General features: G+C 35.7%; 4 protein-coding genes and 2 non-coding genes across 7 annotated transcripts in view; 4 read left to right on the top strand and 2 right to left on the bottom strand.

Moving 5' to 3' along the window:
• The first annotated feature begins 25,008 nt into the window (after positions 1 to 25,008).
• LOC140879223 (molybdopterin biosynthesis protein CNX1) lies at positions 25,009 to 30,618 on the top strand. The gene is made up of 13 exons (XM_073282899.1): positions 25,009 to 25,476; positions 25,899 to 26,025; positions 26,290 to 26,417; positions 26,518 to 26,619; positions 26,741 to 26,824; positions 27,475 to 27,702; positions 27,906 to 28,096; positions 28,216 to 28,317; positions 28,814 to 29,122; positions 29,576 to 29,733; positions 29,827 to 29,933; positions 30,113 to 30,169; positions 30,264 to 30,618. The coding sequence occupies exons 1-13, from the start codon at positions 25,300 to 25,302 to the stop codon at positions 30,477 to 30,479; spliced, it is 1,986 nt and encodes a 661-aa protein (XP_073139000.1). The 5' UTR covers positions 25,009 to 25,299; the 3' UTR covers positions 30,480 to 30,618.
• Positions 30,619 to 30,687: 69 nt separating this feature from the next.
• On the bottom strand, positions 30,688 to 33,335 carry LOC140879230 (G2/mitotic-specific cyclin S13-7-like). Its single transcript, XM_073282907.1, has 9 exons — positions 33,105 to 33,335; positions 32,668 to 32,803; positions 32,521 to 32,581; positions 32,250 to 32,426; positions 32,025 to 32,150; positions 31,651 to 31,899; positions 31,390 to 31,551; positions 31,114 to 31,295; positions 30,688 to 31,017 (listed from the first exon to the last, which is right to left on the bottom strand). Exons 1-9 carry the CDS (start codon positions 33,139 to 33,141, stop codon positions 30,879 to 30,881), a joined length of 1,269 nt encoding a protein of 422 aa, XP_073139008.1. The 5' UTR covers positions 33,142 to 33,335; the 3' UTR covers positions 30,688 to 30,878.
• A 1,274-nt stretch (positions 33,336 to 34,609) lies between these two features.
• Positions 34,610 to 34,712, top strand: LOC140876718 (U6 spliceosomal RNA). The gene has a single exon (XR_012148956.1). It is a non-coding gene; the product is annotated as a U6 spliceosomal RNA (small nuclear RNA).
• Positions 34,713 to 37,530: 2,818 nt separating this feature from the next.
• On the bottom strand, positions 37,531 to 37,603 carry TRNAA-UGC (transfer RNA alanine (anticodon UGC)). Its single transcript has one exon. It is a non-coding gene; the product is annotated as a tRNA-Ala (tRNA).
• A 28,720-nt stretch (positions 37,604 to 66,323) lies between these two features.
• Positions 66,324 to 68,155, top strand: LOC140876301 (uncharacterized). Of its 2 annotated transcripts, none has more exons than XM_073280236.1 (2): positions 66,324 to 66,740; positions 66,931 to 68,155. In XM_073280236.1, exons 1-2 carry the CDS (start codon positions 66,617 to 66,619, stop codon positions 68,085 to 68,087), a joined length of 1,281 nt encoding a protein of 426 aa, XP_073136337.1. In that variant the 5' UTR covers positions 66,324 to 66,616; the 3' UTR covers positions 68,088 to 68,155. The 2 variants fall into 2 exon arrangements, with proteins under 2 accessions (XP_073136337.1, XP_073136336.1); XM_073280235.1 differs by having other exon boundaries at positions 66,922 to 68,155.
• A 2,089-nt stretch (positions 68,156 to 70,244) lies between these two features.
• Positions 70,245 to 72,089, top strand: part of LOC140887276 (calmodulin-7-like) — a 2,690-nt gene continuing 845 nt past the window's right edge. The window contains exons 1-2 of the mRNA XM_073294429.1: positions 70,245 to 70,376; positions 70,484 to 70,853. Of these exons, the coding sequence (XP_073150530.1) occupies positions 70,301 to 70,376; positions 70,484 to 70,853 (446 nt within the window). The 5' untranslated portion in view covers positions 70,245 to 70,300. The remainder of the gene's footprint in view (positions 70,377 to 70,483; positions 70,854 to 72,089) is intronic.

The following is a 72,089-nucleotide window of genomic DNA, read 5'->3' as shown; positions in this document are numbered from 1 at the left end:
GCGGAGGAAGACATCAGACTCAGCAATGCCAAGGAGTCTTTGGTAATTGCAACATATGCCGTCAGCCAGGCCATTTCGCAAGAGTGTGTCCCCAGCGAGACTCTCGAAAATCACAAGGTGTGGAGTCTTCAAAATTTGAGACTCAGTCAGAAAGGCAAGCACCAGATGATGTTTAGCAGGTAATTGTTCTATTGCCTATTTTTATATTGCGAGATACATATGCTTCTTATATGTTCTATTTGAGCACTTTGTCATGTTGCTTGCATTACCTCTGAGCCATGATGTTTTGTAGTGGTGATCTCTTTACCTTAGGAGGGGGGAGGTCTTATTTCTGTCAGATTTGTCAGGAAGGGTATACTACAGTTTGAAGGTAATGTGAGAGATAGAGACTGTATTGTGCTTGATTTGTCAGATTATGACTGAATTATCGGTTTAGATATGTTCATCAAGTACAGGGATGTCGTAGATTGATTCAGAAAGTTAGGAGATTCAGAACTGAACTGATAGAAGGATGGGAATTCTACGGTAAGAGTTTGAAATTTCGAATTTCTTTGATATCTATCTATCTATGATTCGATGATTGCAGAAAAGAGCAAGGGAATTCTTTATTACGCAACAGATATGATGAAAGCTAGTCCAAAATTGACTAATCTGTCAATGGTTAGGGAATTACTGATATGTTCCAGATGAAATTCTTGGATTACTTCCAGTCTGCGAGATGGACTTCGATATGTAACTGATGTCAGGTATCTTATTGATTTCGAAAGTACCTTATAGAATGGCACCAACAGAATTGCAAGAATTGAAAAAAATACAGATCAGTGAGATTTTGGGCTAATGATCAGAAATTGAATAAGGCCACAATAATGACTTGCTATTGTTTGCCTTGACTAGCTGATTGATTTGAGTAGTTATAGAATTTATCGATTCTAACAGATGAGAAAAGAATGCAGATGTGATAGAATTCTTGGTTCTAAAGCTAGACTGTCAATTAATTAGATTGAGCGAGATCAATTGAATGTTTTATGAACAGATTTGTAGTTCAGAATCGAAAGAAGATTAAATGTCGTTGAATTTTATTCTGGAACTATCTATATCGGTATGAGATTGTGATATAATATTTGATAGTTCTTACAGATAGCATGATATGTTGTATTTGACGTTATACAATATGATGAAATAGCTAGGAGCTATACAAGAAATGTTATTCCTTGCTATGAAAGATTGCCAAAAGAGTTTGATTCTGGAATTGATATGACTCGATGATGTGGCAGAGATGTTGAAATCTAGTATGTCAGAGTACTATTTTGAGTTGTATGGTACTGATGTGATATTAATCGTTATGAGTTTGCGATTTATTTAAGTAGATTTTGACAAATTCAAGAATATGCTATATTGGTTATGCTACAAATAAGAGAAGATAAGCTATAAAATAAGTTAATGACATGATGAGATGACAGGAAGTATTAAAATCTATTGTCGAGTTAGAGACTTTAGATTGATTTGATAGACTGTGGCATCGATTGTCAGATATTTTTGAGTAATTGGTTGTATGTGATTTCATTCTACCATCCTCTTATTAATGGATTGTTTGAGTTTACTATCCAAAAGTTGAGGAGATGCTCAGAATTTTTAATACCTGATTTGGTATTAGCTGACTAATATTGCCACTTGAAGATTGTAATTCCTGGAACAGCTATCTAATAGATGTAACAATACTGTTCTGATTTTTTTTTAAATGATAAGTAAAACAGAAATGTTCTGAATTAAAATAGTATTTCAGAAGTATCAGCGATCAGTTTTTATATGCTTTTTAATGAAGGTAGAGAACGAGAAGCTCTTTCAGAACAGAATGAAGATAGTTGATGATCGAGAAGCAAAACAAATGCAGATCAGACACCGATTTTGTGTTTTGAACAGGGAGACTGAGTATGTTTACAGATTCTTTTATTACAGAAGTATTGTTTGAATTGATACGCGACGAATATTATCTCCGAGAATTGTTGAATCTGATAACACTTCTGAAAAAGTAGGCAATCTTGCCTATTGAATAACATTGTTTTTTTTTTTGCTTTCTGATATTCGCATTGTATTTATGCTGCGAGCGTATTAGAATGAGACTGCTTATGTACTTTAATCAGATGAGATTGAGTTTGATGAGACATCAATCTATGTCGAGCAAATGATATGACTATTTGATGAGGAAGAAAAATCAACTCAGAAAGAAGATTAATCCGCTAGTGACAATTCAGTGGAGTTGTTCTACAATTGAAGAAGATATTGAGAAGATGAATCTGATATGAGACAGTGTTATTCTGAGTTATTCGATTGATATGAGGTCTTATTCAGTATTTCTCTTATTCCTTATCTTATGTGTGTATCGATTGCAAGAGATTTCGAGGACGAAATCCGATCTTAGAGGGGGAGAATTGTAAGGCCCGGGATTATTTGATCTAATCCAAAATTAATTAATTTTAATCCGAGTATATTTAATTTGGAAATATTTAGAGTTTTGATTTAAATTCTAATATTATTAAATTATTTAGGATTGAAATTGAATTAAATTAAAGGCTGAGGACCAAATTGCAATTATTGAAGATTTGAGGGGCTACATTGCAATTATTATTGAGGTTATCAGATTTGTAATGTATTATCATCATGTCTACGTGTATGTAGGAGGACACTTTCAGAAATTTGAACAGAAAATCGAGCTCTTCTCTTGTTCTTGCAATTTTGATTTTCAAATTGCCGTATCTTTTGATCCGGTTATCCGATTTCGATTCCGAAAAGTGTTTTGAAATCCTTGCAACGAGGCCTTCGATTTGATGTAAGTTTTTGTATCTTTCATCATGGTTTAAGAATTCGAAAATGGCAGAGATCAGATGTGATTATGAATTGATGTTGTTTAACTTCTATGTTGTGTTATATTGAAGTCGGGTTGAGGAACGGATGTCGTATCGCTTTCTATATGAATGTCCAGCCATTATTTAGAAATTATTACTTGATGAATTACTGATATTTGAGTGGTATAATCTGTTGGAGAACGGCGATCAGATCAATCAAGATTGATACCCGGTGCAGCGGAAGTTTAAAAATTTTATATGGAACGATTCCATAATGGGTATCAAACCTTTACGATTAAATTGTGTGTGTGTAAAAATTAAATAACAATTATAAATTTTTACCTCCAATCTCGAATCGAGATGTATGGACACCAACAGATTGCTCTGCTCTTGTTGTATATCCCTAGAACTGATGGACGAACTGTTCTTCAATCAGGTCCACGAACGGATAATTAATCCCTCTGATAGATTGCACTAGAAAATCTATCAGAAGTTTCTACGAAGAGATTAACGAATTTGATCCGTTAAACCAGACTGCAATTCAAAATTCACAGACTGGATTTTACCGAGCAGAGGGGAGAGGGGGTCGGCCACTTCAGAGAGAAAAATAGGGTTTTTTCGAAAATTGTGACCTTGTTATATGTAATTTCTGTACTGCAATAACTTATTTATAATGTAGGCCACTAACAGCTTAGGGCTCATTAGTCATAAGTTCAAGCCCGACAAGCAAAGCCTGCATGTTAAAAAATTAATATAAAATTCATCGTGACTCCGATTGATAAACCGATTTCACCAATGTGCACAGAAACCATTTCTGCACCTTTTAAAGTCAAGATAAATTTTTCTGAATCCGAATTCAGTGGTTTCCAAAAATGTCCATCCCTATGTCATTTTAGGAAATCTTACTCCTCTACTCATAATTAAGAAGTCCAACTTCTTTGTTCATTAAATTTAACTCTTTAAATTTAACTATCTCAATGGGGATTAAAAATCCATTACACTGTGTGACCCTCAATGGTTCAGGGATACAGCTAGCCGTGGGCTCACAACTCCTTGTGACTCGGAACAACAATTTCCGACTTGCCCATCGAATCATGGTAAGAGCGCCTAGCAACATCGCCCCATGATTCCCTAGGTATCACTGATAGTGCCTACAAGAACCAATAGATTTTGGTTAGCGTACAGTACGGTCCCTTCATCCATATATCCCGATCGAATCAACAACCATTGGTATATCGAGAGTCGTTCGAGATTCGATAACTATGCAATACATCTTGAAGATCAAACAGTGACATCGCATGTGCTACTAAGAAACCATTTCTTAAATCACATCATGTACTCTGGCCAGAGATTCGTCACACTAATATCTCCTCAGATCGCATAGGATATCCACACTCGCAAGTATGTGGTGAATCCTTGACAACAAAGCATCGACTCCTATATGTGTTGTAACTGTACCCAATCCCGACACCTGATGACCCCAATAGAGTCGGTAAACGAGTCAAAGCACAGTACTAGCATATAGAGTCTCAATGATGTTTCAAGTAGTAAGGACTAATGGTGTACAACCAAACCGCGGACTTTATCCACTCGATAAGTGATAACCACTTGGAAAGTCTGGATAGGGCAGTTCAATCATTCATCATATGAATATCCATTTGCATGCTTCGAACATCTCTATGTTCCTTACCAATGAAACGTGGTACTCTGCATCGCAAATGCTAGTCTCAAACTCGAGCGATCCTTATCCTTATTATCGGACGGCTCAATCGACTAGGAACAGTTTAGAATATACAGTGACTATAAGATGTGTTTCATGATAGACATTTCCATGTTCTACCACATCTTACATACACTATAGTATATTCAAGGTCTTTATCAAAACAACAATAGTATATCACAATATAACAATATGAAGAAAGATAAAGTCATTGCCATTAATAAAAGTGTAAATTATATTAAACAAAAGATTGTTTATACAAAGAGTCATCAAAGCCCTTAGCCACAAGTTGGCTCACTGGGCACCTACTCTTTCAATCTCCCACTTGCCCTAAAGCCAACTAGTCATACTATGTAGACCCATTGCTTCGCGATGTTTGTCAAATAATGGTCCTGGCAAGGGCTTAGTAAGTGGATCAGCGATATTGTCTGCAGAGGCCACTCTTTCGACAGTGATGTCTCCTCTTTCCACAATCTCCCGGATGATGTGGTATTTCCTCAGTACGTGTTTGGATCTTTGATGAGACCTTGGTTCCTTTGCCTGAGCAACGGCACCCGTGTTGTCACAGTACACCGGGACTGGACCAACAACTTCAGAAATGACGCCCAACTCTTGGACGAAATTCCTCATCCAAACGGCCTCTTTAGCAGCAGCTGATGCTGCAATGTATTCTGCCTCAGTGGTGGAATCCGCTGTGGTGTCCTGCTTGAAACTCTTCCAAGAGACAGCACCGCCATTGAGCATGAACACAAATCCAGAGGTTGACTTCGAGTCATCCACGTCACTTTGGAAGCTAGAGTCGGTATAGCCTTCCAATTTTAGTTCTCTTCCTCCATATACCATGAACATATTCTTAGTCCTTCGTAAGTACTTAAGAATGTCCTTCACGGCTTTCCAATGCATTTGACCGGGATTAGCTTGATATCTGCTCGTGACACTCAGAGCAAATGCTACATCTAGTCTGGTAGATATCATCCCCTACATGATACTACCTATGGCTGACGCATATGGTACATGTGTCATTTTCTCTATCTCTTCATCAGTCTTGGGACACATTGACTTGGATAGAGAAACTCCATGACACATGGGTAGATGTCCTCTCTTGGACCCATCCATTGAAAACCGTTTCAATATGGTGTCGATGTAGGTTGATTGAGTGAGTCCTATCATTCTCTTAGATCTATCTCTATAGATCTGTATCCCTAGAATATAGGATGCCTCACCCAAATCCTTCATCGAGAATCTACCTGATAACCATATCTTTGTTGACTGCAACATCCCTACATCATTCCCAATGAGTAGGATGTCATCAACATAAAGTACTAAGAATGTCACAGCATCCTTAACTACTTTCTTGTACACGCATGGTTCCTCCGGGTTCTTGATGAAACCAAAATCCTTTATTGTTTCATCAAATTTCTGGTTCCAACTTCTTGATGCTTGTTTTGACCATAAATTGATCTCTGAAGCTTTCATACCTTATGCTCGCTTCCCATGGATGTGTACCCCTCAGGCTGCTTCATATAGATTTCTTCCTTAATGTCTCCATTAAGAAAAGCAGTCTTCACATCCATTTGCCATATCTCATAGTCATACCAAGCAGCTATGGCAATAAGGATTCTTATGGACTTGAACATTGCAACTGGTGAAAAGGTTTCATCATAGTCAACTCCTTGTCTTTGAGTATAACCTTTCGCCACCAATCGCGCCTTGTAGGTCAATACCTTACCATCAGGCCCAAGCTTTCTCTTGTAGATCCATTTACACCCTATTGGAACAATTCCATCGGGAGGATCTACTAAAGACCAAACTTGGTTTGTATGCATCGAATCTATTTTCGACTGCATAGCTTCAAGCCATAAATTTGAATCCGCATCAGAAATTGCTTCCTTGAAGTTTCTTGGATCACATCCAACATCGGGTTCATCTTGATCCCCTTCAAGAAGAAGACCATATCGAATAGGAGGTCTAGAAGTCCTCTCGGATCTTCTAGGTACAGGCGTGTCTATCAATGGTTCCTGAGGTGCAGGATCGTTATTTTGTATTTCGGGTTCTTCTCGAATTTCTTCGAGTTCCATCATCTCGCCTTTCTTATCCAATAAGAACTCCTTCTCCAAGAAGGTGGCATTCCTTGAAACAAACACCTTTGTTTCAGCAGGATAATAGAAATAATATCCGATTGAATTCTTCGGATACCCTACAAAATAACATAAGGTGGATCGACTATCCAACTTATCTCCCACTGTCTGCTTCACGTAAGCAGGACATCCCCAAATCCTTAAGTACGAATACTTAGGAGCTTTGCCATTCCATAACTCGTATGGTGTTTTGTCCACTGCTTTAGTGTGGACGTTGTTCAACAACAATACCGCCGTTTCAAGCGCATAGCCCCAAAACGAAGGTGGAAGCTCAGTGAAGCTCATCATGGATCGAACCATGTCCAACAAAGTTCGATTACGATGCTCCGATACACCATTCAGCTGTGGTGTCATAGGAGGAGTCCACTGAGAGAGAATCTCATTCTCTTTTAGATAGTCCAAAAACTCGGTACTTAAGTATTCTCCACCTCGATCCGATCGAAGTGCTTTAATACTTTTACCTAGCTTGTTTTCTACTTCAGCCTTGAATTCTTTGAACTTTTCAAATGCTTCAGACTTATATTTCATTAAATATAAATACCCATACCTTGAATAATTATCAGTAAAGGTAATGAAGTAGGTGTGGCCAAATTGAGTACCAACTCTAAATGGACCACAAACATCTGTATGGATCAAATCCAACATATTTTGACTATGCTCAGGTTTCTCCTTAAAAGGAGATTTAGTCATTTTTCCTTTTAGGCAGGATTCACAAGAAGATAGAGAGTTAATATCAGACATATCAAACATGCCTTCTCCCACTAGCTTGTTCATCCTCCTTGAGGAAATGTGACCTAGCCTAGCATGCCAAAGGTTTGCCGGGTTTTGACTATCGATTTTCCTTTTGTTTGTTGTTGCCGGTTTATCAACATAATTTATTGGAACGTCTTTTAGTTTTAAGTTATATAGATCGTTTTCAAGTTGTCCATTTCCAATCAAACATTCATTCTTGTAAATATTGCAAATCACATTCACAAAATTGCAAGAATAACCATCTCTATCAAGCATAGAAACAGAAATAATGTTTTTAATCAAATCTGGAACAAATAAAACATCTATCAAAAGTAACTTAAAACCGTTCTGCAAAATTAAATAAATATTTCCCATAGCTATGGATTTAACTCTGGAACCATTCCCGAGCCTTGACTGGGTCTCACACATCCTTAGCCTATTACTTCTTATCATCATTTGCAACTCATTGCAAATATGAGATCTATATCTGGTATCCAATACCCAAGAAGTAGTATTAAGAAAAACATTTATTTCAATGTAAAACATACCCTTTGCAGTTCGCAACTGCTCGAGGTATTTCTTGTAGTTACGTTTCCAATGACCGGGTTTCTTGCAGTGATGGCAAACTTGTTTAGACTTGTCCAATTTTGTATGTAACATTTGGCCTTGAGATCATGGTCCAACCATTTCTCTAGTTCGGCCAACCTTTCGGCAGTTACATCAGCCGGGGCTGTTTTCGGAGAAGCCTTTTTCTAACACTTAGAAAATCTTTTCCGAACTTAGGACATTCTTAACTTTATGGAACCATTCCGTATAGTTGCGCCAGAAAGTTTGTTTTGTTCGAGAACATGTGGATTACGAATTCATTGTAATGAAATACTGAGTTGAAACAGACAATTATCAGTGATTGTTTAATTAATTTACTAAGACATAAAATAGGCGAAATTTATTTTATGAATCTGACTCCCACTATTTTAACGATTTCACTACCCTCTAGTGAAAACGGGAAACTGTTTTCCTTAGTGAGAACATGGAGTCCAGTTGACAAACTATGGTCCCGAATAATATTAGCCAACCATAATTTTCAAAAGGTAGAGCCCAATTGCTTCTAAAGCAACCTCCACGTTTTTACCTCATGTCCAATAAGGGCCCAATAATATGACGCCGTTTATTGTGACATGTCAAGATGACCCATCAATATTAAGTTGTGATGGACGGCCGCCATGTGGATCCCCCAATAATATGAGCCGATCCCATGGGAGTTCCACCCAACTTACAACATGTGTCGATCCAATGTACAGCTTTCCGACGAACGGGCCCCCCCAATAATATGAGCCGAACCGTATCCGCGGGTAGCATCTCATACATTGATCGTTGATGGAAGGTAGGAACATTTAAACAAATTTAAATTTCCTTTATTTATCTTGATATCAATTTTAAATCATATTTAAAATGAGGGATTTTAATTTTGAAAATTTGTCTCATCATTTTTAAAATTTTGTATGCTTGCCGGATTCACACAATTTTGTCTAAAACATGCATACAACAATAATATCACATATTATATAGGATGATCGATTCCATTTCTAATCGACCCGTGGTTGCCAATCACGAGTCTTAGTCCAATCCTAGGTAATATGCAGTATGCAATGCAATCCTATTACATTGAGCTTCCAATTTACATTTCTTCTGTCTTTATTGTCTGCTGGGCCCACCTCCGTCTTCAAATCTTCATCTCCCACTAAATCTAATGTATTTACAATAAATAACAATGACAAGTAGGGGATACATTTTCAAGGGGTGGGAACGGGCCATAAACCAAGCCCACTTTTATTACATATGACAATTCATATTGGGCCATAAACCAGGCCCATTAATAAATCCAACAACAATAAAAACAAATGTAAATTCCTAACATACACTTACAAAATTGGTCATGGCAATCGATCATCCTTATCCAATAACATTTAATTCAAAATTAATTTATTGGATAACATGCAATGGCAATTTAAATTTAAAAGGATAAAATCATATTTCATATATAAAATCTTATTTTACATACAAAATCATATTTTATCTTTTTATCAAATAAAATCATATTTTATCTATAAAATCCAATTTTATACATAAAATCATATTTTACTCAATATATCCATAAGATCATATCTTATCATCAATTGTACCAAAAATAATTAATTTCAAAATTCAATTTAACGGATAAAATATTTAAATTTTCAAAAAATTCAAATTTATCAAAAAATCAATTTTAAAATTTTCGGACTCGAACAATTCGATCCGATGCCTCGTGGACCAATCAAAAACAATTTTTGATCGGACCAAAAAAAGAATTTTAACATATTAAAATTTAATTTAAAAATTAAAAAATTAATTTTTCCCGCGGGCCGCCCGGGACATTCTCGGGCTGCCCGCGCCCTAATGGGGTCGGGCCGGGCAGCCCGGCTGCGCAGGGCAGTGACGATCGCTGCCCGGGGCAGCGACCATCGCTGCCCCTCCCCCGGGCAGCGATCCAATCGCTGCCCGGGTTTTTGCCCGAAAAAAAAAAAATTAGTTTTAAAATATTTATTTTGTTTCAAAAACTGAGGCTTAAAAATTTTTGTACAATCGATTAATTTAATCGCTTGATCTGAGCAACCTGTCTCTGATACCACTGTTGGAGAACGGCGATCAGATCAATCAAGATTGATACCCGGTGCAGCGGAAGTTTAAAAATTTTATATGGAACGATTCCATAATGGGTATCAAACCTTTACGATTAAATTGTGTGTGTGTAAAAATTAAATAACAATTATAAATTTTTACCTCCAATCTCGAATCGAGATTTATGGACACCAACAGATTGCTCTGCTCTTGTTGTATATCCCTGAAACTGATGGACGAAATGTTCTTCAATCAGGTCCACGAACGGATAATTAATCCCTCTGATAGATTGCACTAGAAAATCTATCAGAAATTTCTACGAAGAGAATTAACAAATTTGATCCGTTAAACCAGACTGTAATTCAAAATCACAGGCTGGATTTTCCTGAGCAGAGGGGAAAAGGGGGTGGCCACTACTGAGAGAAAAATAGGGTTTTTTCGAAAATTGTGACCTGTTGTGTGTAATTTCTGTACTGCAATAACTTATTTATAATGTAGGCCACTAACAGCTTAGGGCCCATTAGTCATAAGTTCAAGCCCGACAAGCAAAGCCCGCATGATCAGAAATTAATATAAAATTCATCGTGACTCCGATTGATAAACCGATTTCACCAATGTGCACAGAAACCATTTCTACACCTTTTAAAGTCAAGATAAATTTTTCTGAATCCGAATTCAGTGGTTTCCAAAAATGTCCATCCCTATGTCATTTTAGGAAATCTTACTCCTCTACTCATAATTAAGAAGTCCAACTTCTTTGTTCATTAAATTTAACTCTTTAAATTTAACTATCTCAACGGGGATTAAAAATTCATTACTCTGTGTGACCCTCAATGGTTCAGGGATACAGCTAGCCGTGGGCTCACAACTCCTTATGACTCGGAACAACAATTTCCGACTTGCCCATCGAATCATGGTAAGAGCGCCTAGCAACATCGCCCCATGATTCCCTAGGTATCACTGATAGTGCCTGCAAGAACCAATAGATTTTGGTTAGCGTACAGTACGGTCTCTTCATCCATATATCCCGATCGAATCAACAACCATTGGTATATCGAGAGTCGTTCGAGATTCGATAACTATGCAATACATCTTGAAGATCAAATAGTGACATCGCATGTGCTACTAAGAAACCATTTCTTAAATCACATCATGTACTCTGGCCAGAGATTCATCACACTAATATCTCCTCAGATCGCATAGGATATCCACACTCGCAAGTATGTGGTGAATCCTTGACAACAAAGCATCGACTCCTATATGTGTTGTAACTGTACCCAATCCCGACACCTGATGACCCCAATAGAGTCGGTAAACGAGTCAAAGCACAGTACTAGCATATAGAGTCTCAATGATGTTTCAAGTAGTAAGGACTAATGGTGTACAACCAAAACCGCGGACTTTATCCACTCGATAAGTGATAACCACTTGGAAAGTCCGGATAGGGTAGTTCGATCATTCATCATATGAATATCCATTTGCATGCTTCGAACATCTCTATGTTCCTTACCAATGAAACGTGGTACTCTGCATCGCAAATGCTAGTCTCAAACTCGAGCGATCCTTATCCTTATTATCGGACGGCTCAATCGACTAGGAACAGTTTAGAATATACAGTGACTATAAGATGTGTTTCATTATAGACTTCTCCATGTTCTACCACATCTTACATACACTATAGTATATTCAAGGTCTTTATCAAAACAACAATAGTATATCACAATATAACAATATGAAGAAAGATAAAGTCATTGCCATTAATAAAAGTGTAAATTATATTAAACAAAAGATTGTTTATACAAAGAGTCATCAAAGCCCTTAGCCACAAGTTGGCTCACTGGGCACCTACTGTTTCATAATCTGGTAGGAAGTGTTTATGAAGTTGATTTGAATGTTAGAGTTTATAGAATTTAGTTTCGGTTACCGATTTTGTACAGTTACTCCGCCGGTATAGAATTTGAAACTGTTTTGATGGATTATGATGGAACTGTGGATGAAGTGAGTTCTTGCTGATATTATGAGTTATTTTTTCTGTGTTTTCAATTTTGAAAACAGGGAATATCGAACTCGAACCTTCAGCTTCGAATCAGGATTGAATTGGGCCAAGATTTATGAAGTTGAGCCTTGAAAATCAAGTAGTGTTTGAGCAGATTTTTGACACAAGGTTATGTTGTATGGCTTGACCAGATTTGGGAGCAGATTTTGATAGCCTTGAAGAGCTTGAAACCAAAACAAGAAAGGTATAAACCAACATCGAACCACGGGATATATAACTCGAGTTAGATTTGACTTGAGTTTCCCCAAACCACATACTTATTTGTTCTTGTTGGAATTGATTTATTTTCAAGTCCATAGATATATGTTCTTGATTGTTTATTGATAGATGAATTTGTATGAGATAGATGATGGCATAGATAGATAAGTCTATTGCCTTTCCTTGCTAGATTAGCTTGTCTCTTGTAGGTGGCTTAGATTAATGCTTCTAGAATTGGTTGCATCTTGATAAGCCACTAGATCTTTAAGAGTTGAAGGCGGATGTGCCATGTCTTAGGATGGCTGATGTGCCAAATTACCGAATGTTTGGACTTGTATCGATGTGCTTAGGAGTAGATCGACTCCTATGACCAAAGATCGATATAATGGACCGAAGTTCGGGAATAAGAACGTACCGCCACCTCGAATGGGAGAGTAGGTGGGAGATTTGTTACGTTCTTATTCAAACCGAGATCCCTAGATGAGAGTTGAGAAAATAGTCAAGTCTTGGTCTAGAGTTAAGACTAAGAGTCAAGATCAAGATGTCAATACAAAGAAGGTAGAGTCAAGACTAAGACACTACTTAGATTTGATAGATGACTTTGTATTGATGAATATGTTATGCTTTGATTATAGCATGTTTTTGTGTTATGCTTTGATTTATAGCATGCCTTTGTTTTATGCTTTGAATTATAGCATGTATTGTTGTTCATGAATATTTTATGACTTAATTATGATAGTGATTACACTTGAACTTGATAGCATGCTATATGTTGCTTATACTGGGAAATGTATTTCTCACCGGAGATATCCGGCTGTTGTCGTGTTTGTATGTGTGCATGACAACAGGTGGTTCGGGAACAGGGCAGAGATGAGCTTGAAGAATAAAGATTGAGAGATTAGAGTGATGATCCGGTGTAGATTTGAAGTTGATGTTAAGTTATGTTAGTTTCAAGGACTATGCTTGTATAGAACTAGACTTGAACTTTAGTCTAGAATGTATGCTCCTTGAACTTGTAATCACACTTGATCTTGTGGTGTTTTCCTTTGCAATGACATGTTGTATTTTATGTTATTGCCTTGTTAATGTTTCTTATAATATGATGATGCTTATTGGACTTGATTCAACATGTCTAGAACTTGATCTTTATCTTGTGCATGTTTTATTATCAAAGGATCAAGTTGGGAAGCAATTATTCAAAGAAAGAATGAGCTGCAATTCTTGGGCAAGAATCTGCCCAGGGTAGCGCCCGAGCTGCAGAAAACAGCAGCCCGAGCGCAGCCCAGGGCAGAGGGTTCTGTTTGGAATCAAGCAGGGCGCGCCTGAGCGGTGCTTTTCAGTCGCTCAAGCGCGGCCCAAGTTTTAAAAAAAAATCTTTGCAGCTTCGGATGCTTGTTGATTGCTTATTTTTAATTCATGATCTTGGATTAATTTTATGATTTGAGAGATTAAGAACCGGGTCGTCACAAATGGACTCAAGCTTCCAAGATCACACCTTGCTCAAAAATTGCCTCTCCTTCGAATTAGGTCCATGATTAGTCAAACTAGATCCACTTTAAATATGCACTATAATATTTAGAGCATTTTCATATAGAATCCCTTTCCTTAACCATACAAGAAAGTGGCTAAAAATTTGGAGAATATTTAGAAGGGGTTTTCGGCCATGGGTTAGAAAGTGGAGTGAGGAGGTTGCTTGTCTTGGTACTTAAAATGTGTTATTACAAAAGTTAAAGCATGCATAGAAACTTATGCATCTTGTCTTGCAACCTTTAATCTCCTCTATCACATGTATTGTATGTATTTTAGGTCAAACATATACATACATGGCACATGAACTTAACATTTATTTAATTATCAAGCTCAAACTCATTTAATCTCTATCAATTAATTAAATCCCACTTGAACTCATTCAAGTCTACTAGTAGAATAAATATTCAACACTATTTTCATTTGGGTTCTACAAAATCCAATAATGTTTAATTAATCCAACACTTGAATTAATTTAATAATTTGAACTCTACGAGGTCCACTAGTATTTAATTGATTCACTCTTGAATTAATTTAATTAAGGTCATAATAATAATTTTGAAAATCATTATTTTTAAAAACTAATTATTTATTTAAGTCACTTTTAATCTTGGAACACTTTCACAAATTAAAAGTTATTTTTCCTTTTATTCTCTTTTAGAAATCACACTTCTAATTATTTTTCTTATAAACTCTTTTATAAGTCATTCAACTCATTGAACTAATTTTATTCTCAACGAGATCTAGAAAGCCAGTACTTGTATAACCCTCAATGGTTTAATGATATAACTAGCAGTGGGTTCACATCTCCATGTGATTCGGGATCATCAAACCCCTATATGAGTTTACCTTAAATAGCTTCATTCTTATTTATCAACTTATTGATAATAATAACGTCAGAACTCAAGTCTGATGGTACTCAACCAGTCATGTTAAACATCTAGCAGCATCGTTAACATGACTCCCTAGGTATCAAATGATAGTTCCTACAAGAACCATTCAATTATGGTTAGCATACAGTACAGTCTATTCAACTCATATATCTCGATCGATTCGACAGACATTGGTTTATCTAGAGTTTTCAGTAAATCGATAACTATGTGTCATGTCGTAATTGCATCGAAGGTGTAATTAAAGAAACTTCTTTCTTAATTACTATCTACTCTGATCAAAGATTTCAAACTAAAAATACATGAGATCACATAGGATATCCATACCCGAAGGTAAGCGGTGAATCTCAGTCTACAATGCATCCTCCTACATGTTTCGACACAGCACCCAACCTGAGCCTAGTGGAGTTGGTAAACAATTCAAAGTGAAGCGCTAGCACATAGAGTCTCCATGTTGTCCCGGGTCATAAGGACTAATGTTGTACAACCATTAACTATGATCTTTTTACTCAATAAGTAAGAACCACTTAGAAAGTTCTTTAAGGAGGGTTGTACAGTGCACTCTATAAGGAGCACCTATTTGCATACTTGGACATCACAATGTCCCATACCAATGAAATGTGGTACTCACATCGCAAATACTAGTTTCAAGCTCAAGCGGCATTTATCCTTATTTTTGGTGGTTGAATCGACTAGGAACGATTTACAATATATAGTATTCAAAATATGAGTCTCATATACAGATAAAGATGTGTCAAATTAAATAATTCAAATATTATTAAAATAAATATTGTCATACAAGAGTTATTACAAGGACTCTCTGCCAACACTTGGCTCGACGAGCACCTACTCTAACAAAGCCAGATCTCCAACCTTCTCAAGTATCTCGAACGGACCAATGAATCTAGGCGCTAACTTTCTCTTCAGAACGAATCTCATCACCTTTCGAAAAGGCGATACTCAAAGGAAAACATGTTCTCCTGCCTCAAAATGCAATGGTTCGCGCTTAGTGTTGCTATAACTGGCATGTCTGTTTTGTGCGGTCTTGATATTTTTCTTGATCAACTCAACCTTTTCCACCATCTGTTGAATAAATTCCCTTCAACCTGTCGTTCCCCAAATTCGTCCCAAAATAAGGGTTTGCGACAACGGTAACCATATAGATCCTCGAATGATGTCATTCCAATACTACGATGATAGCTATTGTTGTAAGCGAACTCTATCATCGGCAAGTGATCCTGCCAGGATAAACCAAAATTCATCACTGAAGTCCTCAGCATATCCTATAATGTCCGAATAGTCCTCTCGGACTGACTGTAATTCTCTGAGTGATACGCAGTACCCAAACTCAGAGTAGTACCCAAATCTCACTGAAAGCTACCCCAAAATCATGAGGTGAACCTCGGATCTCTATCGCTGACTATGCTCAAAGGAACTCCATGAAATCGCACAATCTCTTGGATGTATAAACTCGTCATGCAATCAAAAGTGAACTCGCGATTATAAGGAAGAAAATGAGCAGATTTGGACAACCTATCCACAATAGCCCAAATAGCATCATACTGTCTAGAGGACATTTGAAAGTGGGTGACAAAGTCCATCGTCACATGCTCCCACTTCCATTTTGGAATCTCCAAGCTCTGCATCAGACCACATGTTCGTTGATGCTCAGCCTTGACCTGTTGACAAACAAAACATCTAGAGACGAACTGGTAAATGTTATGCTTCATACCTTTCCACCAGAACCTTGTATGTATATCCTTATACATCTTGGCCCTTCTTGGGTGCACGGTGAATCTAATACGATGAGCCTGAGACAGAATCTCGTCTCGCAAGGTCGAATCATCAGGTAACACCACTATACCAAACAAACACAACAATTCGTTTGCCTGAAAGTGAAAATGGATTTGTTGTCTCCCTAAGAAAGTCTAGCTAACTTTTGCGTCTTCAGATTAGAAAATTGCACTTGTCGGATGTGGGTAAACAAATATGGCTTAGCTAGCACTGAAAACACTTGGATCCCTTGTTGTCCTTTCTTGTGCCGGAACATGAAGTCCAAAGAACAACAGTCCTGAACTGTACTAGCTACTGCACTAGTGCGGAGAGCACTAATACTCATCTTATGGCTAAGTGCGTATGTTATTAGATTCGCAGTACCTGGATGGTACTTAATCTCATAATCATAGTCCTTATGAAGATCCATTCAACGATGCTACCGCATGTTCAACTCTGTGAACAAATAATTCAAACTCTTATGCTTCGAAAAGATCTCAAACAGCTCGCCATACAGATAATGACGCCAGGAAAACATGATCTTTGTAAGCTCTAGATCGTCCACTAGGAAGTTTCCTTTGTGAATTTTCAACTGTCTAGAAGCATAGGCAATTACATGCCCATTCTGTGTCAAGACACAAGCCAAACTTTTAATAGATGCATCGGTGTAAACCACAAATCCTTCGGGTCAAGATGGTAACGCAAGAACAGGCACGATAGTCAGTCGAATCCTCAACTCGTCGAAACTCTGCTCACACTCGCTCGACCAGACAAAAGGAACATCCTTCCTTGTCAGCCGCATCAACGGTTTAGAAATCTGTGAGAAATTCTCGATGAATCGATTATAATACCCTGGTAAATCCAAAAGAGCTACGAATCTCAGAAGTTGTCGACCAATTTAATATAGCTTCAGTTTTACTCTGGTCCACTGATACACCCTCCCAAGAAATCACATTATCAAAGAATATCACTCGGTTAATCCAAAACTCATACTTACTGAACTTGGCATATAATTGCTTCTCACGGTGAATCTGCAGTACAAGCCTCAAGTGTTGCGCATGCTCGTCCATACTACGAGAGTAGACCAAAATGTCATCAATAAAAACCATGACAAACTTGTCCAAATAATTGCGAAAAACTTTGTTCATCAAATCCATGAACACTGCAGGTGTGTTCGTCTGTCCAAAATGCATCACTAAAAACTCGTAATGACCATACCTGATATGAAACGTTGTTTTCAAAATATCCGCATCTCGAACATGCAATTGATGATACCTTGACCTCATATCAATCTTGGAATACACAAAGGTACCCTGAATTTGGTCGAACAAATCATCAATCCGTGGCAAATGATACTTGTTATTAACTGTCGCTTGGTTCAACTGTCTGTAGTCAATACAGATACGCATGGAACCATCCTTTTTTTTTTTGACAAAAAGACTGGCGCTCCCCAAGTTGAAATGCTCGGTTGGATATATTCCTTATCCAACAAATCATACAACTGTTGCAGCAACTCCCTCATCTTTTTTGGTGCTAGACGATAAGGTGCACGAGAAATCGGTGTCATCCTTGGCACAAGCTCAATACAAAACTCGACCTCTCGAACTGGAAGAAACCCTGAAATCTCATCCGAAAAGACATCTGGCTACTCGCAAACTATTGGTAACTCCTCAACATACCTGCTACCTGCGGAGTATCCATTGTATAGATAAGGTAGCCTTCCTCACCCATCTCTAAATCCTGACAGGACTTCAAAGCTGATACCAGAGGCATAATGGGTCACACTCCCTCACCATATAAAAACCAACTTTCTTCCTTAACCGGAGGAAACTGAACAACCTTTTGATAATAATCAATAGTAGCTCGATAAGAAGTCAAAACATCGATAACCAAAATAGAGTCAAAATCCTCCATCGCTAAAATCATAAGATTCACTGATAAATCAGAGCCCTCAAAATCTAATGAACAATCCAAGACTAGACTCTTGGCCAAAGCCGAATGACCTGTCAGGTTAGATACAGAAAGTACAACGTCTAGGGATATATACGGCAATCTATGATGCTTAACAAAAAGTGTTGAAATGAATAAATGCGATGCACCAGTATCAATGAAAAAGAAAGCAGGAATTTTGCACAAAATAAATGTACCTGCGATAACCTCCACATTCTCTTTCTGAACCTGATCTTGGCTCAGTGCAAAGACTTGTCAGAGAATACGTGGCCTCTGGTTGGTGCTCCCAATCGAGTGTCCTGATGGCCTCTATAGAACTAATGCTTAAGAACCCGAGCCAGTTGTTAATACTCCACTCGTCTGCAGGTAGTCCCTCTTCATGTGACCCATATGGCCACAACAAAAACAAGCACCACCTGCTCCACGACATCTGTTTGTAGGATGGTGTCCCCCACACTTATCGCACTGACCTTTTTTTTCCGAAGTGGAACACACCTCCACCAGAACCTGAACCTGAAGAAGAAGATGTGCCAGGCTTCTTGAAAGACTGGGCTTTAGGACCAAAAGAGTTACCTGGTCGGAAGGAGGAGAAGTTCCTATTGCGCTTGATGTTTCCCTCTGCTTGCCGACAAAAATTAACCAACACCTCATACAACGTCAGATCGTCGCAGATAGCTACATGGTTGTGTATCTATGGATTAAGACCCTGCAGAAAGTGGTCATACTTGGCCTCGTAGCTATTAGAAACATACGGGAAGTACGGTAGCAGCTCAAAAAACTTCTGATGGTACTTGTCGATAGTCATGTTTCCCTACTTCAAGTTCATCCGCTCGTTCGTATTTGATTGATGGAGCGCTGGAGGGAAGTACAGTTTTATGAATGCCTCACGGAACTCAGCCCAAGTAGCTGAGCCTTGAGCAAATACAAAGGGCACTGAAGTGGACCTCCACCACTTGCGAGCACTGCCTTCCAAAAAGAAGTTAACGGCCTGCATCTTCTGCTCATCGGTACAGTGATAGACCTCGAAGCAGTTGTTCATCCTCTCTAACCAGTTCTCTGCGTCTTCTAAAGTCTTACCACATCCCAATGGAATAGGAGCCATCTACACAAACCTACGCAAGTCGAAGCGGTGTTTGTCACCTCTGTGGTGACGGTGTCTCTGAGGATGATCTCTCTCCTTGTCGTCTCCCCAACGTCCACCAACACTCCCATGGCTCTCGTCTCCACGTCCTGTCATCTAAAAAAGTAAGATAATTTTAACCTCAAGACTGTTTACCTAGATCCCAAATCTTAATGCATGCTCTGATACCAAAAACAAATGTAGTGATCCATCCTGGAATCCCTATGTAATCAATGCTTAAGCATGAAAAATATCTTAATATGCAATAATCAAATAAACAAGAGGAAACTTAATTAATTCAACTAAAACCACCGGCATGAATACAACCGGTCCCAAAACAAATACCGATAAATGTTATACAACCCAATCAAAGATAATTCTAAACTCCACAAAGGGAAACCTGGTATAATATAATCCACCCTGCTGCTGCTAAACGATCGCTACCTCCCGGTCCGTCCAACCTATGTCCGGTCCCGTAGAATGAGGTTTCCAGAACCAAAATCGAGGACGTGAGCTAACAATGTTCGGTAAAAAAGTATGAGTATACACATGTTATGAATGCTAAATTCAAATGAACGGGTACCAAAAACCTATCACGATAGAAACTATTGCTTAACAAATGGCGCCTTGGTATGTAGCACACTGGATCGTCGCATCAGGAGGTACTCCAATACAATAAGAAATAAGTGGAATATCCGGACCCAAATCCATGGCATCCATACACAAAAACCTCGGGGCTGAGCAACCTCTCTACAGGTAATATCAATGTGTAGGCTCAATGTGATAACGCATGCAGCATAATAATCGTGACATAATAAATGCACATAAGTCATGCCATATAAATCATGCAAACATAGAACATGCATACTCAACCAATGTATCTCGGATAGTACGTTCGTACCTCAGAATAAGCAACCTAGCGATATTGGCTCCCTAGTCCAAGCCTATAAGTATACAATTATATCACTAAACATTTACTAAAAGCATTAACTAGAGAATTTATTGAACATATTAATAAGCTGCAAGGATTAAATCTCACTCATCTTGGATCTGGTCTCGCATTTATGAAGATATTTATGAAGACTCTCGAAAATATAACAAGACAGTTCAGAGAGAATTTAAGTCATCTAGAAGAACGTTGCAAAAGATGACTGAAAAACTAGAGAAAAAGCTTCAGAAAAAAAGTTAATGAAGATACACACAAATAATAACATACAAAAGTCATCTCTCCGAGCACTTTGAGTCTATAGATTTTATTTGCTCAAAAAGCCCACCTATACAAGTCATTCATCAGATCATCTAAAGGATCATCAAGGGCATCAAGACAACTTTCAACTGCTCATTCATGAAGTGTTGAAGAAGAATTGCTTAATAGATTGAATCTACGGATTCATTCAAACCCCAATTTGTTTCACTCGTTGTTGTTAAGACTTAGTTTCATTTTGTGTGATGAACTAGGAGTTTTGATCTAGGCAAATGATAAGTCCTATGACTGAAGTCGTTGTATACAATTGAGTGCATAAACCAAAGTTTTTTAGTGAATTCCTTTCTAAGTGGACGAAGGGGAGACGTAGAAACACTTTGCTTCGAACTTCCACAATATCTTGTCTCATTTATTCTATCTGCACAAGTTATTCTTACTCTTACATATATAGATATCACAAAGACACTTGGATTGTTTATCCGCACTATTTTAGTGGTCCAAACTGCTTTTGAGAATAACGGAAATAGTCTTGATAATTAACACTGTAGCACCTAAAATTCAATCTATTAAATCGCATGCATTAAATTAAATAAATATTATGATTATTATTTTTAAGTTTAATCGATTTAAAATTTTTTATCTTAATTATTTGTTAATTAAATATTAATTATTTATTTAAATATTTTTATTGTACTAACTATTTAATGAATACTTTTAATTGCTTAAGTTTAATTACCAAAATGATTTTTATTGTGCAACTTATTTGTTTTAAATATTTTAAAGGTTTAAGTTTGCTTAATTAAATGATTTTAATTATTTAATTTATTCGTTTAAATGATCCTAACTGTCTCACTCATTTATTTTAAATGATTTAAGTTTATTGGATGGTTATTTAAATTATTTTAATTGTTAAACTTATTTATTTAAATATTTTTGGATGGTCCAACTTATTTGTTTTAAATAACTTAAGTTTAAAGGTTAGTTATTTTAAACCATTTTAAATGTCTAGCTTATTTATTTAAATGCTTTCAATTGTCCAAGTCGTTTTAAAGATTTTTATTCAGCTTGTGCATTTTATTTAAATGACTTTTAAAAAATCATTTAATTTATTTAAATTATTTTAATCGCTCAGTTTATTATTTAAATATTTTATTTAACATCGTGACATCTAAATAACTAAAGTATTGATTTTAACTTCTAAGTTAGTGTTTAAATTCCCTTAATTGTTTATTTATTTTTGTGATGCCTAAAAATCCATAAATTAAATTTCATGTCTAAATTAGTTTTAATGTTTAAAATTATAAAATTTATGGTAATTTAAATGATTTAAATCTCCTTAGAATTTATTTGTATGATATTAAAAATTTAATTGCATAAATTGCTTGTATTGGTGACTTTCGGCTTCGGCGCGCGGCAAAGGCAAACACGGCGGGAAAATCCTTCATTTTAAATATAGGTGACCTAAATTTCATGAGAGGTGAAGAAAATAAAATAAAATCTTTACTTTAGATTTTTCATTTAAGAAAAAAAAATCACGTAAGCGCATTTTCGCGCGTTATTTTAAATCTTTCAAACTAGCCTTTTTGGACCCGGACAAGTGAAATTTCATTCTTGTCATTTAAATTTAAAGATTTTAGACTTAGAAATTTAAAATAAGGGCAATTCTATAAGCTAAAGTTGTAAAATCTAAACTATCACTTTTATTAATCAAAAAGCACTTTTTGACTTGCCCTACTCTCACACACTCACACCTATACATACATATACATATTATATCACACCACAACTCAAACCCTAGCTCTCTAAATCTCACTTAGCCGCCTCTCCCTCCTATTTTCCGTCTCCCTCATGCCAACTTCACTCTCCCCCTCTAGAAGCACTTCGGCCACCTCTTCTCTTCCTCTTCTCGTCGTCGGCCGCCCTTCCCAGCCCAGCTGCCGCCTTGCTTCTGCCGTGGAGGATGCTTTAGGAGGTCTTCCAGCTGCTAGCCGTGTGTTTGTGCTCAGCTGCCCTCCTTCCTTGGTTTTTTGTTGTGTTTGAGGCAAGAAAATCTCCTTCATAATTTAAAACTCAAGCATAGGTTATAAGTTTTTTTAGCCCTTCCCTTTTTATTTCGAAATTTGTAGATTTTCAAGTGAAATTGGGTGTGTGTGTTCGGTTTTTAGTAGGAAAATAGCTTGGAGAATTGATCTTTGTGTATTTTAAATTGCTAGCTTGCATATTCACTAAGTATGAGTAATTTCTTACATATAAATGGAAAGTTGGGTCTATAAATTCAAAATTCAGAATGTGTTTGATGTAACGCTGCCCATTTTTATGTGAGTATGATGTGTTTGAAGCCTCTTTTAGGGCTATGCAAGTCACGTTCTATTTATGTTTTGAAATATTGTAAAATAAATTGAGTTTGTGGCGTTTGAATCGAAATTTTGGAAGAAATGGATGAAAGAAGTGAAGGGCTGCTCATGGGGTGTTCATGGGACTAAACATGTGTTTTTGAATGAGGTTTGAGTGTTATAGGGCTGGTTATTGGGAAATTTGGTTGGAATGTTGGTTAGTGGAGTTTGAGGGCGTCGGACGAGCGTTTTGGAAGTAAATGATTGAACGAGCTAGCGCCGGGCAAGCGACTAGCTCAAGAATCCTTGCTGGTCATTTAGGGACCCTTAGAGGATTCTGGAGTGTGCTTTTGAGGTGTTAGGTTGAAACGACTCGAACCTACTACTACTAATTTTTTTTAAATACTTTACTTTAAAATATTGATGATACATATATGTATTTATACTTAAAATAATTCTTCATAAACTACTTAAAATACTTTTTCATAAACTATAATACATAATAATTTTAAAATATTTATACTTAAAATAGTTTTTCATAAAATATACTATATAATAACTATATTTGCATGCAATTAATTAAAGTACTCAAGCATAACTAAAAATCTCATGCAAACATTAAAATCCATGCATAAAAATACTGTAACTTAAAATCTTCATAAAATTTGCTCGTAAAATTCATAAAGAAAGGAAATAGTAAAACATGTGCGAAATAAATGTATCATTATTCAAAAATCACTGAAACTACTAGCAAAGGTCACGGGCTAGCCGGCTGTCGGGAACTCATACGTCTTCACCGCCAGTCGGGGCTATATTCTCTAAATCATATTCCACATGCTCACCTGCACCATTTAAGTCTAGTGAGCCTAAAGGCTCAACACGTTCTATCTCATAATAACAACATACTAAAAATTCATGCAACATATTATACATGCAAAATACATAATAAATAATATATATACATGCATGTCCTTAAAATTCATAATTCATGATCTTCACATAAGCATATCATACATACTCTTAACATAACATATTCTTCATGCATCATATTTAGGGCATATCATAATTTAAAAACTCTTAAGGTTGTATCCATGTCGTGTGACGTGTCATATCGATTGATCAATCTAAAACCAGCGTACGTGGCGGTGGGATCTTCACCTCTTGGCCCCTTCACCGGGCTGACCCCGGATCCGTAGGCAATCATAATCATAGTAGTATGGAAAGGTAATCGGGCCCCAGTATCCCGACAAACAGTCTCGTGTCATATGAAAAGGTCTCCGGGCCTAGGCATCCCATCTCCAATCTCGTAAGTTCACACACTCACTTCAACTCTCTTAAAATATTTTTCATTGCCCAGCTCACGCATATACATATAGCATCATGCACATACATAAAAATTTTCATGATCTTGTTTTTATAAAATATTGCCCGTAAATATATATTTAATTAATAAATATAAAAATTATACTTTTTCATTCATAAAATATTCATGCAATAATTAAATATATATTTACGGACCATGCATATTTTTTTTTATGGATTGGTTCAGGCTGCTGACTTTTTAGACTTATGTCCATAAACTTCTAGACTGACCCAATAATTCAACTTAAGCTCATTAACTTAAATTTAGCCCAAATAATTTATTTAAGCACATTAATACATCCCTGGCCCATTAGTGAACTCAAGCTCATTAATTACCTAAAGGGCCCAATTTACCAAAAACTGGCTCAATAACTTTCATGGGTCCTAGACCCATAAAAATTATTGGACATACTTAAATAATTATTTAAGCCCAATTTTTTTAAAAAAAAAATTAAGGAAATAAAACATGTATTAAGCAACATTATTAGATCAAATATAGGTTTTTTCAATAACATAAATAATTTAATCTCTAAACAAAATAAAAAGACAAACAAACAAACTATTTTTGTTATAAAAAAAAAAACATAAACAAATCCAACAAATTATAGAAAACTATAAGACGGATAAAATATTGAAGTCGTCTCCACCAAAAACCTGGAAAGGAAGAAGATGGAGCAATTAGGAGGATAGTAGACAAGCAAACAAGCATCTTTCTTGAATTTCGAGCAGGCCGAGACAAAGAGAAAGGCAAAAATTTTCGGCTTTTCTTCTGCCCCAATCTCCGAAGGAGTTGCGATGAATTGTGACAGTGATGGTAAAATGATATCTGTGGAGGAAGCCATTGAAACAGTGCTCAGTGCTGCTAAAAGGCGGCCAACTGTGACGGTGCCCATCCACGAGTCTTTCGGCAAAATCTTGGCACAGGACGTCACCTCTCTTGACCCTCTTCCTCCTTACCGGGCTTCTATCAAGGTCAGTTTCTGTCTATATATAGTTTTTATTTTCCTGTAAATGATTGTGTTTGAGCTTCTTTTTTTCTTCTAATTCTCTTGTGGGATGATGATGGTTTGATGATTTCTTTAGGAATATGTTGAAATGTGTGTTAAAAGGTTGGTATATTGAAATATAATTGATGGGTTTTCGAAGCATGTGAGAAAATTGGCTCTTATCTTGATGCTGAATATCCGGTTGTATTTTGATGGGAGAACTTGACAAATTCCACTAAAATAGATTTTTTTTTTTTTTTTGGGTTCACTTTGATGTACTGGTCACTCCCGCATTTGATACGGGTGATATATTTGAAATTGTTCTTGATTGGGTGTTAAGATTGTTCAAATTTGATTATTTCAAAGCGTTGTGGAAATTGATTACTTTGATCTTTGTTATATGTATAGGATGGATATGCTGTCGTCGCATCAGATGGTCCGGGTGAATACCCTGTAATTACTGAGTCAAGAGCTGGAAATGATGGGATCGGTGTCACAGTGACATCCGGAACGATTGCATACGTTACAACCGGAGGTGAGTTTGTTGGTGTAGATTGACTGTTCAACTTTTTATTGAATTTTCTCATGTGTCTTGTTTCAATAATTGTTTATTTAGAATTTGAATAATTCTTGTTTGTACATTCCGAATGGAATTGGGATATGTGAATTGGTATTGGAGGGTCAAGATTCAGAGTTCTCAGATTGGTTTCAAAAGTTCCTGCTTCGTCGTTTCCAAAACCCCGGTAATACGGTGACATACTGCCTAAATGAATTGAATATTGAACTCGATTATTTTCAGGGCCAATACCTGATGGTGCTGATGCTGTTGTGCAAGTAGAGGACACTATAGTAGGGAGTACATCGGATAGGTTAAAGCGAGTACAAATATTGAAATCAGTTTCACAAGGATGTGATATTCGGCCAGTGGTACGTAGATGTTCGATGTTGCTTACATTTGTGTATTCAAATCTTAGCACTAATATGAATGCTTTTTATGATTGTACTTCCTCATAAATTTGTTTGCTAGGGGATTGATATAGCTCAAGGTGAAGTAGTATTGAAATCTGGGGAACACGTGGGTGTTGCGGAAATTGGTCTAATGGCCGCTTTGGGTGTAACAGATGTAAAGGTATTTTTTTTTAATCTATAAGTCCATACTGTTTATGTCTCTCTTCCTCCACCTATTACTTTCTGTTCTTACAGGAGGAGCTTCAGCTTCTTAAAAACTTGTTGACAATTCAATCACGCAGGTATATCCGACCCCCAAAATTGCAGTGCTTTCAACTGGTGATGAACTTGTTGAGCCGACAAATGAGTCTTTAAATCGTGGTCAGGTAGTGGAAATAATTCAATATTAATTTTTGTTTATCTTTATGGAGTTGTTGAGCCGATAAGTTGTTTTTTTATATACCAACAAGAAGCATCATTCTTTCTGGATTTCCTCTTATAACAGAATTGAGTTTTCACAAAGGCTGTGTTGAAATGGATTCACAGTCACATAATGGAGTGCTCACCTTTCAAGTTTGCTTTTCTTTTTTGTCTTTTCTTATGTCCACCCTCCCCCTCCCCCTCTAAAATGAATTTAGTCATCAAACATTAGTTGCTTGTGTCCTCGAATATTAATTAGCTCATGCTTTGATCCTATAGTCTAATGTGTGTGGGTGAAAGTTCCAATCGTACCTTCATGCCCATTTACCGTGATTTGTTTTTGTTTTAAGAATTCTTGGTCACAGCCAGTCTTTCTACTCTCTAAGTAAACAAACCCCAACTTTATGGTTTGATTTACATTAATCTACCCTCCTATTTTTCCACAGATATCTTTCTTTTTCTTCTCTTTACTTTTTCAGTTTTTCTTTTCTTTTCTTTTCTTTTTTTTTTTTTTGTGGGAAAGAAGTTTCAGACATTACAGTTCACAAATACCATTAGCCCAATTGGCTTTCCATAAAATGTATCCTATGCTGTAATGTACTTGGTACTTCTGCAGATTAGGGACTCCAACCGTGCAATGCTTCTTGCTGCTGCAATACATCAACAGTGCAAAGTTATTGACCTTGGTATAGTTCGTGATGATGAAAAAGAGATCCAGAGGGTCTTTGATCAAGCATTTTCTTCTGGAATCGATATTTTATTAACTTCTGGAGGTGTTTCAATGGGAGACAGGGATTATGTCAAACCCTTACTTGAAAAGAGAGGAAAAGTGTATTTTCACAAGGTAGTTCCTGCAAAGTTTGGCTCAAAGTTGACTTTACTTTGATTGTAGGTGCAAAATTGCAGGAGAGGGGGCTTGCATTAATTATAAATTGCACTTTGCAGTTCAATTCATGGAAGTTTCTTATTTTCCCCTTATATTTTCTAATTTCATGGTTCCCTAGGATTGTGTTAAAAGTTACCTCTTTGACTGAATTTTTTATTCAGGTTTTCATGAAACCAGGGAAGCCCATCACATTTGCTGAGGTTCTTCCTAGGTCAACTGAAAACATTGCTGGAAATAAGATTCTTGCTTTTGGTTTGCCTGGAAATCCAGTGAGTTGTTTGGTCTGTTACCATCTTTTTGTGGTTCCTACAATTCGACATCTTTCTGGATGGACTCACCCCCACCTTCCAAGGTTTTTAAGACTTGTAGATCTCTCTATTATTTCTTTCTGTTACTCATCATATTTTTTATTAATTTATAAATCTTTCACTTAACTGAAATTTTCTTAATGTTGACGCTCTTGCTTCGTAGAATACGTGCTCGACTTAAGCAGTCAATAAAGGCAGATCCAGCCCGTCCGGAATTTCATCGCGCCACTGTTTATTGGGAATCTGATGGTTCCAAAAATTCTGGGTGAGAGTTGACTCCTCCTGTATAGTCTGTATCCATCTGTGTCTTTTTGTGTGGTGAGGAGAGCAAATTTTGAGTACTGAATATGTATTTCCCAGTGTCAATGCGGCATGTGTGTGTAAAGAATGTGGTTGTGTAAAGGGTGTATTTCGATACAGTAGCATTTAGCTTGAAAAAACTTATTGATTGGTTTTGTGAAGTGCTTTCTTGTGTAAAAACAAAGCAAATTTATATTTGAATATGAATATGATGATAGAAAAATATTTTTTTCATTTTTCGAAAAGAAACTGAAGTTAAAGAAATAAAAGTTATATTTTCTGACTTCTTTTTTTTGCCTTTTTTTTTAAGCTCTTAAAATTATGTCTACCTGAACATTGGCTTTGTTGGGCAAAAAAAGATTCTCTATCCAAACAAGCTCGTAGTCTCCTATTTTCTTAACCCTTGCCCAATTCCCATGTTTGATAGTAAAACAATTATTTGTTCTTGTTATGAGTTATAGATTTGTTGCTGAGAGCACTGGTCACCAAATTAGCAGTCGACTGTTGAGTATGAAGTCTGCAAATGCCTTATTGGAGCTTCCAGCAACAGGCAACCTGATTCCCGCCGGAACTTCTGTACCAGCAATTCTCATTTCTGATTTAAGTTGCGCTACTGGGACCAGAAGTTTACCCTCGCCAAATTCAGTTTGCGTTACACAAGAAAGTGCTCCAAACAAAGCAGATGTTGGCAAGCTTGAAGATTCTGGGGTTAGAGTGGCTATTCTCACAGTGAGTGATACAGTTGCATCTGGGGCAGGGCCTGATCGGAGGTAATTTCGCGTCAACATGCCATACTTACAAGTATGTGAGTTAAATTAGAAAGTTAATTATTTGAATATAATTTGCTAAGCAGTCTCTCAACATTGGATCTTGCTAGTGTACTGTTCTGTATGGACACTTCAGCAATAAATATTGAATTAGAAAAAAAGGCGCATCATGATACATCTTTTTGGATCATTGTTCCTGAAAGGTCACTTTATTGATGCTAGAACAATTACACAAGTTGAGTTACATCCATGTGAAAGAGAAGAATGGGTGTACTGAAGAATTTGTGACAATTTCAGCCGATTGAGAAAGATTGCCTTAACATGGCTTTTGCTACTATGCTGATAATTTTACTAGAAAACTCCATCTTTTATGTGAATAATATAGTGTGACGCACCATTCTGCTTTCAGTACTGATTACTCAGTTACCTTTTTTATTTTTGGATAAATTTTATTAGTGGTCCACGTGCTGTATCTGTTGTGAATTCATCATCAGAAAAACTAGGAGGTGCAAAGGTAATCACAACAGCTGTCGTTCCGGATGAAATTCCAAGAATCAAGGAATTGCTGGAGAGGTGGAGTGACGTTGATAAAATGGATCTCATCCTGACCCTTGGTAATTATATAGATACTCTTTCCTAGGTGGTGTATCTATCTTTTTACACATTTTGCTGGATTGTTTCTTAGTTAAACATGCCAAACAAAATAGGTGGTACTGGCTTCTCCCCTAGAGATGTCACGCCAGAAGCTACTAAAGAAGTGGTACAAAAGGAAACACCCGGTTTACTGCACGTTATGATGCAAGAGAGTTTGAAGGTAAAGAGATTAATTCATTTAGAGGAGCAATCTTATCGTATAATATAAATTCATAAATATATTATTTTGGTCACTTTCCTACAGCAATACGTGATAGTGAATTTTTTCTTTTTTTTAACAAATTCTACCCTTTGAAACTCCATCCTCCTCTTTTCTTACTGCCATTATGTGATCTCCAGGTGACACCATTTGCAGTGTTGTCACGCTCCGCTGCTGGAATAAGAGGGTCAACATTGGTAAGAGCCCGTTGTTTAATTAATTCAATTACATTAGTTTTAACACATTTCTTCTCTCTCTTATTGCTTGTTTCTGAATTTATGGTGTTAATAGATAATAAACATGCCGGGAAATCCAAATGCAGTTGCCGAATGTATGGAGGCATTACTACCCTCTCTTAAGCATGCATTTAAGCAAATTAAGGGTGACAAGACGGAAAAACATCCTAAGCATATTCCTCATGCACAAGCAACCCCAACAAATACTTGGGAACGTAGCTACGACAAAGCAGCTGGTGTAGTCCAAGAAACTTGTTCTTGCTCCCATTAATTAGCAAGTAGACAACCCCTGGTCATCGTCTTGTCTGAGTTTATGAATATGTTGCTCTCACTATAATTTGGTTCTTATGGTTTCTCTTTTGTGAATGATGCTCAGATTTCACAGATATATTTTAGCAGATCTGAGTTATTTCCAAGTTTGTTCTTACAGTAGATAAAAGAGGAAGAATATTATATGTTCAGATACCAAGAGGCAAGAGAAATTACAGTTGACATAACACTAAGGCTGAATCTAAATGGACAGCAGGTGGATCATAATAACCTGAGAAAAACATTTCAATCCCGACAAAATAATCGACAAAATCCACACTTAGAGGCTAGCTAACACAGATCATTCCAGAAGTGATCTTTCTACTGAAACACGACCCAAAATAGTTACTTCGTTGATGTCTCAAGCCGAGAGAAGTCCCTTTGCTGCAGGAAGCAAGGCTACAGCACCCCTCTCTGGGCTCGAGTACTTTCGAGCAACAGCCTTGAGCTTATTTTCCACCACACCCGAGTGGAAGCTGACCAAAAGCTTGGCACATTCCCTATATAGCAAAATATTGAACAAGTTCAAAGAAATTATAGGGAAAAGCATCTTCTGATACGTGAACAAGATGAAAAAAATTAGTAAAGTTCATTACAGTAGCTGATCTTCTGAATAGCCAGTATGGTGCTTGAGAGTTGGGGTCCAAAGGGGACTCTTGTTAAGAGTGCAGCGTGCTGCATACACTGCAGATGCGGAAATCATTGAAGAGCAGTATGGTATGATGGTGGCGTAGTTCATCAAACCAAGTTCGGCTAAGAAAAATGCCATGTTCTCCAGCTGAGTCACCAGAAACAGTAATTCAATGAAGGTCTAGAAATTTGATGTAAGGCAAAGTGTGGATACATATTAATGTGATAAATATAATTGATACCTCTTGATCGGATGGAATGGAAGCTTTTATGTATCGAACCAAGAAAACATATGGAGTTGGAACAGTTAGATACCATTCAAGTTTTCCAAGAATTGCTTTCTCCATCAGAAGAACTTGTTCTCTGACGTATGCATTGTCTGCTATTGCTATAAAATCACTTACCTGTTTTTTTTAAAAAAGCAAGAAAAGTACGCTCAATTTTCTCTTCAATTTTGTGAGAAATAATAAAGATTGGATTTTGTTATTTTTTTAATTATTTACCTCTGGTGCCCATATCTCCTCATACTTGCAAGCAATGAGCATTGAACTAATGCCAACCAACTGCAGTTCCCTCCTGGGAACAGTTTTTAACGATAAGAATCGATCAACTATATTGATTGTCAAATAGAGACTTTCAGGCATCAGCTCAAACTTCTTGTGGACTTCAACTAGCCAATCTACAAGAATGGCTCTCATTTTAGAGTTGATTTCTGGCTGCGAATCCATGTAATCGTGAACCCGAGTGTCTCCCTGATTACAAAAAAAAAAAAAGTAAATATTAGATGTGCAAACAAGGCACAGGAAGAAAATGCTTGGCTCCGTATTCTCTCAAAAAAAATTTAAAAAAATCTTGGCTCCGTATATCAGAAATGCACCTCCGCAAGCTTGTAGAAACTGTAGATATCCTCGATATACTCGACAGCCGCCAATTCATTTTCCACATCTGCTGCATCAATATCTACTATGAGATCTTTTGGTTTCTTGTTGAGTCCACAAGCATCCTGTAAAACATCATAAAATCAGTCCATTTCAGAAAGAGGATCATAATTATCGATTACATAATTAAAAAAAACGGGGGATTGGGATCGAAATCTATGAACCTTGCTTCTAGCAGTAAGAATTGCAGTCAGAGTTTTGGTGGGGATTTTCCTTTCACTTTTGCAGATTTCTTTTACATCAGAACTGATGGCAATTACGGTTTCTTTCTTTGGCAAGACTGGCTCCTTCGTAGGTGCTATAGCGGCTTTCGCAGCACAGTCTTTTCCCACCACAGGTTTCTGTACAATGTCATATGGTTGCAATAACTCAAGATTCAAGAAAAAGAAACTATAAACAATACCGAGAAGATACAAATATAATGCAATATTCTACCTTGTTGTTGTGTTTTTCTGCTGCAGCCTGTGCATTTTCCAATAGCTGTGCTCCAAAACGCCTGAAAATTCAAAGAAAAAAAGAAAAGAATCAATTTATTTTCTTGCACAGAGCCAAGAAATCATTCATTGTGCAGAATATGAGGACCTTGTTACAGGGCGAGTGATTTGATTTTGGGGCTTCCCCTCAACAGCTGGAGCAATTGCTAAATTTCCAATATCTCTGAGAACTCGCCGGTTTTTGCCTTCGGCTTCTCCATTCTTCTGCTTTGCTGCTCCTAATACTAAATCAGAAGGAGGAACACATCTTTATTCATTCCCAAACAACAAAGAAAACCACAGAAAACTATTCCAAGAATTGAATGCATAAAAAGATACAAAATAAAACACCAGTAAAAATAGGAATAACGACATTGGAACTTGAAAGAAACTAAATTCCCTGCAGATCATAATGTTCCCTTCAAGATTCTACCGAAAATTGATGAAGAAACGAAATCCTAATAATACCCATTTCAGTAAATCAAAAGTAGATACAACCACAAACTTAGAAACAAAACATTACACATCAGAAGTCATGGGAGTTACCTCTCGGTTGCTCCGGAACAAAAGCTTTTGAAGCCATCTCCAAATCTATCTCTCCCCGTTCAAATTCCTCAGAATTATTATTTCTTTGATTGCCAAACACTCCACCCACACTAGCCCAAACCGATGAGAAAAACACCTGGAGACGACTGTTTCGTGTCTCTCCTTCTTCTTGGTTTTCGATCGCCACAATTAATATTGAAATCGCTCTTCTTCTGCGTAATCTTGTCTCTGTTTTTTTCCTTTGAAAGAAGTGATGAAGAAAGAGGGACTTTATGCGGATAGTGAATCTTATAAAAAGGGAATGCTGAAGGGGCGCTTCCCTTTTAACGGTCATATTCCGAGTTTTGAATAGAATCCGTTGGATTCATGATGAATGAACGGCTGGGATCGGTATTTGGGGTTTCATGTAGATTTTAACTAGCCGTTGGAAGTAATAATAGTGGAGCCGTTAATTTTTCACCCTTAAGTAAGTTACCTTTTCTAATTTGATTTGCTCCATCTTTCTGCAAATATAAATCTGGAACATATATAAAATATTTGTTTTCTTGAGAGAAATAAAATAAATTTTAAATAATAAAGTAGATTATGAAATACGAACAATCCATTTTTGTGGTTGAGTTTTTTTTGTAGTCGAATGATAAATATTAATGATTTTTTGCAAGCAATAGAGATATTAAAAAAAAAAATACGACATGATCATTTTTGTTGTTTTCAAATTAATGATTTTTCATTTTTTTTTCTTCTTAAGAGTGATAGCATATGATAAAATATATTAAAATTTAAAAATATAGATATATCTAAGATTTAATTTTAAAATATAAATAAAGATATGATTGAAGATTTAAAAAGAAAGATTATTTTTATTTCAAAAAAAAAAAGAAAGATTATTTTAAAAAGAAATATTATTTTAAGAAAATAAAAAAATTACATCCATAAAATTATATAATAAGGGTATAATATAATTTTAAATAAAAAAAATCACCAAATCAACTAAAAATTCGTTAAATAGTAAGATTCATCCAATTTTCTTCAGATTTACTTAATTTATTTGCTAGCTTGATAAACAAAGTTATGAATAGACCTAAAAATGATTTGAATATAATCCATTTACAAATTAAAAATTTGAGGCCCAGAAATTACATTTATTAAGGCCAGGAAAAACTTAATTAATTCTTGTGATTAAAAGTAATTACTCGACATTAATTTAAAATTTTTCTTAGAAAATTACTCGACATTTTACCTCTTTTCTACATAAATGTTACCATTTAATATCAATATTATACAAATATAATCTGCAGAATAAGTTTGGGTATAATTTACTCCAAAAAAAAATTGTATATAATTAATTTGTTTATATCATATCGTAATAAGGTAAGCTAGTACATTAGAGATTAAGAAGGGATTATAACAGTAAAGCCCATTATTAAATAATAAAGTCCATCCCACATCGCCTAAGTGCCGCTTACAAAGCTGTTTTATCTAGTGTAAGCCAGCACTATATTAGTGTCCCTTCGGGGACATCCGATAAAATTGGAACGATACAGAGAAGATTAGCATGGCCCCTGCGCAAGGATGACACGCATAAATCGAGAAATGGTCCAAATTTTTTTGGAACTCTACTATAAAATTTAGTCTAATTTTATTTTCTCTAAATATTATCGCGATATTTTTTATAAAATTGTTTATTTTACAAAGTTTTTATACAAACTTTTAAAATAAATAAATATTTTGATAATTATTTTAGAAAAACGTGTTTAGAGTTGAACAGGTGTTTAAATAATTATTATTGTGACATCTCGTACTTCTCATTCATGTTTATAAAAATATAAAATGCAGAAAAAATGTGGAATACCTTCTTTTTTTTTTTTTGTAAAACATATGTCATGCTCCCAAAATAAAATGTGATACATTCATAATTTAATTCATTCAAATGACTTGTAAATTTCACCACTCAAAACTTGTATAAAATCTCATGTGGGAACGTCAAAACTTTCCCGTGCATACAAAACTTGAAACTATAAAACATACTAAATTCTAAAACTAATTTATTAAAACATGAATCCAAATAAAGTGTGCAATAACATAATTAAAATTCATAAACTCATGTATAGATGTTTGACATGAGGTTCTCGGACAACCGTATCATACAATCTTCTCTCCTTCTTAACTTCTCAATCCTATGATCATCGTTTGAATCAATGACTACTTCATTTTCAAATGCACCATGCAAAAATAGTGAGTTTAAAGACTTAACAAATATATTCATATAATAACGAGTACATAATAAAATCATAAGACATGCATAAGACATTATCATAACATAAACTATAACTTTCTTTGTAATATGAATATATACAATTGTTGTAAACATTATAGCACATTCATTTGGTTCATGATAATGTAAAAATTGTACAACCTTGTATAACATATGATACAACATGCATTAGCCGAAGTCAACACGTGTATCGTCTGATACAACCCTTACTAACCGAAGTCAATACGCTTAACGTCAACATTGTTTTGAAAGGGGTACCTCGGAGCTCATCTTGAAGCACTGTATCCCGTATATCACCACAAAAACACATAAACCTTTTAAAATAACTTTTCATGATTCTTCCATTCATTCTCATTCTTATCATGCTCGTAAAAACTTCATGGTTGAAAAACATGCATACTATTTAAACATAAAGTAAACACGTCTCTTCACTTTTCATAAAATATTATGCTTTCATATTTAAAATAACTTTTATGAATAAAAAACTTAAACCGTCATGCATTACACATAGCTAGCGATTCACGTAAGTCGTCCTTCACCTTCTCGATGATTACATCATGCATCAAGAACCCAAGACCACAATCAGATCCTTACATGCATTTATAAGACTTATACATTTTTTTTTTAAAAAAAAAAAAAAGAGTGTAAAAATACCGCCTTACTCACGTGGGGCAGAACCGTGCACGTTAGGGCGCAACTTTTGGCGCACCATCTGCTGCCTAGAAATCCAGGCAGCCTCGTGGAGCGCCGGGTTCCCTTTTTCTTTATTTTTTTGAAACTTTTGCACGCAAACACGCTCGGTCCAATGCATATACACACTTACTAAACGACATATATCATGTAATAAACCTAAAAAAAAACATCATATTACCCTCCTAACGACTTATCCCCAAGATTTAAGTCCAAAAACGTATCAAACTCAACCCAACATAAAAAGTCAGATTTTCAACTCTTTGAAATCCTTGCTCCCAAACATACTCACAACTCGTCGAGAACGACTTACATGTCACGAATACATGTCATCATACATCGTTCTTTAAAAAATATATGGATTTATCACAAGAAAACATCATATAATTACAATACATACATCAATATCAAAAATAAATATTATTGATTGGATAGTGCTTCAAAGATTGAATAAAACTTGTATTTTTCTTGCTTGGTATGAAAATCCAGACTTTGATAATACGATCTTAGTCTTCTCACGATGTGAAAATCTATGAACCTTTAGAGATGATTTTTTAAAAGGTAGGGGAGAGTGGCGGCTGTTCAAAAAAGTGTAGGAGATAAAAACTTGTCAACGTTAAGTTTGACTCTAAATCCCTACTCAGAAAAGTCCATGGACCAAGAAAGTGTAGGGGACAAAAACTTGTCAACGTTATGTTTGACTCTAAATCACTACTCGAAAAAGCCCATGGACCAGGAGTTGGCCCATAAAGCTCAAATAACATATTTTAAAACACATCATTCCCTTAACTTTAATTAGATACATGCACAACTGCAAAATAAAATCTCCACAGTTCATATATTTTCTTAAAAAAATTTCTTAATCTTGTTCATAGGCTAGTTTTCATTCCGTTCGTCACTAGAATATTCATACCTAAAAAACATTAAAAACTAACTATTTGCATAAAAATTCATGCTTCAAATATTTAACACATAATTTTCATAGTAAATAATTAAAAATATCTCGTGAATGGATTCGTGAATCGGCCATTACAATTACAAAAAAGATTTTATAGTTAAAAATAATTTTAAAAAAAGTGTTTCAACAATTATTCTATAAAAAAATTATAATTTTTGTTTAACTCACTCTTTTGTATTTTAAAAATATAAAAATAAATCACATCTTAATCGTTAAACTATTTAAAAAAACTTCAAAAACGTTTTACTTTATACACACACGTACGTTAAGTTTTTTAACTCATAAAATATTAAAAATATTTGTTCGAACGGAACTTATATATAAATATATTATATTTTAATTAAAAAACAACAAAATTTCCAATAGTCACCTGGTGGGTTTGTAAATTAATTTTTTTTTTAGAGAACAAATTAATTTATTTTTCTAAAATAAAATAACGTATTGTTTCCATGCAACGAATTCTTTAATAAAAAATAAGTAGCACTAAAAGAAGTAGGAAAAAATGGAGATGCGGGGGATCGAACCCCGTGCCTCTCGCATGCAAAGCGAGCGCTCTACCATTTGAGCTACATCCCCTGCATGTGGTACGAGTTTCATTCAAATATAAATACTTTATATTTGTTCATAGCTAACCTCTTTGATCAGAACTTCAAGCGCTCTTCCCTGACTCTTAAGTCTTAAAATCATCCAGATTCAATTGTATAGGAAAATTTTCATAAACCAGAGATTCAATTTCAATAACCAACAAAATTTTTTATATTATTATAACATTAATTATTATTAATATAAATTATTATTTGAATAGATATTATTATAATTATCAAGTTTAATAGTAGTCAATATCATTATATATAGTATTTAATATCTATATTTATCATTAATTTTTATAAATAAAATTATACTTATAATAATTACATATTATTATTCTTATAATAAGCATAATAATAAATAATAATATTAATTATTGTATAATAGTAACAATATTATGACGGGTATATATTATTATTATAATAATTATTATGACTAATAATAATAAATATTATTATATAAAATAATTAATATTATTATAGTTATAATTTTCATTAATAAAAATTATAACCATAATCCATGTTTTCAAAATCAGATTGGTCGATTCGATCGAGAAACTAGTCACTGGTCCGGTCCGAAATACTCCCAAAAACCGTTTTAACGGTTGAACGGGTCAGAACCGACTAAGAACCAAAAAACCGGTTCCGAATTTTTTTATTTTGATAAATTATTATTTTTTATTTTGAAACTTTAATTTAATATTTTATTATATATATACATGATTATTTGAAATTTGTACTTCGCTAAAAATATTATTTCAGCAATATTAGGGGTTTTTAATTAATTAATTAATTTTTAAAATATATAACTATAATTAATATTTTGAATATATTTATATAGTTATTTATTTTTCAAACTATGATAAATGTATATATTTTTTGTCTATTTATATACATCTTTTAGATTTTTAAAATTTAAAATATTATTAATTATATTATATTATATAAACGGTTTTTTGTTTCGATCGTCCGGTTAAAACGGTCTGACCGATTAGATCATTTTTTTAAATTAGATCGGTTTGATCACCGATTCGGTTATGAAAACATTGACTATAATTATTACATATTTATATTATTTTAATAAATATAGCAATTAATAATTGTGACGTCCCATATTTTAAAGCATTTACAAAACTAGATGCGAAAAAAGAGTGGAAAATTTTTTCAAAACTTTAAACAATGCAGGGAGTGCATCACGCTACCTCAATGATCAACTACTCAATATTTGAAACATGGATGCAGCCCTACATTCAAATACCATCTAAAATACGGCACGTCAAAACCTACTACTAACATCTTAAAATGATAGGGGAATGTGAGCGACAATAAACAAACTACTTACATAAAATACATTTGAAAATAATCGAGCAATCTTCACAACAATATCAAACTGAAATAAACATTAAAAATATTTGATACTTGAAATCCTTAAAACTCATCAATAAAGACTGACAATAAAATAATTCAATCCTGAATCTTTAAAGACTGAACATAAAATAATGTAACACCATAATATAATTTTAAACATATGAAAAAATTCTTGTTTTAAAAACGTTAGAGCCGCAGAACTGTCGTGTCATGCAATGTTTTCACCTCTTGGACTCTTCAGTCATTCTACCAAAGCCTTTAATTCAAAACTTCTTAATCAAATTGCACCATTCAAGTACAGTAATTTTAAAGACTCAACAAGCTTAAACATGCATATCGTTAACATAATAACATCAAAATACTTTAAACTTAAAAACTTGAACATAACCTTCAAAATCCTTTAAAATGAAAAGAACTTAAACATGGACATCTTGATACTTAACTTAAAGAACTTGAAAATAAACTTCATGCATTATTACATAACATTACTACTCCGTTCCTTGATGAAATATATGAAATTAAAATCATATGAAAATCATGAGAATTGAAATGGCATCTTAACATGAACATAACATAAAAACTTATCATTTTGTGGTGATGAAATATGTGTATTGTGGTAACCGTCATAATGAGTCATTCATAGCTTCCTGTTGTACAACAAGCATATGGCATTACGCCCGTAATTTTCATTCTTTGGATAGCTGCTCCGGAGCTCATCCCGAAGTGCATACCCCGTATAATCACCACAAGACACATAAATCATCAAAATATTTTTCATGTATCGTATCATATCATCATGCTTCATCATAAAATTATTCATTCATGTTTCATCATCTTTCATTTCATCATAACTTATCATTTCATCATATCAATTCATTCATTATGAAGCATCATTGAAACATCGTAATTTTCGTCTTAACTTTCATTTCATGAACATAAATTTTTACTCGATAACTTTATGCATATCGTATATAATAAAAATCATACTTTCATATTGAACATAGTTTCATGAATGAAACTTAGACATGTACATGCATCACATAACGTAAGCGGTCCATGTAAGTCGTTCTTTTCGTTCTTGACATTAAAACTTGAAACTTTTTACATATGAACTCTTAAACATACTTAAAACACCTTAATATATCATGAACATGCATTTAGAACTTAAAATCATGCAAGCAAAGTGTTAGGGGCAGAACCATTCTCACTCGAGCGGAATAAATTCGCGCTCAAGCACGTCCTGTTCTACCGCAACCTACTGAAAGCACTGAAACTCTATTTTTCTGTCGGAATTTGGAAAAGCGGTAAACATTAAAGTTGTAGTTATTTGTCTTGGCTTTAAAATGACGCTAGTTTCACCCCAATTGGATTTTTTAGTAAAACGTTATTCTCGATCTACCAAAATGTATCACTGCCAAAAATACGGTATACTCGACACACTTCGGGGCGATTTTGGACATATTTCCAAACGGATTTTGAGAAAACTAAAAACATGAAAGTTGTAGATATATAAACTAGATTTCAAATAAAGTTGGCCTCAAGTCATTTGGATTAGTGCACCAGTCGTGATCCTCAAAATCATAACGGGTGTAGCTAATCCGATGCCACCGAACACATGTCACATTTCAAAGATTTATCTTAAAAGCTATCTCAACACTTAAAAATCATGAAAATGATACTTTTCATATTATAATACTTGATTTAACTTTCATCAAAGCTACAATAACACTTCAAAACTAAAAAGAAACATGAATCTCCTGAATAAAACTCAAGAACTCGACAAGAACGACTTATGCTTTACGATTTCATACGATCACATAACATGCTCTTTAAACCCTTAAAATCATGAAATTAAAAACATCAACATGAATTTTCATATCAAAATATTTATACTCTTGAATGGGTTTTAAAACAGTAAAACTTGCACTTGCCTTTGTTCCTCGAAGAATGGAATCAATTTGGACTTATAGAGATCTAGCCTTACTCAAACAGAATCGAGACATGCTAAAAAGGCAACCGAAGGAAGATCAAATCCAGGAAATTGTTCACTTGTTCCTAAGCTCAAAATAACACCTTTACACGGTGAGGTGTAGTGATCCATCCCGGAATCACTAACTAATCAGATATTAATCATGCAATTATATCTTAGAACGGAAAATAAATCCAGCGAAAACTTAAAGTCCAAATACAACATACACGGGTAGAACAACCGGGCCAAAAATAAAGTATTATACAACCCTATCAAAAAGTACTTAAAGTCTTTCCTAACACCTGAACAGAGGAAGGTTCGCCATGCAACCACTGCAGCTCAACGACCGCTGCCTCCGGGTCCGTCCAACCTCAGACATGCCCCATGGAATAGGGTGTCCAATACAAAATACTTGGACGTGAGCATAAACTCTCAGTACATAAGTACGAATATACATATATCATGCATGCTCATGCAATATGATGGGTACTCGAAAACCTATCCAGAAAACTGCTCAGTCAAGGCGCCATGGTATGTAGCATGATGGACCGTCGCATCAGGAGATGGCTCTCATACCATACAATCGTGGATATACCGGTTTCCAAATTCATGGAAATCCATTCACTAAAATACGGGGCTGAGCGTCCCCTACTATAGGCTATACAAATCAAGGAAATAAGCTCAACGTGTGAATGTATGCCGGCATAATATAATGAACATAATAATGTCACACACAGCATGCAAACATAATACATGTATATCCAACCTGGTATCTCGAATAATACGTCCGTACCTCTAAGTAGAAACCCCGAGTACCCTAGCAACCTAGCAGTACAGGTACTCACAGCCCAAGCCTATAAGCAATAATTACCATATCACTTATAATATACTACAATCCTTAACTAAGCTATCTCATACTCCCTAATCTCTATAGTGATCCAAAGTTATATCTGCGTCCGTAGTCAGCCCTTTGATGACGACTGCCTCAAAACTTAGGCACAGCTCCGCTGTTTTCCCCGCAGCTTTCCGCCACTCCATGATTTCCAATACGACGCCTAAAAACCTCTAAAATCGCCTAAAAGGAGCTAAGAACGAGAGAGAGGGTTTTGGAAGGTGCAAATGAAACTGAGCCCGCGGCCCTTTATTTATAGACAGTGATCAGAGCGTCTGATCCCGAGTTTGGAGCCTCCGATCCTGATCGGAGCGTCCTAATCATGCGTCCGAACTCCCTTAGCCATACACGTGTCTACTTCCAGAGGACGCCTGCCGACACTCCTTCAGAGCCTCCGATCCACCTTCGGAGCATCCGAAGTCCTTTCAGTGAATTCATGCATGATGTAATATTTCGGACAGCTGGACTTGTACATGATCGGAGCCTCCGAACTCAACAGAGCTTCCGATCCTAGGCATTGGCTCCGATCTTAGTTCGGACCCTCCGAACCTCGTTCGGACCCTCCGATCTCTCCGAACCCTCAGAACCTTCCCGACCATTTTTAAGAAACCTTCCCGACCATTTTTAAGATCCCTTAATCAAGGTTTAGCAATTTTAACATAATTAAGCACTTGATTACTTATTTTGGAGATGGGTTACTACATTATCCTCCACTTAAGAGATTTCGTCCTTGAAATCAGGACAAGGATAACAAATCACAAAACTAAAATATCTTATTACAATACTGCAATTACAATTACAACTTAACTGCGAAAAATAAAATACAATCAGAACAACTCTTGATGTTCAAAACACATACGACTCTCGATCTCCCAAGTAGGTTCCTCGGTACCTCATCGCTACCATTGAACCATGACCAGAGGAATGCGCTTATTCCGAAGCACTTTGTCTTTACTATCAAGGATTCTAAGCGGTTTCTCAACATAAGAAAAATCAGTTTCCAGCTGAACCTCCGTCGAATGCATAATGTGCGACTCATCTGCCACGTGCTGACGAAGTAGAGATACGTGGAACACATTATGAATATCGGATAGCTACGGCGGTAACGCCAAACGGTAGGCCATATCGCCGAATTTCTCCAAGATCTGAAACGGGCCAATGAATCTCGACACTATCTTTCCCTTGAGGCCAAACCTCATCACTTTCCTGAAAGGAGAAACTCGCAAGAAGACATGTTCCCCTGTCTCGAAATGCAAAGGTATGCGCTTGGTGTTGGCGTAACTTGTCTGTCTATCATGTGCAGTCTTGATCCTCCTTTTTATTAATTAAAATTTATCTACAATCTGCTAAATCAGCTCCGGCCCCTCAACCTGTCTCTCCCCTACTTCATTCCAAAATAAGGGTATTCGACAACGGCGACCATAAAGAGCCTCAAACAGTGCCATGCCAATGCTGCGATGGTAGCTGTTGTTATATACGAACTCTATCATTGGCAAATGATCCTGCAAGGATAATCAAAAGTCCATCACTGAAGTCCTCAGCATGTCCTCCAACGTTCGAATAGTCCTCTCAGACTAACCATCAGTCTCTTGATGATACGTTGTACTGAGACTCAATGTAATACCCAAGGCTCGCTGGAAACTACCCAAAAAATGTGAGGTGAACCTCGGATCCCTATCACTGACTATGCTCAAAGGAACTCCATGCAAAAGTACGATCTCCTGAATGTACAACATTGTCATGCGATCAAAACTGTACTCGCGATTGTACGGAATAAAATGAGCAGATTTGGACAATCTGTCCACAACCACCCAAATAGTGTCACACTGTCTGGACGTCATTGTCAAGTGGGTGACAAAATCCATCGTCACATGATCCCACTTCCATTCCGAAATCTCCAAACTATGCATCGGACCACCCGATCATCAATGTTCTGCCCTAACATGCTGGAAAACAAGGCAACGAGAGACAAACTGATACACACTGCGCTTCATACATTTCCACCAAAATCTAGTACGTAGATCCTTATACATCTTGGCACAGCTGCTGTCAAGGTTATTCTTGATCCAATTATCAGCTCCATCAAGTGTAATAAACATCATACAAGATCCAATAAACATTACACAAGATAAGTGAAGTCATTGACAAGTTCATAACCACATCTCATAACCAAAGTACACAACTAAATCAAGTGTTGCACATATCCAAGGAGTAGAAACTCTAGACAAAAGATCAAATCTAATAGTTCATAACTCCAACCCAAGCATAGGATCAACTTATATATAGTGAAGTAGACAAGATTCAAGTCTAACAACTATACAACCATAACTCTTGATTTTATCAAACAAGTGACAGCAACTCGACATCTATATCGGATCATCACTCTAATCTCTCAAGTCTCGATTTGTCAAGCCCGCCTTTGCCCTATTCTTGAACCACCTGTTACCATGCAACATACAAACACGACAACAGCCGGATAACTCCGGTGAAAAACATATTTCCCAGTAAAAGCAACTAACATGCATTTCAAATTATATCAATCAAGCTCAAGATATAAAATAGAAGACAATGCATGCTTTAAAACAGACTTTTCTAAAGAACTCTATTATTTCATCGGTTGGGATCCCGAGAAGAAGATATCGTAACTAAACCACCGACACTCCCGATCGAGGTGGGGCTACTTATCTTGCTTTCCTAGACTTTGAAGCCACCATACATGTAATTCAGACGCTAGGCTAATACAATCACCCAGGCCATACATATATAGTTCCTCAAATCGTCTAATCGAACGACTCCGTTCATTTCAAAAATCAAAGGATATGTCTCACAAGATGAATGCAATATAAAAAATCATATATTCATTCAACAACATCATAGACACAGTCAATAATTCACATAAGAGCAAAGAATCAATTAAGTATGTGATTTAGGGAACTCGATACAAACCATCTCGAGTTTTAATCCCATTCAAAAAGTAGTCCATTTTTACCTTTCGATTGTGAGGTTTATGGTGTCTTCTAGCTGTCCAAATCTGTACAATAAACAACCACAAGCCTTGTCTCAAAATTTGAACTTAAAACCATTCAAACTCCATTGTAGAATAACTTCAAACCTTTCTTCAATCTCTATCGGTTCGAAGGTGACGTTCTCGAGCTCGATGGTATTCAAACACAATCTGAAATGAAGTTTATAAAGCTTACAAACATCAGCTAGGACTCACCAAAATCACAGCTCAATACAAGATAGCAAAACAACCTCAATTCACAATCCGGCGGCGTAACGGTATAAATTCGGCAACCGAAACTCAACTACAACAATTCTAACAATCATACACATCCTATATCAGCTGAATATCAATCAAAACCAGTACATACACATTCAAAACCAGCATATCAGTAGGTATATAGCTCAATTCACCCGCTGGACCTTCCAAGAATACAATCAATAGCCATTCGTCGATTCGGTTTTGAAAATACAAGATACAATCCTTCAAAAACTCCTACACAAACACACGTACTGATCTCTGCCATTTCCAGATTCTCAAAACATAATAATTCAAAATAAAACTTACATCAATTCGAAGGCCTCGTCACGAGGATTCCAAAAAACTTTTCGGAATCGAATCGGATAACCGGAACTCAAACTATTGAAAGTTGAAGATGAAGATTGAACTTGGGTTTCCTTGTTTCCTTTCTATCTCGGTTTCCTTCTCTGAAAATTATGATGGAAAAAGATAGCATACACGTGAGTACCTATCAAATTAACAAGTGTGCAACCAATTTTCCAATATGTGCACTCTAGCCCCTCAAGTCTTCAATAATTGCAATTTGGTCCTCAGCCTTTCATTTCATTCAATTTCAATCCTAAATAATTTAAGAATATTAGAATTTAAATCAAAACTCCAAATATTCCCAAATTAAATATTCTCGGATTAAAATTAAATAATTCCGGGCGTTACACACGGTTCAACTGTTTGTAGTCGATACAGAGACGCATAGAACCATCCTTCTTTTTGACGAAAAGAATTGGCGCTCCCAAGGTGACACGTTCGGTCGGATATATCCCTTATCCAACAAATCTTGCAACTGCTGTTGCGACTCTCTCATATCTGTTGGTGCTAGTCGATAAGGCGCTCGAGAAATTGGAGCCGTCCCTGATACAAGTTCAATCCCGAACTCGAACTCTCGGATAGGAGAAAATCTTGGAATCTCATATGGAAAGACGTCTGGGTACTCACAAACTATGGGTAACTCCTCTAAAGGTCTACTACCTATGGATGTATCAATCACATGGATAAGGTACCCTTCCCCACCCGCCTCTAAAACCTGTCCGGCCCTCAAAGCTGAGACCAGAGGCATAAGGGGTTGCGCTCCCTCGCCATAGAAAAACCAACTATCGCCCTCAACCGGACAAAACTGGACAATCTTCTGATAACAATCCACCGTAGCTCTATAGGAGGTCAAGATATCAATACCCAAAATGCAGTCAAAGTCTTCCATCATTAGAACCATAAGGTTCGCTAACAACTCAGAGCCTTCAAATTCTAATGTACATCCCAAGACTAAACTCTTGGCCAAAGCTGAATGACCAGTCGGAGTAGACACAGATAACACTACATTTAAGGGCATGTATGAAAACCTATAACACTTAACGAATCTTGCTGAAATAAAGGAATGCGATGCACCAGTGTTGATGAGAACAAATGCAGGAATGCCATATAAAAGAAATGTACCTGCTATAACGTCCTCATTCTCCTGCTGAATCTGATCCTGAATCAGCGCAAACACCTGTCCGGGAACACGAGGTCTCTGATTGGTGCTCCCAATAGACTGTCCCTGCGACCTCTGTAGAACGGAAGAATGAGAAAAAGAACCAATCGCTGATCCTCCGGTATCCTATGGACAATCCCTCTTCATATGGCCAATCTCGCCACATCGAAAACAAGCTCCTGACCTGCAGAATTTCTCAGTCAGGTGATGGCCTCCACAAGTAGCACACTGTCCTTGGACCTTCTTCTTTCAAAAGTGGTGAACCCCACCTGAACCGAAACCAGAATAAGAAGAAAACACACCATTTTTCTTGAAATATTTAGCTCTCGAGCCCAATGAACTAACTGGTTTGGAAGAAGAGAGAAAAGATCTGTTACACCGAAGGCTGTCCTCTGTCTGATGGCATCGGCTCACCAAATCCTCGTAAGCCATGTCCTCACCAACCGCCACACGATCATGAATCTCTGGATAGAGGCCTTGAAGGAACAGATTATACTTCATTTCGGTACTAGAAGAAATCTCTGGGAAATACGGCAAAAATAAAAAAACTTCTGCTTATACTTGTCTATAGTCATCGTGCCCATGACTCAAACTCAGCAACTCAATGGATTTTTCCTGACGGAGAGCAGGAGGAAAATATAGCTTTCTCTAGAAAGCTGTGTGAAACTCTGCCCAAGTAGCGGTGCCTCGCGCAGCAACAAAAGGTGCAGATATGGACTTCCACCACTTCCGTGCACTCCCCTCTACAAGAAAGTCAAGAGTCTCCATATTTTGCTCCTTAGTGCATCGAAACTCGCAAAAACAAACCTCCATGCGTTCCAGCCAATTTCCTGCGTCCTCCGGTGATTCCCCTCCAACCAAAGGTTTAGGACCAATCTGCGTAAAATGATGCATACTAAAACGCCTAAGCTCGTCCGGACGATGATGATGGTGGTCCCGACGATTCCCGCGATCGTCCTCGTCACCCGGCGTCCACCGCCACTGCTGTGGCTTTCATCAAACTCAGCCATCTGGTCAAAGGTAATAGAGGTTAACCCAAAACGGTCTTAATAATTCCCAAAATTAATGCATGCTCTGATACCAATAAATATAGTAACCATCTCGGAATCACTAACTAATCAGAGATTAAGCATGCAATTATATCTTATAACGAAAAATAAATCCAGCGGAAACTTAAAGTCCAAATACAACATAAACCGACAGAACAACCGGGCCAAAAATAAAGTATTATACAACCCTATCGAAAAGTACTTAAAGTCTTTCCTAAACACTTGAATAGAGGAAGGCTCACCACGCAACCACTGCAACTCAACGACCGCTGCCTCCGGGTCCGTCCAACCTCAGACCTGCCCCATGGAATAGGGTGTCCGATACAAAATACTTGGACGTGAGCATAAACGCTCAGTACAGAAGTACGAATATACATATATCATGCATGCACATGCAATATGATGGGTACTAGAATACCTATCCAGAAGACTGCTCAGTTAAGGCATCATGTGAAAGAGTTGATGCCCCGCTAGCCAACTTGTGGCTAAGGGCTTTGAGAGTCTCCTTTTGTAAACAATCTTTGTTTAGTATAATATACGTTCTTTAAATGACGTTCACTTTATCTTATTATTATATATTGATATACTATTGTTATTTTGATAAAGACCTTGAATATACTAAAGTAAGATGAGATAGTGAATATAGAGAGATCACTGTCATGAAACACATCTTATATTCACTGTATATTCTAAATAGTTTCTAGTCAATTGAGCCGTCCACAAATAAGGATAAGGATCACTCGAGATTGAGACTAGCATTTGCGATGCCGAGTACCACGTTTCATTGGTATGGAACATAAAGATGTTCGAAGCATGCAAATGGATATTCATATGATGAATGATCGAACTACCCTATTCGGACTTTCCAAGTGGTTATCACTTATCGAGTGGATATATTCCGCGGTTTTGGTTGTACACCATTAGTCCTTATTACTTGAAACATCATTGAGACTCTATATGCTAGTACTGTGCCTTGACTCGTTTACCGACTCTATTAGGGTCATCAGGTGTCGGGATTGGGTACAGTTACGACACATATAGAAGTCGATGCTTTGTTGTCAAGGATTCACCGCACACTTGCGAGTGTGGATATCCTATGCAATCTGAGGAGATATTAGTGTGATGAATCTCTGGCCAGAGTACATGATGTGTTTTAGGTTACTTGGTTTCCTAGTAGCACATGCGATATCACTATTTGATCTTCAAGATGCATTGCATAGTTATCGAATCTCAAACGACTCTCGATGTACCAATGGTTGTTGATTCGATCGGGATATATGGATGAAGGGACCGTACTGTACGCTAACCAAAATCTACTGGTTCTTGCAGGCACTATCAGTGATACCTAAGGAATCATGGGGCGATGTTGCTAGACGCTCTTACCATGATTCGATGGGCAAGTCGGAAATTGTTGTTCCGAGTCACAAGGAGTTGTGAGCCCACGGCTAGTTGTATCCCTGAACCATTGAGGGTCACACAAGTAATGGATTTCTAATCCCCGTTGAGATAATTAAATTTAAAGAGTTAAATTTAGTGGATAAAGAAGTAGGACTTCTTATTTAAAAGTAAAGGGAGTAAGATTTCCTAAAATGACATATTGATGGATATTTTTGGAAACCACTGAATTCGGATTCAGAAAATTTTTCTTGACTTTAAAAGATGCAGAAATGGTTTCTGTGCACATTGGTGAAATTGGTTTATCAATCTGAGTCACGATGAATTTTATATTAATTTTTGAACATGCGGGCTTTGCTTGTCAGGCTTGAACTTATGACTAATGGGCCCTAAGCTGTTAGAAGCCCACATTATAAATAAGTTATTGCAGTACAGAAATTGACACAGGAAGGCAAAAAAAATTTCGAAAACCCTAGGGTTCTCTCTCTAGGTGGCCGCCGCCCCTCTCCCTCTCTGTCATCGAAAATCCAGCCTGTAATTTTTGAAATTGCAGTCTGGTTTAACAGATCAAATCTGTTAATTTCTCTTCGTAGAAACTTCTGATAGACTTTCTAGTGCAGTCTATCAGAGGGATTAAATCTCCGTTCGTGGACCTGATTGAAGAAACATTCGTTCATCAGTTCCTGGGATATACAACAAGAGCAGATTAATCTGTTGGTGTCCGTAATCTCGCTTCGAGATTTTAAGGTAAAATTTACATTGTTTAAATTTTATGTTATCAATTTTAATCGTAGGAATTTGATACCCATGATATGGAATTGTTCCATATAAAATTTTAAAACTTCCGCTGCAACGGGTATCATTTTTTTTTTCGATCCGGAGAACGACCGTGTTCCAATAGTGGTATCAGAGCCATGTTGCTCTCGGATCATACGATTAAAATTTTATCAAAATTGTACCATGCCTCAATTTTCAAAACTGAAAAAAAAAATTTTGGGGGGGGGGGGGGGGCTGCCGGCTACCCGAAAGGGCAGCGGCATGCCCGCCGCCCGGCGTGCAGCAAAGGCTGCGCGCCGCTGGGCTGCACTCGGCAGCCCAGCATGATGGGCTAAGTCAACCGTTGCCCTAGCCCATCACCTACGCGGCCCAGCAGCCTGGCGGCTGGGCCAGGGCAAATGTTGCCCTAGCCCAGCTGCTGGGCCACTGGGCCGCCACCTGGTGCCCTAGCCCAGCGCTCGGCTGGGCCAGGGCAGGGCGGGCTGCCCGGGATTGTCCCGGGCAGCCCCAAAATTATATTTAAATTTTTTTTATTTTATAATTTTAGAAATTATAATTTTTAGACCAATTGAAAATTGTTTGGATTAGTCCATGAGGCAATGGGTCAAAATTGTTTGAGCCCAAAATTTTAAGAAAATTAATTTTTAGATAAATTTTGAATTTTGGAAATTTATAAATTTAATCCAATAAATTAAATCTTTAAATTAATTATTTTGGTACAATTGATAATAAAATATGATTTTATATATGAAATAAGAATTTATCTATAAAATATGATTTTATGAATAAATTAGATATAATATGATTTTATATATAAAATAAGATTTTATGTATGAAATATGATTTTATCTATTTAAATTTATTGACATTGCATGTTATCCAATGAATTAATTTTGAATTAAATATTGGATAAGGATGATCGATTGTCATGACCAATGTTATAGGTGTATGTTAGGTTGTTTACATTTGGCTTTATTATTGATTGTTGGGTTTTATTAATGGGCCTGGTTTATGGCCCAATTTGATTTTATCATTTGTAATAAAAGTGGGCCTGGTTTATGGCCCGTTCCCACCCCTATACTGTATCCCTTTATTTGTCATAGTAATTTATTGTAAATTCACTAGAAATAGTAGGAGATTTTGAAGATGGAGGTGGGCCCAGCAAGCAATGATAAACACTGAAGAAATGTAAATTGGAAACACAATGTAATAGGATTGTATTGCATACTTGCATATCACCTAGGATTGGACTTAGACTCGTGATTGGCAACCACGGGTCGATTAGTAATGGAATCGATCATCCTAAAATATAATATATGATATTATTGTTGTATGCATGTTTAGACTAAATTGTATGAATCCCGCAAGCATACAAAATTTTGAATGATGAGACAAACCTTTTCAAAATTAAAATCCCTCATTTTAAATTTTATTTAAAATTGATATCAAGATTAACAAAAGGGAATTTAAATATTGTTTAAATGTTCCTACCTTCCATCAACGATCAATGTATGAGATGCTACCCGCGGGCATGGTCCGGCTCATATTATTGGGGGGGCTCGTTCGTCGGAAAGCTGTACATTGGATCGACACATGTTGTAAGTTGGGTGGAACTCCCATGGGATTGGCTCATATTATTGGAGATCCACATGGAGACCGTCCATCACAACTTAATATTGATGGGTCATCTTGACATGTCACAATAAATGGCATCATATTATTGGGCCCTTACTGGACATGAGGTAAATAACATGGGGATTGTTTTGGAAACAATTGGGCTCTACCTTTTGAAGAGCATGGTTGGCTGATATTATTCGGGACCATGTTTTGTCAATTGGGCTCCATGTTCCCACTAAAGAAAATAATTCTCTCGTTTTCACTAGAGGGTGGTGGAATCGTTAAAATAGTGAGAGTATAATTCATAAAATTAAACTCGCCTTATTTTATGTCTTATTAAATTAATTAAACAATCACTGATTATTGTCTGTTTCTTTTTAGTATTTCATTAAGATGAAGATTGTCTTGACCTCGGAGAAGATGTTCTACGTGTTAAAAAAATCTCCTCCGAAGGAAGCACCAGCTGATATAAGTCCAGAAGAGTTGGCCAAACTTGATAAATGGTGGGACCATGATATCAAGGCCAAATGTTATATGCAAGCTTCGATGTCTGATGAACTCTAGAGGCGATTTGAGGATACCGTGAATGCTGCTGACATTCACGTACAACTCAAGGAACTTTTTGGGGCTCAATCGAGAGCTGAAAGGTTCGCTACTGTAAAAGAGTTAATGACGTATCGCATGCGTGAAGGGAATTCGGTCCGTGATCATGGGGTACGCGTGATTTGGCTCATTCAGAAGTTGGTAACGCTTGAATTGGTATTGGAGCATGAACTCAATGTGGACTTATTACTTCTCTCTCTTCCTTCATCGTTTGACGGTTTTGTGGTGAATTTCAATATGAACAAGATAGAGGCCTCCCTTGAAGAGATGATCAATATGCTTGTAACTTATGAAGCCACTTTAAAGAAGGATAAATCGGTTCTCTTGGTGGGCTCCTCTTCTTCTGCTAAGAAGGGGCCAAGTACAAAGGGTAAGAAACGATCTGCCCCATCCAAGAAAACCGGACCCGAGAAAAAGAACAAGACAAAGGCTTCAAACGTGGAAAAATCCAAGGATGTTTGCCATCACTGCAAGAAACCCGGTCATTGGAAACGTAACTGCAAGGAATATTTTGAGCAGTTGCGAACTGCGAAGGGTATGTTTTATATTGAAATAAATGTTTCACTTAATACTACTTCTTGGGTATTGGATACCGGATGTGGATCTCACATTTGCAATGATTTGCAGGTGATGACAAGAAGTCGCAAGCTTAGGATGGGTGAGACCCAGCTGAGGCTCGGAAATGGTTCTCGAGTTGAAGCAAAAGCTGTGGGAGACATTTGTTTAATTTTGCAGAATGATTTTAAGTTATTTTTTAGAGATGTTTTATATGTGCCAGATTTGGTTAAAAACATTATTTCTATTTCTATGCTTGATAGAGATGGTTTTTCTTGCAATTTTGTGAATGGGATTTGCAATATTTACAAGAATGAATGTTTAATTGGATATGGACAACTTGAAAACGATCTATATAACTTAAAATTAAAAGACGTTCAAATTAATTATGTTGATAAACCGGTAACAACAAATAAAAGGAAAATTGATAATCAAAACCCGGCAAACCTTTGACATGCTAGGCTAGGTCATGTTTCCTCAAGGAGGATGAACAAGCTAGTGGGAGAGGGCATGTTTGATATGTCTGATATTAACTCTCTACCTACTTGTGAGTCCTGCTTGAAAGAAAAAATGACTAAATCTCCTTTCAAAGAAAAACCTGAGCGTAGTCAAAATCTATTGGATTTGATCCATACAGATGTTTGCGGACCATTTAGTATTGGTACAAAATTTGGTCACACCTACTTCATTACCTTTACTGATGATTATTCTAGGTATGGGTACTTATATTTGATGAAATATAAGTCTGAATCATTTGAAAAGTTCAAAGAATTCAAGGCTGAAGTAGAAAACAAACTAAGTAAGAGTATTAAAGCACTTCGATCAGATCGAGGTGGAGAATACTTAAGTATCGAGTTCTTGGATTATCTAAAAGAGAATGGGATTCTCTCTCAGTGGACTCCTCCTATGACACCTCAGCTGAATGGTGTTTCGGAGCGTCGCAATCGAACCTTGTTGGACATGGTTCGATCTATGATGATCTTTACTGAGCTCCCACCTTTGTTTTGGGGCTATGCTCTTGAAACGGCGGTATTGTTGTTGAACAACATCCACACTAAAGCAGTGGACAAAACACCATACGAGTTATGGAATGGCAAAGCTCCTAAGTATTCGTACTTGAGGATTTGGGGATGTCCTGCTTACGTGATGCAGACAGTGGGAGATAAGTTGGATAGTCGATTCACCTTATGTTATTTTGTAGGGTATCCGAAGAATTCAATCGGATATTATTTTTATCATCCTACTGAAACAAAAGTGTTTGTTTCAAGGAATGCCACCTTCTTGGAGAAGGAGTTCTTATTGGATAAGAAAGGCAAGATGATGGAACTCGAAGAAATTCGAGAAGAACTCGAGATACAAAATAACGATCCTATACCTCAAGAATCATCACAAGACACGCCTATTACTAGAAGATCCAAGAGGACTTCTAGGCCTCCTATTAGATATGGTCTTCTTCTTGAAGGGGATCAAAGTGAACCCGACATTGGATGTGATCCGAGAAACTTCAAGGAAGCAATTTCTGATGCTGATTCGAACTTATGGCTTGAAGCTATGCAGTCGGAAATAGACTCGATGCATGCAAAACAAGTTTGGTCTTTAGTAGATCCTCCCAATGGAATAGTTCCAATAGGGTGTAAATGGATCTACAAGAGAAAGCTTGGGCCTTATGGTAAGGTATTGACCTACAAGACACGATTGGTTGCAAAAGGTTACACTCAAAGACAAGGTGTTGACTATGATGAAACTTTTTCACCAGTCGCAATGTTCAAGTCCATAAGAATCCTTATTGTCATTGCTGCATGGTATGACTATGAGATATGGCAAATGGATGTGAAGACTGCATTCCTTAATGAAAACATTAATGAAGAGATCTATATGATGCAGCCCGAGGGATTCACATCCATGGGAAGCGAGCATAAGTTATGTAAGCTTCAGAGATCAATCTATGGTCTCAAACAAGCATCAAGAAGTTGGAACCAGAAATTTGATGAAACAATAAAGGACTTTGATTTCATCAAGAACCCGGAGGAACCGTGCGTGTACAAGAAAGTAGTTAAGGATGCTGTGAAATTCTTAGTACTTTATGTTGATGACATCTTACTCATTGGGAATGATGTAGGGATGTTGCAGTCAACAAAGATATGGTTGTCAGGTAGATTCTCGATAAAGGATTTGGGTGAGGCGTCCTATATTCTAGGGATACAGATCTATAGAGATAGATCTAAGAGAATGATAGGACTTACTCAAGCTACCTACATCGACACTATATTGAAAAGGTTTTCAATGGATGAGTCCAAGAGAGGACATCTACCTATGTGTCATGGAGTCTCTCTATCCTAGTCTATTTGTCCCAAGACTGACGAAGAGATAGAGAAAATGACACACATACTATATGCGTCAGCCATAGGGAGTATCATGTATGGGATGATATCTACCAGACCGGATGTGGCATTTGCTCTGAGTGTCACGAGCAGATATCAAGCCAATCCCGGTCAAATGCATTGGAAAGCCGTGAAGGATATTCTTAAGTACTTGAGAAGAACTAAGAATGTATTCATGGTTTATGGAGGAAAAGATCTGAAATTGGAAGGCTATACCGACTCTAGCTTCCAAAGTGACGTGGATGACTCGAAGTCAACCTCTGGATTTGTGTTCATGCTCAATGGCGGTGCTGTCTCTTGGAAGAGTTCCAAGCAGGACACCACAGCGGATTCCACCACTGAGACAGAATACATTGCGGCATCAGCTGCTTCTAAAGAGGCCGTTTGGATGAGGAATTTTGTCCAAGAGTTGGGCGTTATTCCTGAAGCTGTTGGTCCAGTTCCGGTGTACTGTGACAACACGGGTGCCGTTGCTCAGGCAAAGGAACCAAGGTCTCATCAAAGATCCAAACACGTACTGAGAAAATACCACATCATCCGGGAGATCATGGAAAGAGGAGACATCACTGTCGAGAGAGTGGCCTCTACAGACAATATCGCTGATCCACTTACTAAGCCCTTGCTAGGACCATTATTTGACAAACATCGCGAAGCAATGGGACTACGTAGTATGATTAGTTGGCTTTAGGGCAAGTGGGAGATTGAAAGAGATGATGCCCCGCTAGCCAACTTGTGGCTAAGGGCTTTGAGAGTCTCTTTTTGTAAACAATCTTTGTTTAATATAATATACGTTCTTTAAATGGCGTTCACTTTATCTTATTATTATATATTGATATACTATTGTTATTTTGATAAAGACCTTGAATATACTAAAGTAAGATGAGATAGTGAATATAGAGAGATCACTGTCATGAAACACATCTTATGTTCACTATATATTCTAAACAGTTCCTAGTCAATTGAGCCGTCCACAAATAAGGATAAGGATCGCTCGAGATTGAGACTAGAATTTGCGATGTCGAGTACCACGTTTCATTGGTATGGAACATAGAGATGTTCGAAGCATGCAAATGGATATTCATATGATGAATGATCGAACTACCCTATTCGCACTTTCCAAGTGGTTATCACTTATCGAGTGGATATAGTCCGCGGTTTTGGTTGTACACCATTAGTCCTTATTACTTGAAACATCATTGAGACTCTATATGCTAGTACTGTGCTTTGACTCGTTTACCGACTCTATTAGGGTCATCAGGTGTCGGGATTGGGTACAGTTACGACACATATAGGAGTCAATTCTTTGTTGTCAAGGATTCACCGCACACTTGCGAGTGTGGATATCCTATGTAATCTGAGGAGATATTAGTGTGACGAATCTCTGGCCAGAGTACATGATGTGTTTTAGGTTACTTGGTTTCCTAGTAGCACATGCGATGTTACTATTTGATCTTCAAGATGCATTGCATAGTTATCGAATCTCGAACGACTCTCGATGTACTAATGGTTGTTGATTCGATCGGGATATATGGATGAAGGGACCGTACTGTACGCTAACCAAAATCTACTGGTTCTTGCAGGCACCATCAGTGATACCTAGGAAATCATGGGGCGATGTTGCTAGACGCTCTTACCATGATTCGATGGGCAAGTCGGAAATTGTTGTTCCGAGTCACAAGGAGTTGTGAGCCCACGGCTAGCTGTATCCCTGAACCATTGAGGGTCACACAAGTAATGGATTTCTAATCCCCGTTGAGATAATTAAATTTAAAGAGTTAAATTTTGTGGATAAAGAAGTAGGACTTCTTATTTAAAAGTAGAGAGAGTAAGATTTCCTAAAATGACATATTGATGGACATTTTTGGAAACTACTGAATTCGGATTCAGAAAATTTGTCTTGACTTTAAAAGATGCAGAAATGGTTTCTGTGCATATTGATGAAATTGGTTTATCAATCTGAGTCACGATGAATTTTATATTAATTTTTGAACATGCGAGCTTTGCTTGTCAGGCTTGAACATATGACTAATGGGTCCTAAGCTGTTAGCAGCCCATATTATAAATAAGTTATTGCAGTACAGAAATTGACACAGGAAGGCAAAAAAAATTTCGAAAACCCTAGGGTTCTCTCTCTAGGTGGCCACCGCCCCTCTCCCTCTCTGTCATAAAAAATCCAGCCTATAATTTTCGAAATTGCAGTCTGGTTTAACAGATCAAATCTGTTAATTTCTCTTCGTAAAAACTTTTGATAGAATTTTTAGTGCAGTCTATCAGAGGGATTAAATCTCCGTTCATGGACCTGATTGAAGAAACGTTCGTTCATCAGTTCCTGGGATATACAACAAGAGCAGATTAATCTGTTGGTGTCCATAATCTCGCTTCGAGATTTTAAGGTAAAATTTACATTGTTTAAATTTTATGTTATCAATTTTATTCGTAGGAATTTGATACCCATGATATGGAATTGTTCCATATAAAATTTTAAAACTTCCGCTGCAATGGGTATCATTTTTTTTTTCGATCCGGAGAACGACCGTGTTCCAACATCATGGTATGTAGAACGCTGGACCGTCACATCAGGAGGTGGCTCCCATACCATACATCCATGGATATACCGGTTTCCAAATTCATGGAAATCCATCCACTAAAATACGGGGCTGAGCGACCCCTACTATAGGCTATGCAAATCAAGGCAATAAGTTCAACGTGTGAATTAATGCCGCATAATATAATGCACATAATAATGTCACACACAACATGCAAACATAATACATGTATATCCAACCTGGTATCTCGGATAATACGTCCGTACCTCTAAGTAGAAACCCCAAGCACCCTAGCAACCTAGCAGTCCAGGTACTCACAGCCCAAGCCTATAAGCAATAATTACCATATCACTTATAATATCATACAAGCTTTAACTAAGCTATCTCGTAATCCCTAATCTCTATAGGGATCCAAAGTTATATCTGCATCTGTAGTCAGCCCTTCGATGACGACTGCCTCAAAACTTAGGCACAGCTCCGCTGTTGTCCCCGCAGCGTTCCGCCACTCCTGGCTTTTCAATACGATGCCTAAAAACCCCTAAAATCGCCTAAAAGGAGCTAAGAATGAGAGAGAGGGTTTTGGAAGGTGCAAATGAAACTGAGCCCGCGGACCTCTATTTATAGACAGGGATCGGAGTGTCCGATCCCGAGTTCGGAGCCTCCAATCCTGATCGGAGCGTCCGATCCATGGGTCCGAACTCCCTTAGCCATACATGTGTCTAACTTCTAGAGGACGCCTACCGACACTCGTTCAGAGCCTCCGATCCACCTTCGGAGCGTTCGAAGTCCCTTTAGTGACATCATGCATGATGTAATATTTTGGACAGCTGGACTTGTACACGATCGGAGCCTCCGAACACAACAGAGCTTCCGATCCTAGGCATTGGCTTCGATCATAGTTCGGACCCTCCGAACCCCATTCAGAGCCTCCGATCTCTCCGAACCCTCGGAACCTTCCCGTCCATTTTTAAGATCCCTTAATCAAATTTTAGCCATTTAAACATAATTAGACGCTTGATTACTTATTTTGGAGACATGTTACTACATGAGGAGACACCAAAAACCGAAGACAAAATCAAGGAAGAAATGCAGCAGAAACCAAGTGCAGAAATAGCTTACAAGAAGGCTTCGATCTAGATAAAAACATCCACCAAAAATAGCGATTCATGGTTCAAATCGAAGCTACGGATGTAAGAAAGAAAACCCATCAAATGGATCGAAGTTTGGACTCCGGACGAAGGAGATATGATCAAAATACAGCAGTTGCGCAGATGGAATCGAGCTTGAATGAAATTTGGAGATTGGGAAGAAGAAAGGGAGAGGCGGCTGCTAGGGTGGGGAAGTAGAAATTTTGAGGAATAATAGTTACTCGCTCTATTTATTTGTATCTAATGGGCTTTGAAGTTGGCCCATTAGTTGCGATCACAAACTTTTAAATCATTAAAACATCACCTACAGGCAATTAATTAAAAATAACCTTTAAATCATAAATAAATAAAATAAAACCATTTAAATTTCATTTAAAATCCTATTAATACTCGTGACTGAATTTATGAATTTTTCGGACGTTACAATAATAGTTGTAATTATTTTAATAATGATGAAATTGTGACTAGTATAATTGATAATAACTATTGTATCAATAATAATACTGATAAAATGATTTTGTTAGTTGTTATAATATATTTATAACTGTAATTATAATTATCTTACTTAGTAGTAACAACTTATTCTTAAAAATCTATTTATGATTTAGCATATTTTATTCAAATGAATATTTTTCGTTTGAAGAATACTGTTCAAAACAGTATTACTCAAGAATATGATATTCCTCATAATCTTGATTTATTAAATAAATGGACTATTCCTAAAATAAAACTTAAAATGGTCTATCAATTAGGAACCTTTGAAAAAATCGGTCTTAAACAAATTGTTAAGACTACCGAGTCTTCAATTCCTCTTAATAATGAAGAGATGGTTATTCATTTATTAAAAGAAAAAGATATATTAACATTTTCTAAAGAATATAAATTTCTTCATATAGGTCTAGTACAAATTGCCTTTAGACCTCTTACTTTGGAAGGTTTACCTGAAAGCTTTATTGCAGCTTTAAGAGATGGTAGAAATTTAAATTGGAAACAATCTTTAATCGAAATAATTGAATCCAGTCTGGCTCATGGTCCAGTTTATTTTGATGTGTATCCAAATCTTTCTCTATCATTAACTGATATAAATATTTTAGATTCTTTAACATTAAATGTTAAGACTCATGGTTATAATTATTCTGTTGGAACAGAAGTTATATGTATTTGTTATCGTATTTATTATAAATCTCTTTATACTTTAAATCCAATGTGTAAAAGAATTGACAAAAAAAAGAATGAAACTGTTCTTATTGAGACTAATTTCAATAAATCTAAAATAACTATCCGTAGATCTATTAAATGGGAAGAAATAGACTTTCCATCAAAGTGGACTTTTGAAAATTCTATTCCTAGAAATCCTATTTTGAATATGGATTTACAGCAAGTAATACAGACTAATGAAGGACCTGTTAATATACAATTTCAAAATAAAAATTATTTGCCTATTACTAGATCTCAATCTGTTAGATCTTATATTTCTCCTCTAGATTATATAATTGATATTCCTCAATCTTCTAGAGCTTCTACTTCTCAAATTCGAGAAGAAGTTAGATCTGATTTTTCTAAAAATAATAACATTGAAGAGGTTATTGTAAACAGAAATAATATTGTTCATGGAAATGTCCAAAACATTACAGAATCAGATACTATCTCAAAAATGAATTTTGTTTAAATGGATAGTACAACCAAAATAGATTTCAGTAAAGGATCTAGAGCAAGAGCTCAGATTAATAAAGAATTCTGTGATCATAAATGGAAATCTTTTAGAAAATGGTATTTTAAGAGTTTTTCCAAAAAAGAATTTGATTATATAATTAATACTTTTTATAAAGATTGTGCAGAAAAAAATAAAATGATTTATTTTGTTCCCTGGTTTATAAAAACCTTTCTTGTTGATTATATTTCTGTTATAGAAAGAAATTATAAACTTTCTTCTGGAAATATTCAGAAATCTGTGTATCCCCCACAGAATTCTTTTCAAATAGAAAAGAATAAAAAAGTTTTAAATTTTAATGTGTTTTCAAAAATATTTGAGGATGATATGTTGTCTGTTACTATTAATCATATTAATCAACTTTTTGAAAAGCAAAATTATACTAATTTATATCTTATTCTTTTAGGAGAAGAATTGACTTCTTTAAAAAAGAATATCGATAATATTTTATTGGCCATACAACAGATCAAGTCTAATGTTTCCATAGCTTCTTCTTCTATTCAATCTCCTCCAGAAATACAAGATTTTAAATTTAAATCTTCTGTTTCTGAATTTGAAAAAAATTTATCAGAAAAATTTAAAAATATGAATATTTCTGTTATTAATAATAATAAATCATTTAGTAATAATAATACTGATGATGATGATACATATAAAATTCAAAAAATGAAATGGGCTGATAGGCCAACTCAAAATCGCTATTACTATTCTCGTCCTACTCCTTTGGATGTTCTTAATAAAGAACAAGAGTACATTATAACAAATAGTTATAATGGGAAAAGCATTTATGAATGGAATGCTGATGGTTTAACAGATAAGCAGATTTATAATCTTGCTCATAGAATGTTTATGTATAGTACTGTTTGTAAAAGTGCTGGTAATACTGATAAGAATATAGCAAAAATGCTTATTTCTGGTTTTACCGGCCAACTTAAAGGTTGGTGGGATAATTATTTATCTCAACAACAGAAAAATGATATTTATGATTCTATTAAAATAGAGAATAATAATCAGACTGAAAATGTTGTTTATAGTCTTATTATGACTATTATTGAACATTTTACTGGTCGTTTTACTGGATCTTGAAACATGAGAATCATGGGAAGGTTCGATCAAAATGGAAACAATTATTATTTAATCTTTTAATTTTACAAAAAATATATATATAAGGAGTTTACCGAGACTAATTAAGTAGATCAAGATTCAAAACAAATACTCACAATGCTCTAAAAGCCATTTCAAGGCAAACGCGAGCTGAAGGGTAGTACATGAATCTGATCTACTTAATATTAACCTCGACCTTATAAAAATTTTTTAACCTCCCTTTAGATCCCCATAATATCTTAAACCATTACAATATCATGGTCATTTCGTAGGATAATTATGATCTAGCAAAGAGAATTTAGCCTTTCATTAGGATAAATTAAATAAGAAAATAGAAATAGACAAAATAAAAAGAGAAATACTTACAAAGATTGTAAACAGAAACTTCAAACTTTTATTTCTAAAGAGATTTTTATTACAAGAGAGAGAGAGAGAGAAAGGGAGAAGATAGAGAGGCGAGCAAACTCAAGCGTGCCTCCAAACTTACAAATACACCTATAAATAGGAAGAGCAGGACATCAACCCCGGATTCCAAGCTAAACTTATAAGACTACTTTTATTAAAATAATAAAAAGATGCATTATTACATCTTGAAAAAGTAGAATAACTTCTGATAAACTTTATAAAAGTTGAAAGTGATATATTATCTAAAGGATTCCTTTTTCATCCAATCTTGGACTTTAGCGATGCTTTTAATTTTTCAAAAGTTTCATCAATTTGATTTTCTTCAAGATCATCATCTTCGGGATCCTGTCCATCTTGCATATGCATTAATTTGATAAACTGATTGTGGCTGTCAGTTGAAGTCATGGACTGATCAGATTTTGTATCAGTGTTACCAATATTTTTAAACAAATATTTTTTCATTTCTTCAACATATAAGTCGATCATTTGTTCTTTTGAGTAGATTTCTTGATATTTCTGAGTAATAATTTTGAAGGGACTTATCACATCAGATTGTTTTCCCTTCTCCTGTTGTGCAAAATCATTCTTGTATTGAGAGATATTTTCTTCCATTTTTTGTAATATCTCTATGCCATGTGGTTTTCCAGTTTCAGGATCATTTCTGAGCAATTTTTCCCAAAACTTTGATAAGCTCTTCCTCCATAAGCAAGGAATTTCATGATCATTATAACCAAATTCTGGTTGCCATTTCCAGATCCATGGGATACCGAATTCAATAAAGAAATTGCAGGATAAATTATTGTTGACCCAATTTGTAGTCATGTTCTGTATAACTCTTGGAGAGAATCTGATCCAATCTTCAAAGTAATTTTTGAATTCTTCAGGTAAAATTTTTGATGAAGGCCCAAAGAATTGCCACCAGTTTATGAACCAGTTGGGAATATTATCATGTGAATTATTTTCACATATTTTCAAGAACCAAGAATGTTTTCTTTTTGAATTTTCATAGAATAGAGTTGTATAAAAACTCTGTATGTAATCCCAGTAATTATATTTAAAAGTAATTTGTTTTTGAGTAGAATAGAATTCTTTTTCTGCTAGTGGATAAATTCCCCATTCTTCAATAGATATAATTTTCTTAATAATAAATTTGGAAAAGTTATAACTTTCCGTTTGCTGAGTATTACTCTGAAAATGGGTAATTTCCACCGTTTTTGTAGAAATTAAGAGGGTTTCATAATATCCTCTTGGCTTATAAGCACCATGAACATATGATGTATGTGATAGATATCTATCCATGATAATCCAAGAAGTATTTTTCCATTTCTCATCTTTTTCTTCTACAAGAAGAATGATTTCCCTATTTTTATTCTCAGTATATAATACTGAATCATTTTCATTTTCTTTTGCAATATTTGCATAAGATTCTTCAGAATCAGGAATTACCTTATTCTTACCTTTTTGTTTTAAGAATTTCATCATAAAGGATCATTTTTTTGGATAGTATTACTATCAGAAGAACTAGAAATATGTTGGCCTATGAGGCGTTGATTTCCAAATTGAGCTATCAGCCTTGGAGCATTGCCAATATAATTTGGGGGTTTTCTTCTTCCTCATCTTCCTCTATAAGAGGAAAATTCACCACGACCCCTATTCATTCCTGCCATCATTAGATAAATATTCACGGGTTAAGAAATCAGGAAGATAATTTTCTTCTCCTTTTTTATAAATAATTTCAAAATCAAAAGGAGCTAAATTAGCTTGCCATCTAGTAAACATTTGTTTAGAAACATCATGTTTAAAATCTTTATTAAACATATATTTTGCAGACTTGAAATCTGTTTTAATAATAAATTTCTGATTGTAAAGGTCATCCTGAAATTTCAGAATACATTTAACAATAGAAAGAATTTCTTTTGCAACTGTAGAGTAATTTTTCTGAGCAGAATTCCACTTTCCTGAATGAAATCTAACAAGATATTCTTCTTTACTTTGGGGTTTTAATTGTTTTAAAATACCTCCAAAGCCTATATCAGAAGCATCTGTTTCAACAATTTTCTCCCAACTAGGATTAGAAATCATTAAGCAAGGAATATGTTTAATTTTTTCTTTAATTTTCTTGACAGAATTGGTATGTTGATCAGTCCAAGGGGAAGGATTTTTCTTAAGTCTATCATATAAGATAGCAGTATCATTAGCTAAATTCTTAATATAGGCAGATATATAATTTAAACTACCTAAAAATCTTTGTAATTGAGTCTTATCAGTAATAATATCTGGAAATTTATTACCAAATTCTATGCTTCTTTGAATAGGAATAATATTACCTTTATCAATATTATGACCTAAAAATTTAATATTGGTTTGAAATAAAACCATTTTGGGTTTAGAAATAACTAATCCATTTTGAATAATAAGAGTTTTAAATATGTTTAAATGTTTAAAATGAGTCTCAATATTTTTTGAGAATATAAGAATATCATCTATGTAAACAATAATAAAATCACTATAAGGGGTAAAGATATCATTCATAATTTGTTGAAATTCTGAAAAAGCATTCTTCAAATCAAAAGGCATAACATTCCATTCATAATGTGCTATCGGAACATTAAAAGCAGTTTTATATATATCATCCTTATTAATTTGGATCTGCCAAAATCCTGATTTTAAATCAAATTTAGAAAATATTATGGCATGTAATAGTCTATCAAGAAGATCTTTTTTATTAGGAATAGGATGCCTAATCCATTTTAAAACTTTATTTAAAGGTTTATAATTTATTACTAGACGAGGAACACCTCTTTCAATTTCAGAATGTTTATTGACATAAAAAGCATCAGTATCTTAATAATTTTATTTATTATTATTAAAATAATCATTTTTAATAAATAATAAGTCAAAAAATATTGTATTATATTGACAGTCTCATGCCTTTTTTGGTAATTATTATATAAAATATTTTATAATACCAAACATATTGTACAAAGATTTTGTCCTACCATATCGAAGGCTAATTTTGTGATATATGTCTTTTAATCGACACAACCTATGAAAAATATCACTTTTTAATTGGCATACCATGAGACGGTCTTAGGGATTTATATTCGTGAAATGGGTTTATTCAACTCATATTTATAATGAAAAGTAATATTTTTGGCATAAAAAATAATATTTTTTATAAGTAATGTCAATGTGGAAATTCATTTCTTAAAACTTGCTGTGTGACCGTCTCATAGAAATTTTTATGTATTTTTTTTATGTCAAATGTATTATTTTTTATTTTATATATGGATCAAATAAATATCTGTGATACCGTCTCACAGTAGACTTATTTACCCAACATATTAACATATTTTAGATCAATTGCCTTTTCTTATCCAAAAACATTGAAAATTTATTTTTAAAATAAAATCTTTTAACTTAAAATTCGTTTTTAATAAGTTTAGCCAAAACTTCTTTATTTTGAATTCTATGGTCTAAAAATCAATAACGTTAAAACAATAAATTATATTTTTTTTATTCCGAATTTTCCATTTCAATCCGCACCAAAATTGCAATGTTAATTATTTATTTTGATGTATTGTTTATTCAGAAAAAATATAATCAGAAATATAATTTCTATTTAAAAGAAAAAGAAAAAATAAAATTATTTTATAAACCAACCCCAATGCCATTTTTTTTAAATTTTTTTTATAAAACTTTCCAAAGTCATCCATATGATCCTATCCTCTTAAAAAAATATATTGATGTATCAAAGAATTAATAAAGTACGTGGATATAAATCTATTATTTTCATAAAAAAAATCTTATTTAATATTACACACGTAACACATGCGTCTCGATACGCGGTACATATTATTTACGATCTTCTTTAAATTTTTTTAACCTTCATATATCAAAGTATAAAAAGCTTTAAAAATTGAAAAGGTTATATATTAAATCTCAGTGGACCACGAACAGATTATATTTCAAATTTTGTTATAAAAATAATAATGATTTTTTCTTTATGAAAGAAAGTATAAATACAGAAGATTAGAAGCGAAGTATGATGAAAATGGATTATTAGATTTAAAAAAAAAAAAAGAATACAGAAAGACACTTGGAGAAAACTCTACGTGATATATATAAACCATGCACCAGCTTTTCTTCTTCTTCTTCTCCATCTTCGCCTTTCATATTTTGTCCTAATATACCACAAATTCAGTGCAAACACACACACTGACGTGTGTTTGATATCTCTAATACGCGTGAATGTATGTATGTATATATTTGTGTATATTTTTAAAATGATATATATATATATATATATTTTACACTTATCGTATCCTAAAATTTCGTGGGTGTGTAAATATTTCCATATGAAACTCAATTAATTCCTTCCTTCCGTCGTTTTGTTTCCTTTTAAGTTAAACAAGAAAATCAGTCCTACATTTATGATTCTCTTAATTTGATTTCTTAACCACTTTCCATAGTTGATATTTATTATTATTTCGCTTAATCAATCTCTCTTTTTTGGTTTCGTGGGATTTCTGTAGGTTTTCTTGGGTGTTAATGGCGGCCGGGACTGAAGTGTTGAGATAGAGTTAATCGGGATTTGTTCAAATCAATCCCCCGATTTCTGGGACTCTAATTTTTTTATTATTATTTCGGATTATAGATAAAAGCGAAAAGTAAAAAAAAAAATAAAAATAAAAAGCTGAACAGTGAGGACTCATGGAAGATTCAGGTGAAGGTAAGCCAGCTGAGCCACGAGGGACGACGGAGGAGGTGGAAGAGGAGATGGGTTCTCCTCCGGAGGATGAGATGAAGACTCTTTCGGAGAATGATTTCTGCTCTGGTGAGAATATATATATAATCTGAATTGACTTTTTTCTTTAAAATTCTTATACAAATCCTAGATTTTCTTAGCTTTAAGGACACCAGATCCTCGATTTATCTAGGGTTTGGCTCGAATTCTATGGAGTTATATATATATATATATGTAATTAATTATTTTCATGGACTGAAATAATAAGTAGTGGATGAAGGGGGGAGTGGATCATCGGAAATAAAGAAGCAGCATTACTGTAAAGAGTGCGACAAAAGTTTTAGCTGCGGGAAAGCTTTGGGAGGTCACATGAGCAGCGCGCATGCTCAGGCCAACAAAGGTATCCATGGGAAGAGGAGAGATTTCAAGAACCAGCATTATAAGTCCTCCTCGACTTTGCCTCTCGTTGCCTGCCGGGTGTGCGGAAAAAGGTTTAAATCCAACAAATCGTTGTACGGGCATATGAAGAACCATCCCGACAGGAACTGGAGAGGGGTGAGTCCGCCGCCGGAGATCGAGTCTCCGCAGCAAGATCCAGCCCATGCTTTGGCTTGGCCCGTCACCGCTAAGCGTGGACGTGCATCTTCCAAGCTACCCGATATCGAGGAAGGAGTTCGCCTGGCGGCGCAACAGCTTTTGCAAATGCTCAAGAGCACCAATTCTATGCACAAGGGCTTGAAGATTTGTGAAAGAGGAGGGGGTCAAGATCATGAGGCCAGAATTAGTGGGAGTGAGATGAATGTTCTTGACGGAAAAGGGAAATCCAAGATAATTAAACCTGAAGATTATAAGGATTCATCTTCATCCGAGGATGATGCCGGAATTAACTCCAATCTCATGTTCGATGTTGCTGTCAGATATCCGACGAGTGAAGAAAATTATGGCAATGCCGGAAGTTCCATGATGTATGAGGAGTACTCGACTGGGAGCAATAAAAAGTTTGCGAATGGCTCGCCTGAAGAGCAAAGCAAGGATCAGAAGCAGCCGGATGATGGAGCAAAGGTGGTGATCATAAGCAAAAACAATTCTAAAATGGCCTCATCAAAAGCAGGCGGCGGCAGCAGCAGCGACTCGTCGACTCGTTCCAAGTACGTTTGCAGTGTTTGTGGCCAAAGATTTGACAATCCTAAAGCATTGGGAGGCCACAGGGAGAGCCACAACAGGTTCAAGATTTGCATTCACAACACAATTAATGGTAAGCCAACATATGTGACTTCGAATGGGGATGTTGCAGCCAAGAAGTCGGAGCAATTAGAACAGGACGGAGCCGCTGGTGGCGCTGAGGAGGAGGAGGAGCCGGCGGAGATGAAGGTTGAATCTAAAATACTTGATTTTGATCTGAATCAGTCCCCTAGATGTGATGATGCTGATGAGTAGTCTTGTTTCTTTTAATTAGCACTTTTAGGGGCATGTGAGGATTTAAGGATTGAAATCTTATTGCTTTACTATCACATATATATAGTTGTTATACATTAATTCTTAAACATCAAATTCCGATTGTGTATTAGTTCGGTTGTTGTTGCCGTTTGTTGTTCCATAATCAGTTTGATTTTGATTTACGAAATCAATAATTATTGATACGTAATGATGTAAACGTTTTAAACTATATAACATTCTAAACATCATTTTTTTTTATGTCTGTTTATCTATGGATAAGAATATCGAAAATCAAATTAGTTTTAGTTAATGGGACTTTGATTTTTTTGAATACTATGTAATCGTAAGAGTTTTTAATCAGTACGTAAACCCATTGACAAAAAAATAGTGTATATCTCATGTTAAATAGACAAGTGTATGTTTATTTTTTTAAAAAAATAAAACATACTTGCTACTTAAAAGAATCTGAATTAATGAAATATAATTTTATAAATTACTTTTTGACCAAAGTTCGTCCATATAGGAAAAAACGAGAATAAGATTCAATTAACTTTATTGATATTTTTCTTACGTTTAGTTGTTTGAGTGGGAATAAGTTTTCCAACAATCAAATTAGGGACGAATCCCTTTTAACAAATGAAGACAAAGCAAAAATTATATGATAAACAATGTGTGTGCATGTGTTTTTTTCGTAGGTGAGATTAATATAAATAATAAAATTATATAAATCTTGCAACGGGATAGATAGGCTCACGTGGATTAAATATTAATATAAAACTATAAACATAATAATTTTCTTTGTAAAACATGATATAGTTATTTAATATTTTGGCCCTAATTTCACTATATATGTTTTACAGTTTTACTCCATTCTTTTCGAAGCAATGGTGTTATGAGTCATGACTCATGACACATGCATATTTTGGCATAAAATATTTTATATGTATTAGTTTTTTTTTAGAAAGTTTATGTATTAGTTTTTGAAGACCAAAAATAGTTATTACAAAAGTCTTAAATTTTATAAAATAATATAAATAGTATATTTGAAAAAAATCAAATAATCTAGTTTCAATGATTTTTTTTTTTAAAAAAAACATCGATCTGAATTCATTTGTTATATCTGGGATTATACAACTTTCATTTTTAAATAATTTTTTTTAATAGTACTGGGGAAACTGTGACATTTGAAACTTAAAATTTTTTATAGTAAAACTTGTAAATTCATTGATCAATAAGCAAGTTTTTAGATACAAGTTTTACCAAAACAAAAGGGGAGGGGGAGGAAATAACAAAATTAACAAGTGAGTGAGCAAACACATTAGCCTCCTGCGGATATGAATCAACTTACTGGCTGCGCTAAGATGGAGCAAGTTTCTAACTTCTGAAGCTATGGACACAATGTAACTTTAAGTTCTTCTCTGAACCAGTGGCTCTTTGCACCGTCAAAAAAGATTCAATTAAAATTTGAAAGATTTTGTAGATTTCTGACTTTTGCTATCCGCAATCCCTCTCGTATTGCTTGTAATTCCGCAAAAACAACAGAGGGTGACTTCTCGATTTTCTTCCCAAAAGCAATGTCGACATGCCCTTCATGGATCCTCGTATCACCCCATACCGATTGCATATGAGTTAGGTAGTGTTTGAGATAGCTTTTCGTTAATAAAATTTTACAAAATTTTAAATTTTTGTTAACGAAAAAGTTGAGAAGCACTTTTAAAAAGCTCTTTCAAACACTACCTTAGTGTTATCATTCACGACGGCGTCTACTTTCAATCGAACATGATTAGGTGAAGGCGCTACCCATCTGTTCGGCGACTGTGTGAAATATGCAGGGATCTGCGTGCACTCTAAAATTTAAAATTGATCATTAATCATTTTTTTTTAATTTCAAACATTTGTTAAACATTAGTGCGCTAACTTGCATTTTTTTTTCCCAATATTAATTGTTTTTCAACAATGCTTCGACAATCTTCGATGACACATCATTATTATTCTCGTCGCGATGGCACTTAAAAATAAAATATGATTAAGCACTTAAAATTAAAAATATATATATATGATTAATCGAGATTACACATGACACTATGCAAGCATCATATTCTCTGCCCAGCGGGCAGTACTCCCATATTTTGGTGTTGTATATATATATATAAACGCACTTCACTCGGCTTCTGTCCGTGGGAATTTTCGATCGATCCTTGGAGAAAAAAGCAATGGCGGATGAGCTAACCAATGATCAAATCTCTGAATTCAAGGAGGCCTTCTCTCTATTCGACAAGGATGGCGACGGTCTGTATGTGTTTGTGTTATGTTCTGTATCACGTGAATGTTGGTTAAAGCAGTGAATTTGGGATTATATATAGAGCTGTTTGATTTGTTGTGAACCGAATTAACAGGTTGCATCACTACTAAGGAGGTTGGCTATGTGATGCGGTCTTTAGGGCAGAGCCCGACAGAGGTAAAACTTGAGGATATGATCAACGAGGTTGATGCTGATGGAAATGGGACCATTGATTTCCCCGAGTTTCTCAACCTGATGGTGCGGAAGATGAGAGACACGGATTCTGTGGAGGAACTCACCGAAGCTTTCCGGGTTTTCGACAAGGACCAAAACGGGTTCATTTCTGCAGCTGAACTCCGCCATGTTATGACCAATCTAGGCGAAAAACTCACCGGCTGTGTGGTCGATGAGATGATCCGTGAGGCGGATGTCGATGGTGATGGGCAGATCGACTATCAAGAGTTTGTCAAGCTCATGATGGCCAAGTGAGATCTCATACTACTCCAAACCTTGTTAATTTTCTATGCTTTTGAGTTGCTATGACCTATATTACAACAGCACTCCCGTTGGTGCATTTTACAACACTCATATATGTAGCTTACAAGTGATACACAACAAAAAAGTTTTATTTTTAAGATAACACTCATATTCATTTACAAATACATTATTTAAGATAATGTTTGCAATCTCTAAAAATAACTGATTGTGGAGACTCTCTTAATAATTATTTATTTTTAGAGCTTCCAAGAAGTATCTTTATGTTTAAATATAATATGATTCTTATGCGTGCATCTGGTCCCAGTAAAGACCTCGATGTCACTTTATATTAGATGGTCTAGTGCCACATTTATTTCTTTAATTTCTTCAATATGTTAGACCTTGGCATCCGATTCCTGTCCCATCGAAAAGGGGACAGTGTACGGTTTGGACACCACCATATTAACCCACTGTAATTTTCTTTCAAAACATGAAAACGGATTTGTCGATGAATGACACTACTAGAATGGGGATCTAATGATTTTTTTTTTCGAATTAACCCCATTACGGTTAGTTTCCGACTCCCAAAAATTAGTCAATTAGATGCCAGAGACGGAACCATGTGGGATTGTCACAAAATTTAGAGTAGTCCTAAACTTTAAACTCTTTGTAGTATACTGTATACATAGATAACTTAATTTATAAAAATTAAATTTGACCCTCAATATTTTTTATTTACCGGTAGTAAAAATGTAAATGATACATATAATTAGTTCTTTTTTTTTTGCCCGGATAATCTTTAATATCGACTGAAAAAAGATCTTAAAATGGATTTTAGATAGTTATGCAGGCTTTCTTCGTTCATTTGGTGCCATCATGGTATTGGATCTGTGACTCTTATTGTGTGTGCACGCACTCGTTTTTAAACCTCCATAAAATACAAATATTTAGTTTTCAATTCTTTTTCCCATTTTGGCCTCCATATTTTTACTGAGCATGAGTTCCAAATTATAATTTATAACCTAAATACTTTTTCTTCACAAGTCTGCTCTACAAGAGTTTTTCCATGATATAGTTGGTTGATCCATATACATTGAAAAATAATACTTTTAGAATAAGTAATATATATTTTTTCACGAGTCGAATCAAATAGGAGATCCATATATATCACTACTTGATGCAGAATTTATGGATTGATTACAATCACTGTACATTGTTATAATTATTTTTACATCATTTTGGTG

This window comes from Henckelia pumila, chromosome 1, assembly GCF_033568475.1.
Source record: "Henckelia pumila isolate YLH828 chromosome 1, ASM3356847v2, whole genome shotgun sequence".
Classification (NCBI taxonomy): domain Eukaryota; kingdom Viridiplantae; phylum Streptophyta; class Magnoliopsida; order Lamiales; family Gesneriaceae; genus Henckelia; species Henckelia pumila.
The sequence above is the reverse complement of the archived record's forward strand: the minus strand, read 5'-3'. Positions and strand labels throughout refer to the sequence as shown.

Excerpts from the sequence above, each read along its gene's own strand:
- LOC140876301 (XM_073280235.1), top strand. The coding sequence starts at position 66,617 with ATGGAAGATTCAGGTGAAGGTAAGCCAGCTGAGCCACGAGGGACGACG. Across the intron at positions 66,741-66,921 it reads GGAGAATGATTTCTGCTCTG|TGGATGAAGGGGGGAGTGGA; the intron begins GTGAGAATATAT and ends AATAATAAGTAG.
- LOC140879230 (XM_073282907.1), bottom strand. The coding sequence starts at position 33,141 with ATGGCTTCAAAAGCTTTTGTTCCGGAGCAACCGAGAG. Across the intron at positions 32,804-33,104 it reads TGTTCCGGAGCAACCGAGAG|TATTAGGAGCAGCAAAGCAG; the intron begins GTAACTCCCATG and ends CTTCTGATTTAG. Across the intron at positions 31,552-31,650 it reads AGGAGATATGGGCACCAGAG|GTAAGTGATTTTATAGCAAT; the intron begins GTAAATAATTAA and ends TAAAAAAAACAG.
- LOC140879223 (XM_073282899.1), top strand. The coding sequence starts at position 25,300 with ATGAATTGTGACAGTGATGGTAAAATGATATCTGTGGAGGAAGCCATT. Across the intron at positions 28,097-28,215 it reads ACTCACCCCCACCTTCCAAG|AATACGTGCTCGACTTAAGC; the intron begins GTTTTTAAGACT and ends CTTGCTTCGTAG. Across the intron at positions 29,123-29,575 it reads GGGGCAGGGCCTGATCGGAG|TGGTCCACGTGCTGTATCTG; the intron begins GTAATTTCGCGT and ends AAATTTTATTAG.